The 72,089-nt window shown below is 38.7% G+C and overlaps 1 protein-coding gene and 1 pseudogene across 1 annotated transcript; both read left to right on the top strand.

Moving 5' to 3' along the window:
• Positions 1–41,969: 41,969 nt before the first annotated feature.
• LOC100992649 (ATP-dependent RNA helicase DDX39A-like) lies at positions 41,970–52,786 on the top strand (annotated as a pseudogene).
• On the top strand, positions 52,630–57,336 carry LOC100992304 (ferritin heavy chain). Its single transcript, XM_014347386.4, has 2 exons — positions 52,630–53,847; positions 56,023–57,336. The coding sequence occupies exon 1, from the start codon at positions 52,795–52,797 to the stop codon at positions 53,344–53,346; it is 552 nt and encodes a 183-aa protein (XP_014202872.1). The 5' UTR covers positions 52,630–52,794; the 3' UTR covers positions 53,347–53,847; positions 56,023–57,336.
• The last annotated feature ends 14,753 nt before the right edge of the window (positions 57,337–72,089 follow it).

The raw sequence follows: 72,089 nt of genomic DNA, 5'->3' as shown, positions 1-72,089 counted from the left end.
TACTCACAACTCCTTTCTTATGTGCTCATCAGCTCCTTCCTTCTATCTTCCTGGTAAGTGCAAAAGGGAAAGAATCACCTTTTCTCAAACTAATGATCTGTGCAAATGTTTTCTTTTTTTCAATGAACTTTTGCATATAATCTGAGTAACACAGTGTATTGGTCTGTTCTCACGCTGCTATGAAGAAATACTCGAGACTGGGTGATTTATAAAGGAAAAAGATTTAATTGACTCACAGCTCCACATTGCTGGGAAGGCCTCAGGAAACTTACAATCATGGTGGAAGGGGAAGCAAACATGTCCTTCTTACAAGGCAGCAGGAGAGAGAAATGCCAAGCCAAGGGGTAAAATCCCCTTATAAAACAATCAGCTCTAGTGAGAATTCAATCACTATCAAGAGAACAGCATGAGGGTAACTGCTCCCATGATTCAATTACGTTCCACTGGGCCCTACCTACGACATGTGGGGATTATGGGAACTACAATTCAAGATGAGATTTGGGTGGGAACACAGCCAAACCATATCACACGGGATCATCACTAATTAGTTGTCTCTTTCTAATGTAAATATCTTTAGCTGTCGCTCCTTCAGAATACACTAGTTCAAGCAAGAAAACATGTTTTCTGCCCCTAAAAATTAGTTTGATTTTGCTCTTTGGAAAGAGATTTCCGGTCTGGAATGGTGGCCTCCCTGCCTCAGCCAATCTAAATCACAACCATCCTTCTTGTTGATTTGAGTCAGACTTATCCATGAAGCTTTCCCGAGACTCTTCAGAAGTCATAGCAGTCACTATATAATTAATTGTCCCGGACAATTTGTTATGCTGTATTATTAGGTTTATGAAATGTGGCTATATCTCATTTTATCAAATAGTTTGTAAGAAGACAGATACTGAACTGCATATAACTTTGTATGTTCCTCAGGGTGTGGCCTGAAGGTGTTCCATACATAGGGCTCTTGCTGCGTTGTGCCAGTAGACAGGTACATTCTCCTTCAGTGTAGATTGCTGGCTCCTCATGTGGAAATTCAATACAGCAATACTGCAGTGAACCCATTGGATGGGAGAAGTACCTGAAAATCTGCATAGGATCCTTGCTTGCTACAGCTGATGGTATAGCCTAAATATGTTTCATTTTTAAAGTTGACATGGCAGGATTACACTTTAAAGACATCACGATGCTTTGTCAACTTGCTTGTGAGTGACTGAATGATGCTTTATCAAGTGGTTGTGAGGGAAAGTATCTGAGATCATCTGGTGAAATGGTTCCCAATATAAAATTGAGAAAGGGGATCTAAGCTTTGTTGGTGCTGATGCAGTTCAGACTACTTGAAATATTAAGACTTTTTTCTTTTGGCTAAAGTTACGTCAATTAAGAATGACAACAATGATTGTTTCATTCTCACAGGAAACCCTAAATAGCTAAGTAACTAGACATGCATCTACTATTGATTAACAAAAAGGTAGACATGTATTATCAGTAACAGTTAACAATAATTATTATTTCATTCTCACAAGAAACCCTAAATAGCTAGGTAACTGGACATGCATCTATTATTGATTAATAAAAAGGTAGACATGTATTATTAGTGGCAATAATATTTTCAGCAGAAAATATACTTAAAAATAGAGCTACCAACATGGATAAGAATATGTCAAAAATTGTAGGTGTTGAAAAGTTGTCAATTACACATCAAATCCAGCTCCATTTAGGTGGGGCAGTGTTTGGGATGAGAAATCTGAAACCACCAAAAGTTAATTTTGGTGGGGCATAGGGGTGAACCTGGCAGAACTCACATCTTATAATTACAAGTGCATTGCTTTTTAAATTTATTTTTCTGTAGACTTTCAGAAATTAACCAATGACCTAGTGAAGATGACAGAAAGTGTTTGCAATCCTGTTAGGTGTTTAAATTGCTTAAGAATGGGGTAAAAGTCGTTGTGTTGAAAGAAAATTACCAAGAACAAACTTTCATCCATGGGCTTAAAGTATAATTCATGTTAAACTATTTCTCAACATAGTGAATTATAACATTTGTCTTCATAATAATGTTTCTTTATTCTGTAGAAAAGTTAATAATTCGAAAAATCTCAAGGAAATAATTAGTGGGGAATAAATATATCACTGATGTATTGGGACAGTGGTGTTTGGTCAGGCACAGGCTTGGTGTTGAGAGTAGATTTCTTTATGAAAGTAATGGATTTCAGGAAATAGTTGCAATCCAGCACTTTGGGAGGCTGAGGCAGGCGGATCACTTGAGGTTGGGAGTTCGAGACCAGTCTGACCAACATGGAAAACCCCGTCTCTATTAAAAATACAAAATGAGCCTGGCATGGTGGTGCATGCCTGTAATGCCAGCTACTCAGAAGGCTGAGGGAGGAGAATCGCTTGAACCCAGGAGGCAGAGGTTGCGGTGAGCCAAGATTGAGCCAGTGTACTCCAGCCTGGGCAATAAGAGCAAAATTCTGTCTCAAAAAAAAAAAAAAAAATCCACACTTTTCATTTCATTTAACTTCAAAATTGAGACCATGAGCCAGCATGCAATTCTGTACAGTAAAATTGTTTAATCTCCATTGTCTTTCAGAGAATCCATGCTACAGCTGATAGGGTAGAAATTCATACTGAATTCTAAATATAATGCTCATGAAGTTAGATTCATCACATGAATAACTGCAAACACAAGGAAATTATTTTTTCTATTAGCACATAATGGGTTTTAGCGACTTTTGGAAGGTTTCGTAACGTAATTCTGTCCCACAGTATAGAATATTGGACATAGGTGGCCGGGTGAGGTGGCTCATGACTGTAATCCCAGCACTTTGGGAGGCCAAGACTGGTGGATCACGAGTCAGGAGATTGAGACCATCCTGGCTAACACGGTGAAACCCCATCTCTACTAAAAATACAAAAAATTAGCCCGGTGTGGTGGCAGGCGCCTGTAGTCCCAGCTACTCGGGGAGGGGGCTGAGGCAGGAGAATGGCGTGAACCCAGGAGGCGGAGGTTGCAGTGAGCTGAGATTGTGCCACTGCACTCCAGCCTGGGCAACAGAGCAAGACTCTGTCTCAAAAAAAAAAAAAAAATATATATATATATATATATAGGAGACATATGTTTATAAAAAAGAAAAAATATTTTCTCTCTTTCGAAATTCATACCTCTACATATGCACACAGAAAATATAGATACAAGAGTGGAAACCAAATTAATGCTTCTATTTTACTTGACTTAGGGGAAAATATATTTGCATGACACCATATTAAAGTGAAACAAGAATGAGTAAATAAAAAAGTTGAAATGTCATTTCCTTTTCAAACTACAATCTGTACTTATTTATTCAGGGAGTATTTCTCTGTTGAGTCTAAGATTAAGTTGAAAATGATTATCACAGCAAGGTCTCTGAATCACCACTAAGCATAAATACATGGAAAGGGAGCTGCAGGGTCATTTGATATTTACAGTTATCTTTGTAAAATATCACATTAACTCATAGAAGAAACATATTTTTAAAATAAAATTAAAAGTTGTGTTATTGGCATAATATTTTAAGGAGTACTTTTGCTGGCTGGAGGATATTTTAATATTTCTCTTGAATGAGCCTAGTTTTTATTTTATTGTATTTTTAGCATCTTTCAACCAAAACATCAGATTAGAGTTTTTAAAGGCTCTTTTATTTAGAAGTCATTCTTTGTGATTCAGATTCTCCGATTAACACCTAACTGCCCATGTTGGTGATGGAAGTGATATGGAAGGGAAGTGCTGGGAAGGGAAGAGCTGGTCCCTTTAAATGATATGGAAGTGGGGAACGGAAGTGCTGGGTAGAGAAAGGATGGTCCCCGGCTAGGGCTCCACCCCTGGGTGAGGACAGGCATTTTTGTTGCATTTCCCAAGATCACCCTGGACTGCCACGCCTATAACCACCCCACCACCCCTGCCCCGGCCACAACCCTAGCAGGCAGACACACAAGCTGCTGGGCCTAGAGAGGAGCAGATAGGCAGAGGAGCGCACGGGCGGCTGGATGCCTAGAGGAACACAGCGACAGGCACCGGCATGCTGGCACACCAGGCCACCGACGGGCAGAAGCAGAACAACCTGCAGTTTGGCTGGGGCAGAGGAGAGCCCGGGCCACTAAGCGGCCCGACTCTAGGGGAAAACCTTCCCACTCCATTCCGTTCTGTCTTCTGCCATCTGCTACTTCTACTCAATAAAACCTTGTACTCATTCTCCAAGCCCACGTGTGATCTAATTCTTCTGGGGCAAGAACCTCGGGATACAGAAAGCCCTCTGTAGTTGCAATAAGGCAGGGATCCAGTTGAGGTGACTCACACAAGCTGCCTATAGGCGGCAAAACTGAAAGCACACTGTAACACATGCCCACTGGAGCTTCAGCTGTAAACAATCAGCCCTAGACACTGCCTGGAGTTGGAGCCCCACAGCCTGCCCCTCTGTATGCTCCCCTAAAGGTTTGAGCAGTGGGGCACTGAAGAAGTGAGCCACACCCCCATCGCATGCCCTGCAAGGGGAACAAGGGAACTTTTCCCATTTCAGAAGTAGTAACAGAATTAAATGAAATCTAAAGAGAGGTCCTAAATTTTATTTTAGCCGTAGCTTCAGTATTCTACTACACCTTTTTACTAGAAATGCTTTTTACTAGAAATGCTTTTTACTAGAAATGCTAACAATTGGTAAAAAAAAAAAACAAAAAAAAAACAAAAACTAATTGAATCTTTTTTGTAATTCTCCTCAATTCTCCTCAAACTCTGGTTCAGCTTGATAAGCAGTGGGAATAGTCTACATTTGTGTAAAGATAATATGGGACTTTACTAGTACACGCAATAGATAATCCTCTAAAAAGGGTTGTATACAATAGATGGGGACTAGCAGAAAATAATAAATAGTTTTAAAGATTGATAGGTTGATAGATGAAGGTGGATTGATTAGTAAACAAATAAGATCACTAGTCGGACTGTCTATAAAATGGAGCCTTCCGTTAATAGAAACTTGAGATCATAAATATGAAAGTATTTTTTACTTTGTTTTATTTTATTTTGCTTCCATGAAAAATTTCCTAATACGTTAACAGTTCATATTTATCTTTTTTTTTTTTTTTTTTTTTTTTTTTGAGACAGAGTCTCGCCCTGTTGCCCGGGCTGGAGTGCAGTGGCGCGATCTCGGCACTGCAAGCTCCGCCTCCCGGGTTCACGCATTCTCCTGCCTCAGCCTCTCGAGTAGCTGGGAATACAGGCGCCCGCCACTATGCCCAGGTAATTTTTTGTATATTTAGTAGAGACGGGGTTTCACCGTGTTAGCCAGGATGGTCTCGATCTCCTGACGTCGTGATCCACCCTCCTCGGCCTCCCAAAGTTCTGGGGTTACAGGCGTGAGCCACTGCGCCCGGCGTCATATTTATCTTATAGTTCTGTTAAGTTTAGCAAATAATCTTCTAATTTGTTTGGCCTGTGATGATGCAGCAGCACCAAAGGTTTGTAATTTCAGTGGTCCGTATACAGGGCTAAGGTTGTAAAAAGTGTAGGGCAATAGATAGCAATGACAAAACTGAATGGATGCTACTAATGAAATGAGTTCCAATGAGAAAATAACCGATATCCTCAACTTTACTATGGTTCTACTTAAGATTTTTCTACTTACAATGGGTTTATCAGGGAAGTAACTCCATGTAAACCGGTGAGAATCTTAACATGCCAGGGGTGGGAGGCATTACCAGGGCTGGTTGATAAAGGAAGGAATGAAGTTGAGGCTGAGTTGACCTGATAAATGAGCAGTGTATTTAAGGCCATTCTTGCGTTGCTACAAATACCTGAAACTGGATGATTTATAAAGAAAAGAGGTTTAATTGGCTCCTGGCTCTGCAGGTTGTACAGGAACATGGCACTAGCATCTGCTCGACTTCTGAGGAGGCCTCAGGGAGCTTTTACTCTCAGTAGTAGGTGAAGCAGGAGCAGGCACGTCACATGGCAGAGGCAGGAGCAGGAGCAAGTGGCAGAGGTGCCACACGCTTAAACAACCATATCTCCTGAGAACTCACTCACTATCACAAGGACAGCACCAAGCCTGGAGGGATCCTCTCCTCTGACCCAAACACCTCCCACCAGGACCCACCTTCAACACTGGGGATTATGTTTCAGCATGAGATTTGGGCAGGGACAAATACCCACACTATATCAAGCAACTTGAATGGATTGAAATTACTCTTAAATTCTAGGGTATTCTGTTTTCAAGAGCAGACTGCTAACCTCATTCTGTAAAAATCCCTACCGCAGTAATGAAAACAACAATAGTTATTGAATATTACCATGTGTTGGTCACTGTTCTAAACTTGTTAGGATTGTTTCAACATTTAATCATCACAGCAACTCTATGTGATTGATTCTATTATTATTAGCATTTTGCCAGGAAGAAAAGGAGGAATGGAGAGATTATGTGATTTACGTTACAGCCCTGGGATGTGGTTCAAACTCAGGAGCCCAATTTAGGAATCTGGATTCAACCAGTACAGTCTATTAGTAAAGAAGCTAGTTTTCTAGTGTATGAAAATATGTACTGTTTTTCTAAAAGTTTAATTTTGTTTTTAGTTTATATATAATATACGTATTTATGGAATGCAGTATGATGTTTCAATACATGTATACATTGTAGTGATCAAATCAGAATAATTAGCATAGTCATCACCTTAAACTTGTATCGTTTCTTTGTGGTGACAGCATTCAATATCTTCTCTCCCAGGTATTTTGAAATATACAAAAGTGTATTATTTACTATGGTAACCTTACTGTGCAATAGAACACCAGAACTTATTCTTCCTTTCTAGTTGTAGCTTTGTAATTATTGACCAACCTCTCCCCATCCCCCACCCACCCTACCCTCACAGTCTCTGGTAACCACCTCTATTCTACTTCTATAATATCAACTTTTTTAGATTCCACATATGAGTGAGAGCATGAGGTTATCTGCCTTTTTGTGTCTGACATCTCATATTAATAATGTCCTCCAGGTTCATTCATGTTATTGCAAATGATAGGATTTCATTCTGTTTTATGGATGAATAGTATTCCATTGTGTGTAGATACCACATTTTAAAAATCTATTCATTCCTTGATGGACACTTAGATTGATTGTATATCTCGGCTATTGTGAATAGTGCTTCAATAAACATGAGAGTGAAGATATCTCTTCAATGTACTGATTCCATTTCCTTTGGATATATATCCAGTAGTTGCACTAGATTATATGGTAGTTCTATTTTTATTTTTGTAAACTCCCACCCCAAAATGATGTCTATTTAACACTTTGAAGGAAGTTTTAAATACACACAGAGATACACACACCTACCCACACACAGATATACCACACATCACACATATTTATTAGCAACACAGGGTTTATGATTCTCTTTTCTTGTACTGTCTTTACCTGATTTTGGAATAAGGAGTTAAGCAGCTTTTCTTCTTTTCCTACTTTCTGGAATAATTTCTTTCATTGACACAACAATTAAAAATATTGGTGAGGTATATGTGACATTTTGTTACATGCACAGAATGTGTAATGATCAAATCAGGGTATTTAAGATACTTGTTACCTCAAACATTTATCAATTATTTGTTTGGGGTATATTTAAATTCTTCCCTTCTACTATTTTGAAATATACAATAAATTATTATTAACTATAGTTATCCTACTGTGCTGTCAAACAGTAGAATTTATTCTTTCTAATTGTATATTTGTACCCATTAACCAATCTCTCCTCATTCCTTCCACTCCCATCCTTCCCAGCCCCTAATGACCATCATTCTACTCTGTACCTACATGAGATCAAGATATTTAGCTCCCACAGGAGTGTCTTACTTAACATAATAACCTCCAGCTCCATCCATGTTGGTGCAAATGAAAGAATTTCATTTTTTATGGCTGAATAGTATTCCGTTGTGAATATATGCCACATTTTCTTTATCCAGTCATTCATTGATGGAAACTTAGGTTGATTCCATATCTTGGCTATTGTGACCAATGCTGCAATAAACATGGAGGTACAGGTATCCCTTTGATTAACTGATTTCCCTTCCTTTGGATAAATACACAAGATTGTACTAATTTACATTCCCACTAACAGCTATAAGAGTTTCCTTTTATCCACATCCTCAGCGGCATTTGTTATCTTCTGTCTTTTTGATAATAGCCATCCTAACTGGGTGAGATAATATCTCATGGTGGTTGTGATTTTTATTTCCCTGATGATTATTGATGTCGAGAATTTTTAATACACCTACTGGCATTGGAATGTCTTGTTTTAACAAATGTCTATTCAGATCCTTTGCTCACTTCTTAATTGGATTATTTTTCTTCTTGCTGTTGAGTTGAGTTCCCTGTATATTCTGGATAGTAGGCTTTTTCAGATGAATAATTTTCAAGTATTTTCTTTGATTCTATAGGTTGCATCTTCACTCTATTTATTGTTTCCTTTGCTGTGCAGAAGCTTTTTAGTGTAATGTAGTCTTATTTGTCTATATTTAATTTTGTTGCATGTGCTTTTAAAGTCTTGAACATAAAATCTTTGCCTAGACCAATGTCCTGAAGCATTTGCCCTATTCTTTTTCTTCTAGTAGTATTTTAGTTTGGGGTCCTACACTTAAATTTTTAATTCATTTTGAGTTGATTTCTTATGGTGAGAGATAGGGGTCCAGTTTTATTTTTCTGCATATGGTTATCCAGTCTTCCTAGCATCATTTATTGAAGAGGGCGCCCTTTCCCCATTGCACATTCTTTGCCCTTTGTCAAAAACCAGTTGGCTGTAAATAGGTGGATTTATTCCTGGGTTATCTATTCTGTTCCATTGGTCTATTCCAAAACCATGCTGTTTTTCTTATTATAATTTTGTAGTATATTTTGAAGTCAAGTAGTGTGATGCCTCCAGCTTTTTAATTTTTCAGTCAGGATTGCTTTGGCTATTCAAGGTCTTTTGTGGTCCCATACAAATTTTAGAACTTTTTTTCTACTTTTGTAAAGAACATCGTTGGTATTTTGAAATGGATTGCTTTGAATCTGTACATCGCTTTGGGTAGTATGATCATTTGTACAAGATTAATTCTTCCAATCTATGAGCATGGGACATCTTTCCATTTGTTTGTGTTTTCTTCAATATCTTTAATCAGTGTTTTGTAGTTTTCATTATAAAGGTCTTTCACCTTCTTGAGTCCCAATTTTATAATGATATATAATGGCAATTATTCTCAGTTCAATAGCCCCTCCTTTTTCTTATCTTTCTCCTCTTTTGAAAAAAAAATGAGAATCACTGGCTCTTTTTGCACATCTATTCCAGTTTACCTAAGTGATATAATTTGACTTTAAGTTAGATTATTTTGATAGTGGGGTTATCATTTAAATTTAAAGGATCACAACTGCCAAATATTTATCCTTCAATTATATTTCAGAGCCAAGCATGAAATAAATACTTACTGAGCATCTGCTATGTTCTTAAAGCTATTCTAGAAGTAAACAGTAATAAATTACAATATTTTCTGTCAATTAATATCTAATTTGGTTGAAGGAGCAAAACTGGACCATAATAGAAAGTCTAAATAGTAAATAGTATAAAAATGGAAACACATTTGAAAAATATTTGCAATTGGCAGATGGGCAATATCTAATCTTAGTCTCACTACAAACTGCTAAGGATGGTATTCCATTTTATTGATACATTGATTTTCTAAGATGACGTGATTTGCAAGAGGTCATCTGGTTAGAAGTGCTAGGGTTGAAACCTATGACTTCTAAATCTAAATCCATACAATTTTTCATTTTATCATGGTACCCTTTAAATGACTTGAAAGTCTACAGTTTCCCTTTACATAATCTGAAAGTCCGATAGTGGGATTCTTTAGAAAATCATGAATACATTAACGGGGCTAGAAAATGAAAAGTATATTAATTTAGACTAATTTATTAAAACTGACAGAAAATACATAATAAGTTAGGCAAAAAAATGAGACTATTTTGGAGAATAGTCTGTCTTTAAACACGTTTATCTCTTCATATTATTTCCAGCTTGGTAGGTTCCTACAACACATCGGTAAGAAATATGAAGTGGAGCATTTTTTGCAAAGCATATGTGGGTTTCTTAGAAATCAGGCCAGATGGGAGAAATTGAGGCCAGTAGGGTGGCGAGGATAAGGTCAGTCATGTTCAGGAACTGGCTTAATATTTCAAATTAGGCATTGATCAGAGAGGTGCAAGATTAACAGTGTAAAACGGCATGAGAATTTAGAAACCAGGAAGAAGATCAGGGATCTGGAAAAATGTGAAAATGAAAATTACAGGAGAGTATCAAGGAGAGTCTGGTCATACTATAGCCAAGAACCACCTTGCCCTATCCATGAGAAGTTGTATTCAAGTAAGAATGAGTAAACAACTGGGTCAGCCTAAGGGCTTGACTAGAGTTGACAGGAAGAGAGGTATGGTGGTCTATGCGCCCAATAGTTAGTACACTTTTGTTATAATTATTCTTGTAACTGAACATTTTTTTTGGCAAAATCCAAACAAGCCCATGTTATGTGTTTGATATGCTTGACGTCCTTCCCTTTTAGCCATAGACATGGCCATGTAATCCTAGTTTGGTTTATCAAAATTCTCTGTCACCCTGGTCTCAGCAATTGGTTCAAACATGATCTGACTGGACCAAAAACAACCTGCATAAATATTTTGCTAGAATTTCCTGGAAAAAGATAATATCTTCTCTCTAGATTTGTTAGCTTAAGCGATGTTGTAATCCTAGAACTCCAATGGGCAACTTTGCTCCCTACATTACCTGAGAAGTTTTATTGAAATGAAGGAGGAAGCCCACCTAAAAATGAAGCCAAAATATCTGAAAGCAGAGTCCAGAGATGGAGAAGAGAAAGATTCCTGAGGAAATCATTTGCGTTTCTGAATCTCACCATGCCCAAGGCAGATTTTCTCCCTTCTTAGTTAAGGAAGCCAATATATTCTCTACTTAGTTTAAGCTGGTTTGAGATGAGTTTCTGTCACTTGTAACTTTAGTGTCTACTAATACAGTTAGTAAATGCAGGCAGCCACACCAACCAGGTAGAGTTCGAGGTAGAGTTTAGATTCTACATACTAGGTCATCGTAAGCCACTGAAATTTTGTCAAAGGTGAATTACATTAGAATTAGAAACTAGAATTCAGTAAACTAGATTGTTGTGGAGAGTAGGACATAATCTTTTTTCTTTTTAATTTTTTCCTTTTAGTTATGCATACATATTGGTTGTACGTATTTATGGGGTACATGTTTTGTTACAAGCATACAATGTGTAATGATTAAATCAGGATAATTGGGGTACCCATCACCTGAAGCATTTATCATTTCTTTGTGTTAGTAACATTCCAATACTGCTGTTTTAGTTATTTTGAAATATACAATAAATTATTGTTAACTATATAGTTGCCCTATTGTGCTAATGAACACCAGATCTTATTCCTTCTATCTAACTGTATTTATGTACCCATTAACCAATTCCTTTTATCTGTTTTTTTCACCCTTCCTAGCCTCTAGTATCCATCATTCTACTTTCTATCTTCATGAATTCAATTTTCTAAATAATATTTTATGTGAAAATGAAGAATGGAAAAATAAATTTAAAGCTTAAATAGGAAATAAAATTCTTAAAGAAGTTGCTTGTTATTTCTATCTTATGGCTACTTGGTTGTTATAGTTATTTAATAATGTTTTCCTATTTTCTGCAACATGTATCTGTTGATTTGAAATAAATTGGATTGAATCTATGTAGCTGTTAAAATGAAAAAGAAAGCGGCCTTTATGATCATCTACCGGTGCCAGACAGTGTAAAAAACTGTTTTGTAACTTTGTGTCATTATTTTTCCCATGATCCAATGGGAAAGGCATTTTCATTTTCATTTTCATTTTGTAGGTAAGGAAATTAAAGATGAAGTAGGGGAAGTGATTACGGACGTCACTTTGGGACGTCACAGAGTTGGGATCTGAACCCAGTTCCTTTGATCTTTCTTTCTTGCTGCCTGTGTGTGCTCCTACCACCTTCCTAGGTATGGATTCCAAAAAGAAATAGCTCCACATAGGGTATAAGCCCTCTTGTTTCAGTATTAATTCTAAATTATGAGAATTTGTCTCTGATGGATTAACATTATTGGTGGTCCTTGTTAAAAAGTAAAACATACTACTGGGTGCAATCACAGGTATTTAACCTCTCCTCTCTGCTTGGGAAACCCTGGTTGTGTTTGGCTCCCTGTCTCTTCCTGTAGACTGTGGTATCAGAGCCCAAGGCATGCACAGAGGCAAGTTTCCCAGGTATGTGTTACTTTATAACCACTTCAAATAAGAGGCCATTCCAGCTGACAGCAGCCTAAAAAGAATGTGTTTCTGGTAAATTAAAGGAGGGCCACTGATCAGTGAAGGTAAACAGGTGATGAAATTCCTCATTAGTACCTCATTCGTAATTCTCCTCTCCTGAAGTAGCTGACACAGAGTGAGGCCTGGAGTCGCGGCTGCTCAGAAGTGCGGGCTGTGGGGGTCACAGGGCGGCTTCATCATGGCCAGGGAGAGCGCCGCCTGCCTCGGTGTCAGCCACCGCGCCGATAGCGGACACCAGGCAGGATCTGCTCTTCCTCAAGATGCAGCCACACATTTTGAAGTCATTGGGAGGTGAGCGCGAGCTCCTGGCCTCCGGGGTGCAGTCATTCCCCACGTCGTCCGGCCCAGGAGGGCTTCAAGCTGTGCGCCCAGGGGCTGAAGGAAGAAGGTGCAGGACCCCCACAGTCTAACACCTGGATGCCTGAGTTTCTCTCCCTACTGGGAAGTAAACTGCGATTTGCCCAAGGAGCCACTCAGGACAGGTCCAGCGAAGGGGCTGTGGGGGCGCGGAGCCCAGTCATTACTCCACTGCAGAATGCTTGGCGGAGTCACCAGCCAATCACCCAAACCGGTGTCACCTTGCCTGAGAAGGTTCATTGAAATGAAGCTCTTTCTAATGGAGGCTTTCTCTACCAGGGCCTGGCAAGGCTCTGTTTCTTTTTCCTGTTCTTTCAAAACCCCACGTGGCTTTCCAATACCCTTTTAACATTTTGATCTTTGCAAGAGCACTTTTTGTCACAGACTGGCGTGGATTCGACCCACGGAACGCGCATCTGAAGGAGGCGTCAGCTCTTCAGATATAGATCCTGTTCTGGTTTAGACACGTGTAAGTGCTATAAATAGATGTGGGGATGCCACAATTCCTCGTAAATATGGTAAAATGAAGAAAAATCATTTAAAATATTTTATTAAAAGTGGTTGAGGAAAAAGGGCACTCCCTCCTGAGAGGGCTTCGTGTTCCTGTTTGGACTGCGTTTCAGGCGGTTTTGAAGTCCAGCACCCTGAACCCACACCCCGCTGCGGGAGCCCTGCTGCGCAGCACGCATGCCTTCCCTGTTCAGAACGCCGTTTTGCATCAGCGGGAGCGCCCATATGCAACAGGTCCAGAATATTTAGTCCCTCTTGCCATCTGTACATAGGCCTCTACTGGAAATATCTCACCTTCAGGCGCTCCCCCTTCGCCCCAACGTGCTGACCCGTCTGTGCTCTGGTAATCATAAGGTGTGTTGAAATCTATGTCAGGATTTCCTCCATTCGCAAACAGGCAGTCAAGCAGAGGTGGCGCTGTGAAGCTCGCATTTATCCCGCTGGATTTTTAAAAGTAACCCTTTCCCCAGACGCAGCCTGTTTGTTATAAATCTTTTCAAGGAGCCAGCCACATGACAGAGAATGCCGACATGAACCTACTGTTATCTCAGATTTATCACAAAGGAAAAAGCTCCATTTCAGGATTAATAATAGGTGCTAATGCATTGAATTAAGTACAGATTTTGCTTTCTTAAGGAATCTTCAAAGCTACTTTTCACAAATCTAAGCACAAGGAAGATTTAACACATTCCTACTCCCTCCTGCAAGGTAGAATAAATCCAAACAATCCATACATCATAAATGACTCTGTGGGATAAGGGCATGAGCACCACTGTTTCTGATTTATTCTTCTGCTTGGTAGCTTTCTCAACAGATCTGATGAGCCTCTGTTCCTTGTGGCCTGTGTTTATGCACACACAGTTCCATTTGGTGATATAGAAAACATACTTCTTGAAATAAAGGAAAATTGCAGACTCCTAATTTCTTTGAATTTTATGATGGTAAAATATTAACAACTCATACCATGAATTCCATTTTCCTCTTCACAGCTCTGGTAGATATTTATTAATACATGAGAGAAAGATTTGGAAATGAATCATTTTCCAAATGAATCATAGATAGAAGGCTCAGAACTTCTTTTGTCATTTCTGATTCCTGTAATTATTCAGTTAGCAGGACATTGCGTTCTAAAAAGCAGTCCCTGGACCATCGCTGACTTTGTGAAGCTATGACATTCCCTTTTACCCGTAACATGGTGATTGCCCTCCATTGTCAACTATTGGTTATAATGGAGCCATCTCCAAAATGAGCTATTTCCACAGTACAGGGTCCACTGGAAGAGACTATTTTGTATAATTCTTAAATTTGATCATTAACTACTTTAATAGCTAATAATGTTTTAAAACTTTGGTAAATTTTGTCAACTCATTTTTACCTAGATGCTTCATTAGTCACATGAAAATAAGCTTAGGAAAATACACAATTTTACAAAATTAAATGTAGGACATATTTTTGTCAAAGTTTCAGCTCTATCTCTGATGAGATTGCATACAAATCTTCATATTAATTCTAAGATACTGAAAATATTTCTGAGTAAAAATTATTCAATTAAAAAGAGAAAGCATTTTTAATCCACTCCTTATTTTAGGATAGATTTATATTTACAGAAAAGTTATGAAGGTATCACAGAGAGTTCCCATATACCCCACACTGTTTCCCCTATTATTATTTTTACTGACACAATGTGATTATACCTACTTATGGGGTACAATTTGATGTTTTGATAAACATGTTGTATAATGATTAAATCTGGGTATTTAGTGTGACCATAACCACATGCAATTATCTATCATTTCTTTGTTATAAGAACATTCAAAATCTTCTCTTCTAGCTATTCTGTAACATATAATACCTTATGGTTAATCATAGTCACCCTACCTCTCTACATCCTCTCCTCCCTGTTCCTCTCCCCAGTTGCTGGAGTTTTTGGTAGTTATGGTTCTACTCTCTGCTTCCCTGAGATCAACTATTTATTTATTTATTATTTATTTATTTATTTATTTATTTTTAGACGGAGTCTTGCTCTGTCACCCAGGCTGGAGTGCAGTGCCTCAGTCTTGGCTCATGGCAGCCTCTGCCTCCCAGGCTCAAGCCATTCTGCCTTAGCCTCCTGAGAAGCTGGGATTAAAGATGTGTGCCACCACACCTGGTTAATTTTTGTATTTTTAGTAGAAATGGGTTTCACCAAGTTGGCCAGGTTGGTTTTGAACTGCTGACCTCAAGTGATCCCCCCACCTCGGCTTCCCAAAGTGCTGAGATTACAGGTGTCAGCCATCTCACCTGGCCCAATTCCTTTTTTTAGATTCCACATAAGTATGAGATCATGTGGATTAGGTGATATTTGTCTTTCTGTGTCGGGCTTATTTCACTTAACATGATGTTCTCCAGTTCCATTCCCCAAAAGATAGGATTTTATTCTCTTTTATGACTGAATAGTATTCCATTGTGTATATAGGCCACATTTTCTTTATTCATCCATCAGTTTTCCCCATTATTTACATTTTATATTACTATGGTTCATTTGTCATAGTTAATTAACCAATATAGATGCATTATTAATAACTAAAGTCTATAGTTTATTCAGATTTCCTTTGTTTTTAGCAAATATTCTTTTTTGTGTTCCAGGATCCAACATTATATTTAGTCTTCATGTCTCCTTAGGCTACTCCATAATGTGACAGTTTCTCAGAATTAAGGACACATTCTTAAGTGTTTAGCGTCAGATTTTCCTTTTGGTTGTTGTTAGCTAGCATACATTTAGGTAGTTTTGTTTGTAGAAATAGAGTTGTTTGGGACAGAGATGGGAAGAGGTAATTAATTCAGTTTCACTGTGAAATTAGCCAGATGGATTAGCTAAACACCTTTTGGGAAAAACTTTAAAAAAAAGTCTCTATCAGGAAACAATTAGAAATTTAAGCATACACCTGATGAAAAATTTCCATGTCGGAGAGTGGATCACCTTGCACGTCAATACCAATTTGACTCTCCATTATGGTGATGGAGATAAGAGTGTTTATTCACTGATGCATTGACATATTTTCAAGGCAGTGTCTTACATGTCATTTTTCTGCCTTAAAAGATAAAAAGAAACACTTTGTGACCATTTTCTATTTAAACAGAGTAGTCTTAGATATAAGATAAACAAATATACCAAGGCAATGTATACTGCACACCGCAAATGCATTTATCTAAGTGTTCAAGGCAATTCTGAGCCATCTAAAATAGTATCATTTCTTTTATTTCTCAAGTACAAGAAAGCTCAAGTAGGAGCTGCTAGAGAAATGGGACTAAAGAGGTTTGTTTTATTTTGTCCTTATAATCTTATTTTAAAATTAAGGAAAAGTACCGGCATGTAAGATGTTCAGGACATTTAATGTTTTAATAAGCATTACAACTGAGCACCAAAGATTAAAAAATTCTCACTTTTATTTATAATTTTGCTTTTCATCTTAAGATAGTACCAAGTAAACTTGGCTATTTTCTAAGTTTCATTTCTTTTTTGTAGATGGTTCAGATTTATAAGCACTATTCCCAAATCAAGTACAATAATATAAAAAATTTGGACAGTCCCTTAATTTTACTGTGGGGAAATTCATTCTCAACATTACCTTATCCTATAAAATTATGGCTTTAGCAGTTTGCTATTCCTGAACTGAGGAAACTCATCCAGGCTATCATGGAAGTTTTATGATGAGTGAATACATCAACTGGGGAAGTGGGTGCAGGTCATTCCTATGTATCCATTCATTCATTCAGTGAGTCACGGACTGTTTAACAAGTACTAACTATGTGCAGGATTCTGCACTTGGTGCTGGGAAAATAGTGATGAAATACATAATGTGTGCTCTGTGGTGACACATTCTAGCAGCGGGAGGCGGGGAGCCACGCATGTGTGGATGAACAGAAGGGAAAATGTTAAGACATTAAAACCATGATAGTGCAGACAAGGGAACACATATGATGTAGCCATTGTGTTCTCAGTGAGTACTTTCAACACTGGCTTATTTGGAAACTGGGAACAGAAACTCCCATCAGACTTCAGGAAACAGGTCAGTCTGTGCACCAACACCAGGCCAGTAAATGGCTAAGATTCCTCCCTGGAAAGAAAATTACATCAATATCCTTTGGAGGCAAGTTTACACATATGCTGTAGGTTTATATATTACATCAGATGATAGAACAGAAGGGTGTGGGAATATGTTTGAATCAGTAAAGGAAGAAACTCAAGGAATCATGTTGACGATATTTATCTCAGTCTTTTTACATCATATTGTCTGAAATAATCCAGCTTATACAAAAGCCAATTTAGGGTGACCTTTTTTTTTAAAAAAATGCAAATCCAGTATTTTTTTATTCTAACGAAATCAGCATTTCAAAGAGAATAATTCAAGGAGTTTGTTCAATATGGTAATGGTTTAATTATTATTATATTTTTTGAGACAGTGTCTTACTCTGTCGTCCAGGCTGGAGTGCAGTGGTGCGATCTCGGCTCACTGCAACCTCCACCTACCAGGTTTCAAGGGTTTCTCTTGCCTCAGCCTCCCAAGTAACTGGGACTACAAGCGCCCATCACCATGCCCACCCAGCTAATTTTTTTTGTATTTTCAGCAGACACAGGATTTCACCATGTTGTCCAGGCTGGTGTTGAATTACTGACCTCAAAAGATCTGCCCACCTCGGCCTCCCAAAGTACTGGGATTACAGGCACGAGCCATTGCGCCTGGCTGGTTTAATTATTTTTTATTTTTCTAGCAGTTTGAATATTAATATATATATACACATATATATATTAAGATTTCAAATTTGGTGATAGTGTCTTGGTTTCTTTAAATATATTTCTATTAGAGATTAAAATCAGTATCATAGCCATAACCCTAGATTAGTTGATTTTTTACTCAGATTCCTGATGACAAATATAGTTCATAAATTATGGACACCTAATTCCTGATGCACACCAATATTTACAATGATCAAATTCTGAAAAATTCACTTGTTGGATATGAAAGCTAGCTTACAATGTCTAGATTAAGGCCTAGAATTTCCTACATGATTCAGCTCCAGGGTAGTTGTATCACCAACAGACTTGGTCTTAGGATCTTTTAGGGCTCAACAGCTGGATCAAACTTGAGGAAAATAATTCAGCAGATACTAGAATAACTCAATGAAAGTGACTCACTTTAGGAAGTCGTGTGGATACAGAAAGAGCCACTCATGTAGCACATGCTGACAGGTGGTCTGAGAGACTGGATTTAGCAGCAATGGCTGGATTGTAAAGAGAGTCATGTTAGGCCCTCAGACTGATAAAACTAGGAAATGGGCAATACTTACTATTGGTGAGATTCTGCCTTTCTTGTGAATCTATTTTCCTCTTTCAATGATGTTTTCTAATTATCTGACATGCTCTCTTGCTGATCTTCTCTTTTGCATATCCCATTCCTATTAATCCATTTTAAAGTATTAACTAAATCTAAACTATCAGACCATAATTTCTATTACAACTTCTTAGAGAATAGATCATTTGTCTTAACCTAAAATCCCAGGAAAAATGCATATTTTTTCATACATGTTTCCTCTTATGGTCTATTCTTAAAATATATTTTTTACAGTTACCCTTTTTCTATTAAAAATGTCTTGATGATATGGCTATGTTCTGCTGGTGTTGTGATGTTCTGGCAGTATGAAAATGCTGTTGTGGTTGGTAATGCTGTAATGGTGTGGTGATGTATTGTGACTGGTGGTGCAGTGTTGGTTGGGGTTGCAGGGATGATTGGTGCTGGTAGTGTGAAAATACATTCATTGCTGACGTAGTCATTCAGTGCTGTGAATGACTATAAATGGTTGGCTATAAATGATTGGGTACCATCCCTGTATGTAACATTCAGAGTTGTGAAGATTATAATAAATGGGTTAAATTAACTTTATTTTAAAATTATCTAATCAATTTCATAGATATTTGCCATCGAGGAATATTTTGCACATGTACCTAAATATAAATTAGGAAGAGAAAAGCATAGCAATAGGAAGCTGATAGCATAGAGGAATCTCTTCTAAAGAGCTCTTTAATTCACTTCTTTTGGTTTCTGAAGATTCCAATCCTGATGTCTGAATTTACCATAGCCCACCTGTATATCAAAATATTCACTGCTAACAAACAAATGCCCATTTAAAAATTCTTGTATTTTTTTATAAATATATTTACTGAAATGAGTGTCCAAGGCAACTACTGATTCCACTGCAATAATTGGCAATTAAAATTGATTAAAATATATTGGTTGTGTATAGTCTCTGATTTATTGTATTAACTTATCCTATTAGATAAACCCAGATGTTTTCAAATGACTGAAAATGACATCTACTTAATAAATACATATGATCCTATGATATATTTATATTGAATTAAAGATTTTCTAACCCTTCAACTTTAAAAATTGTTTATTTCTTGTGGATTTTAAATTACATTTTTCTACCATACCTTACCAGGTAATTTTGTTTTAATATTTAAAAAAATTTTTATTTCCATAGGCTTTTGGGGAACAGGTGATATTTGGTTGCATAAGTAAGTTCTTTAGCGGTGATTTGTAAGATTTTAGTGCACCCATCACCCAAGCAGCATACGCTGAACCCAATTTATAGTCTTTTATCCCTCACCCCTCTCCCACCCTTTCCCCCAGTCTCCAAAGACCATTGTATTGAGAGGTGAAGCTGACTGGGCTTCTGGGTCAGGTGGGGACTTGGAGAACTTTTCTTTCTTTCTTTTTTTTTTTGTGACGGAGTTTCTCTCTGTCACCCAGGCTGGAGTGCAGTGGTGCGATCTTGGCTCACTGTAAGCTCCGCCTCCCGGGTTCACGCCATTCTCCTGCCTCAGGTCTGGCTAATTTTTTGTATTTTTAGTAGAGACGGGGTTTCACGGTGTTAGCCAGGATGGTCTCGATCTGCTGACCTCGTGATCCACCTGCCTCGGCCTCCCAAAGTGCTGGGATTACAAGGCATGAGCCACCTGCCCAGCCAGGACTTGGAGAACTTCTCTGTCTGGCTAAAGGATTGTAAACACACCAATTAGTGCTGTGTGTCTAGCTAAAGGTTTGTAAACGCACCAATCAGCACTCTGTAAAACGGACCAATCAGCACTCTGTAAAATGGCCCAATCAGCGCTCTGTAAAATGGACCAATCAGCAGGAAGTGGGTGGGGCCAAATAAGGGAATAAAAGGTGGCCCCCCCCCCACCCCTTTGGGTCCCCTTCCACTGAGTGGAAGCTTTGTTGTTTTGCTCTTCCTGATAAATCTGGCTGCTGCTCACTCTGGGTGCTCACTAAATTTCAGAGCTGTAACACTCACTGTGAAGGTCTGCTGCGGCTTCGCTCCAGAAGTTAGCCAGACTGTGAACCACCAGAGGAACAAACGACTCTGGACGCGCCACCTATAAGAGCTGTAACAGTCACTGCGGAGGTCCGCTGCTTTGCTCCTGAAGTCAGCAAGTCCACGAACCCATGGGAAGGAAGAAACTCCAGACACATCTGAAGGAACAAACTCCAGACACCATATTTAAGAACTGTAACACTCACTGGGGTGGCTTCATTCTTGAAGTCAGAGAGACCAGGAACCCGCCGGAAGGAACCAGTTCCGGACACAGTATCGGTCTTATGCCTTTGCATCCTCATGGCTTAGCTCCCACTTATGAGTGAGAACACACAATGTTTGGTTTTCTATTCCTGAGTTACTTCACTTAGAATAATAGTCTCCAGTTCCGTCCAGGTTGCTGCAAATGCCATTAATTCATTCATTTTTATGGCTGAGTAGTAGTCTTTTTTTTTTTGAGACTGAGTCTTGCTTTGTTGCCCAGGTTGGAGTGCAGTGGCACGATCTTGGCTCACTGCAAGCTCCACCTCCCAGTTCACACCATTCTCCTGCCTCAGCCTCCCAAGTAGCTGGGACTACAGGCGCCCGCCACCTTGCCTGGCTAATTTTTTGTATATTTAGTAGAGTCGGGGCTTCACCCTGTTAGCCAGGCTGGTCTCTATATCCTGACCATGGCTGAGTAGTATTCTTGTGTGTGTGTGTCTGTGTGTATACACACCACAATTTCTTTATCCACTTGTTGATTGGTGGGCATTTGGGCTGGTTCCATATTTTCGAAATTGTGAATTGTGCTGCTATAAACATGCATGTAGAAGTATGTTTTTCGTATAGTCACTTCTTTTCCTCTGGGTAGATACCCACTAGTGCGATTGCTGAATCAATCTACTTTTAGTTCTTTAAGGAATCTCCACACTGTTTTCCGTAGTGGTTGTACTAGTTTACATTCCCACCAGCAGTGTAGATGTGTTCCATAATCACCACGTCTATGCCAACATCTATTTTTTTTTTTATTATGGCCATTCTTGCAGGAGTAAGGCGGTATCACATTAAAGTTTTGATTTGCATTTTTTAAATTTTTACAAACTTTGAGGCTTGATGTATTCCAATTCTAGAAATGTTTTAAATTCAGAAAATATATGGCTTTCAAAACTAACTCCCTCTCTCTCTTTCTCTGTATTTGTAGGGTTAGGTACACACACACACACACACACACACACACACACGTATTTACTGTGTCCATATTCCATCTGAAGCTATCTGCACTTCATATGAGGGCCAAGTGAAAATGTGGCATATAGCTTCTGAATTTCAGTCTCCCCTTGGTATAAATCTTGTGTCCCAGAACTTACATTCTAGGTAACCCCAATTATTGTCATTAAAACAAACAAAAAGCAAACACACACTGCTGAGATATTAATATAGCAATGCACATATTATCGTTCATGTCTCTTCAATTCAATAGGAGATCAGATACGGGAGAAAGAACATTGCCAGATTTCCTTGGACCCAAGCCCTGACAGTAGTTACTGGAGCGAGTCCAACTCATCCCACACGGGCCCTGCCTCTTCCCATGTTCCCTCAGCTCCATTTCTCCTTTCCACCTCACTGACTCCTTGTCTTTTGGCTTTTCCCTTTAGAGTTCGAAATTCAAGCTGTCAGGTCTAATCATGACATCTGCCTACTGTGTATACAAAGGAAAAGGAAATGCCAGTGGGGACTGCCATTTCAGTTTACCACCATGATACTTCCTCTTGAAATCTGCAGATTTATGCACGACAGCAAAAAATGCAAAGCACAGCATTCATTTTATGTTATGATAAGTTCACTCTGTATGTGCACATAATTTTGTCTTAGTTTTTGAAGAGATGAAGAAGTTAATGCAGTCCTTAACTAACATATATTTTTCCTCATCCTAGAAATTTAAGGGATGCTTGATGCATTGAATTATTAAATAGAACTTTAAAGGGCATTAGCTGATCAAAAGGATGAACATATTCAGAATGAGCCACTTTAGCCAAAAATAGGAACTAAGATGATGAGACAGATTTTATAGTGACCTACAAATAAATTTAAGAAGACAGACTATTAATGTAATGAATATAAATCAAGTGATATGATACTGAAATTAAATTTGAGCTATAGAAATGTAGGACGACAATATCTTAGTAGAGTGAACGTGGCTTAAAAGAATTCAAAATGAAACATTACAAGATACCTCTGGAAAGTTTATTAAAACATTTTGAGTGTGATTCTTTGTCTCATGAGTTCAGGGATGGTTTTTTTCACTCAGATCAAACGTTGGGAAGAATAGACCTGTAGTTTGCTAATAGACGTGGCATTTATAGTTTTGCACTGGTAACTTGTGTTTCATGGTATCATCCTTTTTGTGCCACTTTTTTTTTTTTTTTTTGAGACGGAGTCTCGCTCTGTCGCCCAGGCTGGAGTGCAGTGGCGCGATCTCGGCTCACTGAAAGCTCTGCCTCCCAGGTTCAGTCCATTCTCCTGCCTCAGCCTCCCAAGTAGCTGGGACAACAGGTGCCCACCACTATGCCTGGCTAATTATTTGTATTTTTAGTAGAGACGGGATTTCACCGTGTTAGCCAGGATGGTCTTGATCTCCTGACCTCGTGATCCACCCGCCTCGGCCTCCCAAAGTGCTGGGATTACAGGCGTGAGCCACCGTGCCCTGCCTGAAACTATTGTCATTACATTCCAAAACGTATCTGCGATAAAGATTTGATAGTCCCCTGGGGCAGTTTAGTGAAGTTGTAAACTAGCCCCAATGATCTGCAGGTAAAATCTGCAGATGTACTGCAGGCAGGTGAAATCCACGGCTTTGTCATCTTTACAGGATACACACACCAAGCAGGCAGCAGGCAAGCACACACCTGCCGCAGCAGTTTGCTGTTTAAATGCATGGAAAGCAGGGTGCTTCTGAGTGGTCATCTACTCACATGCTCATGTGAAAACTAGCCATTTCCAGGCTCTGCATTTAATCCAGTAGATATTTTATTTAAACTCAAGGTGTTAAATGTAAGTTTTAGATCTGCACTATAATTCCTTAAGCTTACCCTACTGAGCTAATGCTTTTTTTTTTTTTTTTTTTGACAGAGTCTCGCTCTGTCGCCCAGGCTGGAGTGCAGTGGCACGATCTCAGCTCACTGCAAGCTCCGCCTCCCGGGTTCACGCCATTCTCCTGCCTCAGCCTCCCGAGTAGCTGGGACTACAGGTGCCCACCACCACGCCCGGCTAATTTTTTTTGTATTTATTTTTTTTGTTTAGTAGAGACAGGGTTTCACCGTGTTAGCCAGGATGGTCTTGATCTTCTGACATCGTGAACCGCCCGCCTTGGCCTCCCAAAGTGCTGGGATTACAGGCGTGAGCCACCGTGCCTGGCCCTGAGCCAATGTTTGGAAGAGTGAAGAGCTTCTAGTATTGGCTCCTCTGCTAGCTTGGGTATATTCTACTCTGGATTCGTTGTACTACCAGTCACAGAATAAAGGCAGTCTCCAAGGTCCCTCTTAATTCTGATGTCTTAGGTACAGGATTATGTGAAATCAGAGGGAAGCTGAGTGTCAGTGTCCTGTGCCTCTGTTTGTGTCAGCAGCTCCACATAGCGACCCGCACAAGCAGGGGCAAACACATGTGCAAATGCCTGGAAAACATCCTGCAGAAGAGGACTGCTTTTAGGGGCTCAACTGTGACTCTATAGCAGGAATTACCAACTTTTTTTTTTCTATAAAGGGTCAGAATAGTAAATATTTTAGCTTTGAGGGCCATAAGGTCTCTGGCAAAACGACTCAGTTCTGCTGCCGTAGCTCACAAGCAGCCATGGACAATATGCAAAGGAGTGAGCTTGTTGTGTTCCAATTAGACTTTACAGACCTAAGTATCCCTAAGAATATCCCTAAGAGGCAAAATTGTATGAGCTAGAGATAGTGGCTGAAATGCTGTGGTTAAAAGCCTGGTCTTTAGAACAAGAGGGATACATACTAGCTGTAGGACTTCAGAAGGTTACTTCACTTTTTGTGTTTTAGTTTGCTCAACTGCAAAATAAGCACAATATCACATCTGCATCATAGGTTATGTGAAAATTAAATGAGTAAATATTTTAAAGCATGTAGAACAGTGCCCCATACTAAATGTTGTATTATTTTTTTAAAAATAAAAAGCATAAACATTTTGATCTTTTTTGAAGAAGATAAATTCATTATGCATGGATAACAGTAAATTTTAACAGCATTTAAAAAAAAAATAGGACTTGGCTGGGTGCGGTGGCTCACGCCTGTAAACCCAGCACTTTGGGAGGCCGAGGCGGGCAGACAATGAGTTCAGGAAATCGAGACCGTCCTGGCTAACACGGTGAAACCCCGTCTCTACTAAAAATACAAAAAAATTAGCCGGGTGTGATAGTGAGCACCTGTAGTCCCAGCTACTCGGGAGGCTGAGGCAGGAGAATGGACTGAACCTGGGAGGCAGAGCTTACAGTGAGCTGAGATCACACCACTGCACTCCAGCCTGGGCGACAGAGTGAGACTCCCTCTCAAAAAAAAAAAAAGAAAAAATAGGACTTAATTTTTACTTAAATATTAAATCAGGATGACTAGTGAGGGGATTATGCAATGGTTATGATAATAAAGATCAGAAAAAAGTTGTTACATGGGATATAAAAAGCAAAATTCTGGCCAGGCATGGTGGCTCAAGCCTGTAATCACAGGACTTTGGGAGGCCGAGGTGGGTGGATCACTTGAGGTCAGGAGTTCGAGACCAGCCTGGCCAACGTGGTGAAACTCCATCTCTACTAAAAATACAAAAATTAGCCAGGTGTGGTGGCACAAACCCATACCCTCAGCTACTTGGGGGGTTGAGGCAGGAGAATCACTTGAACCCGGGAAGCAAAGGTTGCAGTGAGCCAAGATTGCGCCATTTCACTCCAGCCTGGGCAGCAGAGAAAGATTTCATCTCAAAAAAAAAAAAAAAAAAAAAAAAAAAAAAAAAAAAAAAGGCTGGGCGCGGTGGCTCACGCCTGTAATCCCAGCACTTTGGGAGGCTGAGGTGGGTGGATCACAAAGTCAGGAGATTGAGACCATCCTGGCTAACACTGTGAAATCCTGTCTCTACTAAAAATACAAAAAAAAATTAGCCAGGCGTGGTGGCGGGTGCCTGTAATCCCAGCTGCTCAGGAGGCTGAGGCAAGAGAATGGCGTGAACCTGGGAGTCAGGGCTTGCAGTGTGCCAAGATTGTGCCACTGTACTCTAGCCTGGGCGATAGAGCGAGACTCCAACTCAAAAAATATATATATATATATATATGTATATGAGAGATAATATTAAGTTTATTGAATGACTGATTTAAAAAGTGAGGCAGAGACTGAGTTAGGATGACTCCTTGGTCTCCACGTTTGAGGAACTCGTGTGTGAGAGAAGCAGCAACTTTAATATAGTGCATAGAAGTGAAGTAGTCAATGTTGAATGGCTAATATATTGGGCCATTCCATTAAGCACTCCTCAAACTTACCCCTGAGCTAGGTTCACTGTCTAGTCTTCAGTGCGTACCTCTAACATTGCTTTTTCACGTTTGTTATTTCCATAGTTGTCAATTTATTGTCTTTCTCCCACAATAGAATATGACTTCCTTAAAGTCAAAGGGGGGAAATGGAGTCCTGCTGAGGGGCTTGATAAAGGGCCAACAGAAATGTGGTGGCAAGTGGGGCATGGCCAAGGGCTAGAGGGTCCTTCTGGCACAGTGTGTCCCTAAATAGCTGCAGTTCACGTTGGTTAAATGGATGATAATGAGGGACTGATCAAGGCTTGTTAATTTAGTTTAAGTTATGCTGGCTGGGGTTGTGACTTATACTAACTTATGTGTTATACTAACCCATGTGTCTAAGAAGTCATGGAACCCTGCCTTAGCCTCTCTTCTAGGAAGTAAAACAAAATGGACGGCCACAGTGACTGATCGCTATGCAGTATTTGAACAGCTAACTCAGAGCAGGAGACCCGGACCTTCAGAAGACAGGACTCAGGAGTGGGGCTTCTGGGGCAGATATATACAACTGCAATTTTTAGAAAGGTAAGTATGGAATGTGTGTGTGTATGTGTGTGTATGGTAGAAAGAGACAGACAAACTGAGAAAGATGGAGATTTTCATCTATAGAAAAAGTGTGCATATCAATCCAAATTCTAAACATTCTAATTCCATAGAAAAGTAGAGACCTTAAAGACAATCCCATGGCATTTACTCAGAATGTGCCCCCAAAAGACAAAGAGATGTTTTGAAAATATATAAGAGCACTTTTAAGAAAATCATGTGTAGTCCCAGCTACTTGAGAGGCTGGGGTGGGAGGACTGCTTGAGCCTAGGAGTTCAAGGCTGCTGTGAGCTATGAGCGCAGGAGGCAGAGGCTGCAGTGAGCCCTGAAGGTGACCGCACCACTGCACTCCAGCCTGGGCGACAGAATAAGACTCGTCTGAAAAACAAACAAAAAAACTCCCCCAAGATCCTTGTAGTTTTGGCAGAAGTTTAGAGATATTGAATATTGTCATACTTTGTTAGCAAAATATATAATTAATACATATTTATATAAATTATAAATTATATTTAATTATAAATATTATAAACATAATTATAAATATTATAATTATATAATAAATTATATAATTTATAAGTTATATAATTATAAATTATATAATTATAAAATTTATACAAATTATAAAAACATATAATTAATACATATTTCCCTCAGAGAAAAGCTCAAACTTTTCTCTGAGAGGTTTAATAAATAAACTATCCTATGAACAGAATGAGCAGGAGGAAATCAGTAACAGGAAATGAACAAATGAACAATGGTAAGAATTATAAAGTAGGCATAACTATGAGCAGAGAGATATTTTAAAACAAGAAAACTTTGAAACTACCGATGAAATAAGAGATATGTAGAAAAACATAACTTCCATGCATTATCTTAAGAAAAAGTTTTCTTTTTGTTTTTTAAAAAAAACTTAAACCAACAACTTTTAAAGCAAATAAATTTTTATTCTAGTCTCTGCTTTGATTCCTCCAAATGACAAGACTAGAGATTTTTACAGGTAACTTCTAACAAAACATCAAGGCAAATTATTCAGAGAACATAGCAAAAAAAAATAATGCAATCTATTTTATAAAGTGAATGCAATTCTATTAACAACTTTAGACAAGGAAAATTAAAATGTAGATCAATTTTACTATCAATTTTACTTACGAATATGTTTTTAAAAACTCACCAGAAACACAGGAAATAATAGCAATGTAGTAGTATTTAAAGAAAATACAGCATGGGCAGGTGAAAGTTGTCACAGGAAGGCAAAATTGGTATAGCTGTAGAAAACATATGCTTGAGAGTGTTCACATTAGTAGGGTGAATGACAAACAATATGTTCAGCACAATAAATGCAGAAAAAGCATTCCAAAATTTGGTTTATATTTATGGTAATAATCCTTAGCAAAGTGGATAGAAAGTTTTTTTTTAACTTTAATGTCTATTAAAAGTAGCTATTTTGTGGTAAAAAATTAGATGCATTCTCATTCTATTTAGGAATCATCCCTAGCACTTAGTATTGCGCTAGAGGTTTTAATCAGATCTAAGACATTTGAATTGGAAAGATGCAAAACTTTTGGTATTGGAAAATAGTAGAGAATTTTTGTAAGATGAAGAAAAATAATATAGTAAAACAATAGATATCATTCATATTAACAAAAACCCTATATGATATTGGGAATACATTTAACGTAAGTTGTTCAAGAACTTTTTAGGAAAAAGCTATACAAAGTTTATAAAAAGGACATAGAAAATCAGAATAAATGGAGATATACATCCTTTTGCTAAATGGGAAAAGCAAATACAAAAAAATGTCAATTGTACTCAGATTAAAGATTCAATGTCATTCTACTCAAGTTAGTAATGGGCATTTGAAAATAAAAGGTGACCCTACTTCACATGGAAGAGAAAAATATCCAAGAGAATTCTAAATAAGATAAAAGAGCAGGAAAAGGAGAAAATAGAGAAGATGAAGTCACCTTACCAGATCTAATAGTTTTTATAAAGCTAAAAGCATAAATGGTAATTAAAATAATATTTTCCGGGGATAGAAGATTGATAAGGAGAGGATCAGAAGCCATGTAAATTTGTGAGCACAATGTGTGATACTAGTGAAACTATCAATCATTTGGGGAATAATGGACTGTTCAATAAATAAGAGCTTACATCAGGACCTTATAAAATTAATTCTATATGGTTAAAGTTTAAGTAAGAAAGGCAAATCTTCAAATATTTAGATGATAGTGTAGAAGTCTATTTCTACGACCTTGGATTAAGGAAGGTTATTTTTTCACTTTTGTTTGTTTGTTTTGTTATATTAAGACGCAAAAAGCAAACACCTAAAAGAAAAAAATTAATATAATAAATTTTACAGAATAAGTTCTTAAAATTGTGTACAACCAAAGATACTATAAACAAAGTGCAACAATGTATTTGCAAGACATATGATTGAAAATGCATATATAGAGAGAATTATATAATATACATATAGTTGTAAAAGAATATACAGAACACTTATACATATATTCTAGTCTAGTATATACATATATATAGTCTAGTAGAAAATAATAGAAAAATGGATATATAATAAGAGGAAACCCAACACTCTGATAAATATGTGAAGAGTTGCTCATCCTCATTAATAATCAGAAACATGTAAAACAGAGCAAAATGGTAGACCACGTGCATCCATTACATTGGCCCTGACAATACCAAACCTGGCAAAGAAATGAGCCACACTGTTTTTCATACACTGCTTGGGGGACTATAAATTGGTCCAACTACTGTGAAAGTTATTTGACTCTGAAGCAGAGTTGAAACTATTCAAAGCATTTTATCTAGCACTTCCACTTGCAAAAACTTGTGTACATAGTACACAGGGAGATTATCTATCTATCTATCTATCTGCCTACCTACCTACCTACCTACCTACCTATCTACCTACATTTACTGTAGCATTATCCTCAATGGCAAATATTGGAAAACACCTAAGTGTCTATAATTTAGAGAACATATTTTGGTGTGTCTATAAGATGTGATACTGTATAGCAGTGAAAAAGTGGAAAATAGAGTTATTTATTTTACATTGGTTGCAAGAAAACTCATAACCAAATATCTAGCCTTAAAAAAATTTAAAATATTCTGTGTTTTGCCTTTTATGTACTAATCTTACACATAGCTTTAAATTTTCCTGCACCTATTTTATTTCTTGGGATCACATTGGAAGGAAGTAACAGTAGAAACAGGGGCCCAGGTAAAACACTGCTATAGCCATCTTAGCAATGGATGAAGATGGCCAATCAGAGGGGTAGGAGGAGACTGACGTTGAATACATAGCCTGTAGGCAAGCTTAGGTACATAAGTTGCAGGGCTTAGTGCAAAAATGAAAATGTGAGGCCCCTTGTTCAAGAATTTAAAAGTTTAGGGTACAAAAAAATAGAATGAATAAGGCTTGTGATTTGATAGCATAATAGGGTGACTATAGTCAATAATAATTTAATTGCAAATTTAAAAATAACTAGAAGAGTGTAATTGGATTGTTTGTAATACAAAGGATAAATGCTTGAGGGGATGGGTATCCCATTCTCGTGATGTGATTATTACACATTGCATGCCTCTATCACAAGATCTTACGTACTCAAAAATATACATACCTCCTAGATACCCACAAGGATAAAAAATAAAAAAGTCAATCTCTCTCTGTCTAAAAAAAAAAAATTGAAAGTTCAAAATGGCAATAGCCAAGCACTAAACCAAGCACGAGGGCTTTCTAAGCAAGGGTTGTCCCTGTGTCACTCCATGGGTCACATGCTTGTGAAGCCAGCCGTGGTGCAGAAGACAGAAGGGATATGATAGTACTTGGTTTGTGTCTTGGAAAGTAGGTGAATTGTGGTGCAAATATTCCCCTGGAATAGAAGGGGACGAGCAGAGCGCCTACAGTGGGAAACTTGAGAACACTGACATTTCAGGGATTGGCAGAGGAAGAGAAACTGTAAGGTAACAGGTAATGACACTCACCACGGAAGGAAGACAACCAAGAGAGCATGGTACCATGGATGCCAAGAGAAGAGAATTGTTCTCTGAGGAAGGCCTGGTCACCAGTCTACAGAGATGGCTAAGGCATGCAGTGAATGATTAAGTCATTAGATTAGCATCTAAAAGATATGTGGGAACTTTGGGGAATAACTGTTTTAGTGGAGCACTGGAAACCAAAGCAAAATTGCATCAGATCGAGGAGTCACCTGGAGGTGTGAATGTAATAGATGGAGAGAGCAACTGTCAAATGCATTTAAATTGGCTTGGCTGTGAAGGAAAGGACAGAGATAGGCCAATGGTGGAAGGGGAATGTTGGGCCAAAGAAAAGTTTGTTTTTGTTTCTCAAGATGACAGAGACATACAACATACTAACATGTGCACAGGACATGGTGAGTGGAGGGAGAGGTGAAAATCCAGAGGCGATGGAGGAAGTACTTGGTAGAGGGAGAGTCCTGAAGGAGGTAGGAGAGTCTAATGCAGAGCAGGTAGAGGAGTCTTGCTTAGAAGAAGGCTCATCTCCTGCATGTTTGGAGGAGTAAAGCAAGAAAGCACTGGTGTGGGCCAAGCCTATTTGTTAATTTACAAACAGGAAGCTGCAATGGTTTCCATCTCGCTTCCGTTTTCTCTGTGAAGAGGTAAGGCCATTTGTGGGAATGATAAGGGAAGAGGAAGATTGGAGGCTTATAGGTGTGGAGAGTTCCCCTTGAGCATGGGAGGAAATGATGACTAGGAATTCCAAATGGAATCAAGGGCCCAGAGGAGGAACAGGACTGTGGATCTGAAAAAATATCTTCCTGTGTATTTGTGTGATTTTTCTCCAATCACGCTCCCATACCAAGTGTGTGCAGGGAAGAGGTACAGCTGAACTGATCCCAAAATATGGATTCACCACATGGAGGGAAAGAGATGGACAATGGCTACAGGATTTGGGTATTGGCGTGCGTATGGTTGAAGTAGTAAGACTTGGAGTTTGCACTGAATAGGGAAAGAAGTGAATGCAGTAAGAAACACATGGGAGCAAGGCAGAGGCTTATGGAGTCATTGAGAGATGGAAGATTTCACATAGTCAGAGAATCGGTGTGAAAATGCAGAAGGGAGGAACAAAGAGAAAGAGGTAGTGAAAAGAAACTGTGGCCACAGGGACTTTGGTGGAGTTGGGCAATGAGGGTAATGCCAGAGCCAGGCCAGGCCATGGTTTCCCTGAGTAGGGTGAACACAAGGCCAAGAGGCTCAAGCCACTTACAAAGTCTGGAGCGGAAGGAGGGGAGGCCATGACCCGTGTGGCCATGTCTTTGATGAATGAAAGACGTAGCCAGGAGACTGGTCACTCCCAGAAGCAAGGGGAGGGAGATGATAACACAGTTGAGTAGTAGAAGCATTGAAAAAGAAATGATTTGCTCAAGAGAATGGGAGAATAACAGCTTGGAAACAAACATTAAGGACGTGTTGTCCTGAAGGGTGCAGGGTGGCAGGACACGCAGCCTCTGCAGAAAGAACTGTTAGGGCATCCAGCAGAGCCTCACTGAACAGAGGAAGCCCTGTGCTCGCTGGCATTGTTACAGTACACAGCGGACTGAGGATCAACAGCAGGAGGGGCGAGAGCAGCTTCTCTGATAGTCTGGCTGAATGCAGAACTCAAATGTAAAATAGGTTCAGGAATGTAAATAAGAACTCGTCTTGAGATAAGCCAATATAAATATCCTTTTTCTGAAATGAGAGTCTGATAGCCACAGTGGTTTCGATATTATTCTACACAATCCCTCTCTGGAGTTTTGGTATAGTAGTTACATGTTGAGTTAATTTAAGAAGCTGCCGAATTGTTTGCCAGAGTGCCTGTCCCATTCTACTTTCCCACTAGCAATGTCTGCATGACCCATTTTCTCTGCAACCTCACCAGTATTTGGCAATGTCACAATTTTTTATTTTAGACATTTTCATAGGTGTGTAGTGGAAAGGCAAAGGAGCTAGAAGGGCTAAAGCAATTTTGAAAAAGAAAAATGAAATAAAAGGCATAAGGCTGCCTGGTTTCAAAATTTATTATTCAACGACAGTAATCAAGACTGTGTGGTATTGGCAGAGTTAGATACATAGACTAATGGAACAGAGGAGAGAACTCAGAAAGACCTACACGGATATGCCTGACTGGTCTTCGACAAAGGTGCAAAAGCAGTTCATTGGAGGAAAGATAGCCTTTCATCAAATGGTGCTGGGACAATCAAACATTCACAGACCCAAACTTCACACCTCATACAAAAAATTAGCTCTAACTAATCATTTCATTTGAAACTTTCAGAAAAAAATAGGAGAAAATCTTTGAGACCTAAACTAGGCAAAGAATTCTTGGAGGAAAAACTGACAAATTAGTCTTTGTTAAAATTAAAAAGTTTTGCTTTGCAAAGGATCCTTTAAGAGGGTGAAAAGACAAGCTACAGATTGGGAAAAAAATTTGCAAACTAACAAAATCTGACAAAGGACAGGTGTCTATAACATATAGAAAAATCTCAAAACTGAACAGCAAAAACAGAAACAATTCCATTAGAAAATAGCGAAGGCCGGGCATGGTGGCTCACCCTGTAATTCTAGAGCTTCGGGAAGCTGAGGCCAGAGAATCTCTTGAGACCTGGAGTTTGAGGCCATAGTGAGCCATGATTATATCACTGTACTCCAGCCTGAGCAACAGAGCAAGATCCTGTCCAAAAAAACAAAGAAAGAAAGAGGAAAGGAAAGGAAAGGAAGAAAGAAAAGAAAGAAAGGAAGGAAGGAAGAAAGAAAGGAAGGGAAGGAAGAGAGAGGAAGGAAGGAAGGAGTTAAAATACATTTACAGATGGCATATTAAAAAATGAAAAGATGTTCAACATCATTAGTCATTAGGGAAATGCAAATTAAAGACATAATGAGGTGTCACTGCACACCTATTAAAATGGCTAAAATAAAATAATGACATCACCAAATGCTGGCAAGAATACAGGGAAACTGGGTCACTCAGACGTTGCTGGTGGGGATGTAAAATGGTACGGCCACTCTGGAAAATAGTTTGGCAGTTGCTTAAAAAGCTAAACATACAACTACAACTCAACACAGCAACTGCACTTCTGAGCATTTATTCTAGAGAAATGAAGATATGTATTCACACAAAATCCTATACATAAATATTTATAGCAGATTTATTTATTTATTTATTTGAGATAGGATCTTGGTTTGTTGTCCAGGCTGGAGTGCAGTGGTGTGATCCTAGCTCACTATAGCCTCAAACTCCTGGCCTGAAAAGATCCTCCCACCTCAGCCTCCTGAGTATCTGAGACTACAGGTGTGCACCACTATACCTGGATTAATTTTTTAAATCTACTTTTTGGAGAGATGGGGTCTTCCTGTGTTGCCCAGGCTAGTCTTGAACTCCTGGGCTCAAGTGATCCTCCTGCCTTGGCCTCCCAAAATGCTGGGATTACAGGTGTGAACCACCATGCCCAGTCTACAGCAGTTTTATTCATAAAAGCTCAAATCTGGAAAAAAACCAGATGTCCTTCAGTGGGTGAATGGCTAAACCCACTGGTGCATCCATATCATGGAAGACTACCCAGTGGTAAAAATGATTCATCCATTTATCTGGATGAACTGGCAGAGAATTATGCTCGGTGAAAAAGGACAATCAAAAAGGGTTATGTATTTTATATATATATTTATATTTATAAATAAAATACAAATATATATTAAATACAAGTATATATTAACATCTGTAAAATATAAATATATATTAATATATATCTGAGATTCCATTTATATAAAATTATTGAAATCACAAAACTCTAATATATTAGTGATCCCCAGGCATTAAAAAAGGGAAGGATAAAAGGAAGAGATCCCTGTGGTCCTGGACATGTCCTGTATCTGGACTGTATCAACACCAATTTCCTAGTTGTGTTATTCTACTATAATTTTGCCAGATGTTACTGTTGAAGGAAACTGGGTAAAGGGTATCTGGGATCTCTCTCTATTAATTCTCTTGTTTTTTTTTTTTCTTAGAGGAAGTGTCTTGCTCTGTTGCCCAGGCTCCACTGCAGTGGAGCCTTCGTAGCTCACTTCAGCCTCAACCTCTTAGGCTCAAGCCATCTTCCCACTTCAGCCTCCCAAGTGGCTGGGACTACAAGTACACGCCACAACTTCTGGCTAATTTTTGTATTTTTGTAGAGACAGAGGTCTTGTTGTATTGCCCATTCTGGTCTCGAACTCCTGGGCTTAAGCAATCCACCTGTCTTGGACTCCAAATATGTTGGGATTACAGGTGTGAGCCACTGTGCCTGGCATGTTAGGTTTTAAAGAACTTGGCGCATGAGGCTTATGGAATTATCAAAGATTGGAACAATTCAATTATAAGTCGGTTTTGTCTGCCCCAGAGGGGTTAAACTTTTTCTTTGGAATTTTTAGAACATCCCATATCTAATATCCATTACATGTTAATGCATTTCTCAAAAGGCATAGGGTAGACTCTGTTTTATTGCTAACTAGTGTGTGGGGATAGACAAAAACTCCCAGTTTCCACAACATCCGAAAATTCAGCAGGTGAGGGTTTTATTTACTGGGTGAAGCCTGTGAAAGCAGCCAGCATCCCAGCACCCAGCACTGGAGAACCCAGTTAATTGCTGCCTGCGATGCTGGAGACAGTGAGGCCCTGAAGCTGCCCTGGAGTGTTCCTGGAAACCGCAGAGGCTGTGCAAAAACCACTCGATGCTTCTGTGTCACTTCACCCCAGAATGGAGTCAGAAGTGCCTGAGGAAAGAAGCAACAGACCTGAAGGGAGCTTGCTGGGAGGTGGCCTTGCTGAGGGGACCCAGCCAGCCCTGCTGAGGATAAGGTAGCAGGATCTCCAGGAATAGGGCCAGCCACCTGTGCCCACCAAAGCCCTGGTGTTGAAGATGCCCTGGTGTTGAAGATGCCCTGGTGTTGAAGATGCCCTGGTGTTGAGGATGCCTTGGTGTTGAGGATGCCCTCGGAAGACGGGGGTCACAGGGATGTGATTAACATGAACTTCCTGCCATTTACTGAAATTGGGGCATGCCAGGAGATAAAAATCAAGTTAACGTTATTTCAAAAAAATTTTTTTTATTTCTTCCAAACAAATGTTTATGCCCCAGACCTTGTACGTATTATATATGGGGACTTCTACAGAACAACGACGACAACAACAAAAATCTGAACCATGAACTCATGTAAAAACTGGAGACAGGAGGCCGGGCGCAGTGGCTCACGCCTGTAATCCCAGCACTTTGGGAGGCCAAGGCGGGCAGATCACGAGGTCAGAAGATCGAGACCATCCTGGCTAACACAGTGAAACCTCGTCTCTACTAAAAATATAAAAAAATTAGCCAGGCGTGGTGGCGGGCGCCTGTAGACCCAGCTACTCGGGAGGCTGAGGCAGGAGAATGGCGTGAACCCGGGAGGCGGAGCTTGCAGTGAGCCGAGATCGCGCCACTGCGCTCCAGCCCAGGCGACAGAGCGAGACTCCGGCTAAAAAAAAAAAACAAAAAAACCAAAAAACAAAAAACTGGAGACAGGAATTCTGGAGCTCTGGCCAGGACTTGGTGAGAGTGTTGGTGTAAAGAGAGGAGTAGACTCTCTCCTGAGATTAGATCTTAATGGGGCTGAATTTGATGGTGTGTGGAATGCTCTCCATTTCCTGGTCAAAGCAAGAACGTTTATTTTGTTCTTGTTGCTGCTGTTTTAAGGCCCTTGTTTTGGATTCTGAGTTTCCCAGAGATATTCAGATGCCTCCCCATAGTCAGAAGTGTGGTGCTATCCAGCTTAACTTAGTACACAGAACAAAGGGATTGCTTTTACCCATCCACTGATTTATCACAAACTTTGTAATCTAGAACACCTACAGAGACACTGCTTTGGAGAAAAGGTATGGAAGGATAGATGGAACTCCAGTGTGAGGGAACACAACTGCTAAACTAATTAGAACTTAGAATCTAATTCTAAATTAGAATTAAGAGTTGAGGAAACACCAGAATCTTTTAATTTTGTATTTAGGATCCTCAAGCATTTCTAGATAGTGCAGAAGCTAAAGGTGCCAATGAGAAGCTAGTAGACCACTAAGGGGCCACTATTTGTGCACCAAGGGGCCACTAAGATGTGCCTCTTTTGGACCCCATTTCCCAGGTGCCTGGTGTCCAATGGTGAACTACACATTGTAACTTGCGCATCCGAATTGAGCTTGATTATTATTGCATTATAAAGCAAGATGCAGGAGTATGTCACTTGAGGCTTGGGCTTTCATAAACATGCAGTTAAGAACAATATTGTCCTTGGTCCACTTTCTGTTATTTCTCTTATGTTGATGATTCTATAGAGGTAAAGAGTATTTAGAAACTTTACGGAATAAAATCGTGGCTGTCTAAAACCAAGACTTCCCCAAATTTAACATTATTTGAAAATCTCTTGAGGGAGAATATAGCTATACATTTCTCGAGTATGAGAGTACCCTTTATCTTTCCTTATTTACCAGTGTGGCGCCTTCATAAATGAACTGCTAACATTGACCTTGCTACTCAGCTTAATATTCTGCTTCAATTCTTGAGTCAATTGCTAACAGATAAATACATTTTATTGTCACAGACCAATGAATTTATTGTTAAACTCTTGAGTAAAAACAAGATTTTGTGTTTTGTTTTTATTTTTCAACACGGCTCTTTCATCGGTAGTTGTGATAACACTATTAGATATTTAAAATACCTGTGCTTATGTTTCTCTTGTTTGAAAGCAGAATGAGTATTTGAAAAATAGAAATAAACCCCTAAATTAAAGATAAAACCACTCAATTTAATGAGAGTTTAACTAAGGTGAAAAACCAGAAGATTGGATGCATTAAAAGTAACTTTAAAAGGAATAAAAAATATTCTTTTACATAGCTTTGAAAGAGAAACTATAACTGATGTTGACAAGGTTTCCTACTTCTGAAATACAACTCATTCCATTAATCCTATATATGTCTACATTTTGTCAAACACACCTTACAGTTAGTAAGTCCAGGCAGTCATGGAGTTGAGCTATTGTCAGCTTCCTTGGTCTCCCTTGCAGTAGTCAGTAATTGTGAAACATAGAAAATGCTTCTGTTGGCTGCGATTCTTATGAAGGAAGAGAGTGTGAAGACAGCTGTATATAGCAGATGAATTGGTAACTTAATGAGACCAGAATGTTACAACAAGTTTAGAAGTGAATATTCTTGAGAGGAAAAGCAGCTCAAGTTTGTGATAGGAATCCCCCAATTAGTAATTTAAACGGAGAAGCTCAGTTAATTACAGTATATTAATAAAACTATGAGGTAATCTTTAAATTCTGAACTCACTTTCCTGCAATATTATGGAAGAATGTGTCTTATCCTTTCTTGTGTGTTTTTATAGGAACTAGTTTGAACTAATCCTGTGCAGAAAATCCACCTCCATCAGAAAAGCAAGGTTCTTTCTGTTGCTGAACATATCAGATTTCTGACAATGAATCCATTGTTCAAGATAGAAAATATTTTCATAATAAACCTGCAAGAAGTATTCAAGATGTATAAACTTGTTCACATATACCAGAACAAAGTTATCTTTTATCAGTACTTCTGATGGCACTATTACACATTTAAAATATCTGCATCATGCTTATACCATATTCTCCTGTCTAATTGTGTGTTGTAAACAATTTTTAAAACAGTAATTGTCATTGTAAAAGCTGTGCACTTCATTTTCTAAGAGTGCTGTAGGAATTAAATCAGCCTAAAAACCTATGACCCGTGGATTATCTGGTAAAGTGCAAGAGAGAAGCAGAGAAATTTGGACCTGCCATTCCAATTAAAAAGGAATTTATAGTCCAAACTAACATTCATAATTTCAGAGAAAATATAAAAAAATAGGGCCAGGCAAATAGACTCACTTATTTTGTCCAGTTGTTCAGGGACAGTTCAGTTTAATGATCAGTTCATTTATTTATTCAGCTCTTCTATCATGTAATCATTCATTCATAAGTTACTTACTAATTCCTTGGGGCACAGTAATGAGGACAGTAGCGAGTAAAGAGTAGGCAAAACTGCCATGGAGTATCTTGAGTATTTTGGTAGAGAAGCACAAGGAAGTGCCTTGTGCACTTCCACGGGAACTCATGAATGGAATTAAGCCGATTCAGAAGATCAGGGAGGGAGGTCTCCGAGGAAAACATGTTTAAGTATAAATGGATGAGATTGTTTCGCATTTGAAATGGAATCACTTGTGGATTTCCATGTGAAATATCTTGGTGTAAATCTGAAGATATTTATGTGACCAGAGTAAGTTAACAACCCACTAGTCCAGATCCCTTGAGGGCGGGACCATGTGCTGTGCATCTTTGTGTTTTTGGCACCCAGCAGTCTGCCAAAAGTGTGGTGCACACACAATACATGCTATTGAAATAATTCATAAATAAACAAAAGCAATGCCCAGTTTGTTGCTTTTGCAAAACATGCCAATTAGGTAACACGTATTTTCAATTATCAATAAATTTTTTTTTTTTTTTTTGAGACGGAGTCTCGCTCTGTCGCCCAGGCTGGAGTGCAGTGGCGCGATCTTGGCTCACTGCAAGCCTTGCCTTCTGGGTTCATGCTGTTCTCCTGCCTCGGCCTCCCGAGTAGCTGGGACTACAGGCGCCCGCCACCACGCCCGCTAATTTTTTTTTTTTGTAGTGGAGACGAGGTTTCACCGTGTTAGCCAGGATGGTCTCGATCTCCTGACCTCGTGATCCACCCGCCTCGGCCTGCCAAAGTGCTGGGATTACAGGCGTGAGCCACCGCGCCGGCCTAAGAGCATGATTTTTGAAAAATCTTAATTTTCAATTTTGTTTCACACCGTATTTCTGATTTACTGGATTTGTTGAAACTTAACATGTCTGTAGACTGATTTGTATTTCCTCAAAGCTAAGTTGGATTTTGATGTAAGCAGTTTTGCTACTAATATTGGGTAATACTGGCTTAATCTAGGCAAATACAAACGGACCTGGTTTCCAGAATTGCCTGGGGACTCCATTTTAAATCTGAAAGTTCTTCCATGCCTTTTAATAATCCTTTTCTTGAATGTTATTTATTTTCATCATGATGCTTAATTCTTACTCAGAACTTGCTAAGTAGAAAAAAAAATTAAAATTTCTTTTACTTTATGAAAAAGTCAAATATTTCCACTTTTTATGTTTTCTTCTTATGTTTCCCCTTTTCTCTCCAATATTACCATCTGCTTGTTTTATTCCTGTTCCCAGTGATACCCGCAGTGAAATTTCCATCCACAGTCTCTGTTGATTTATGCTCGGCTGTGTTTATTTCTGGCATTGCTAACTTTCTTGATATGTCTGGGACTTGGGCTTATTACACTAACTCTAGGTTCAGGTTTCCCTCTCACAACATTTACTCCACACCTACTTTGAACTTTTCTTAAGATGAGAGCTTAAATTACTAAATACGTTTCTTTCCCACTACAGATTTCAGGGCAGAAAAGAAGTGGTTACAGGGGAGAAAGAGAGTTCAAAATGTTCAAAAATGCCCAACTGTTTTCAAAACTTGGAAGTGAGGACGAGCATTTTTCCTTAACTGAACTTCAGATAGATCAGTCACCCTAGCAGTGGTTACCCTGGGGCATGTTCCCAGCATCCATTAGGCTGGTTGGCATTTGAATTGGTGATGCACTTCTCTCCAAACCCCGATAGATACCTGATGTTTAAATGGGCTTCTGGATCGCAAACCTTGCAAATGTCCTTAGAAATCACAGAGTGTGCCTGGGTGAAAAGGAGGATCTGCTCATGTGTAGCCAATGTTTGTTTACAACAAAGGCCTGGGCTAGGAGTTTTAGGGTGGCCAACCACTCATTTTGCAACAGATCACTGATGAAATTTGATTGTGGAACTTTCTTTTTCAATCCAGCTGTTAGTTTACATCCTGAAGGATAAGAATTGATCACTCTGCTAATTTTATCCTCCCTGCTATAACTGCAGATGTTATTCAGATTCATAGGCAACTGATTGTCCTAAAATTTTACAGAGTTAATTGTCTCCAGAGATGTCATCTACATATGTGGATATCATGAACAAGGTGCAGGTGATCACTATTGAGACTCCTAGTCCAGGCCTTTGCAGCAAGCAAGCATTTGCTATAGAAGAGCAGGTCGCCTTATGACTCAAGTGAACCCTGTGATTTATAAGGAAGATGACTTCTTTAACCACAGAATTCTTCACTTCAGGAATATTTACAATGCCTCCATGAAGTGGAAAAACTTCAGGTATTATCCCCATATACCTCAGTTAGAGAGAATATGAGTATATGATTAAAGGATGTGGATAAGCTTCATACAATGCAGCAGTGGCCAAAACAGCAGCAGCAGCAGCAGCAGCAGCAGCAGCAGCAGCAGCAGCAGCAGCAGCAGCAGCAGCAGCAGCAGCAGCAGCAGCAAAACTTTGACACTGGAAAAAGCTCCAAGTCTGCGGTTTTATTTTTGTTTAGTTAGAGATGGAATGCCACACAGTAAATCTATCAGTTCCAAGTGCCAAATTAATAGAAGTGTTAGTGTGGCATTGAATTAGCAAAATGAGAAGCAGGGAATTGACAAAGAAAATGAATTATCATGCATCTTCTTGTAAATTCAATAAGGAGATGCAAGATGCAAGAAATAAATCACCTGAATGGAACAAGGGCCAGATGGTGAATATGCATGTGCACGCGCATGTGTATATGTCATCCTCTGACATGGAGACTTAGCATAAGGCAGGGCTGAGGTGCAGTGGGCCAGGAAATAAGCTTGCAGTTCTTCTCAGTGTCCTTGAGCTTGAGGTAGTACTGCTGCAGGTGCGTGCAGCGTGCGCTTGGTCTCGTCATCCACAAACACCTCCATGGGATCCTGCATAGACTTCCTGCACACAGGCCAGATCTCCTTGCTGGAAGTGGAGAGGCTAAGGTGGTGGCTACAGTGATGTTTTGTGAATAAAGAATGACCCAAAATGTGAAATGTTGTAATTAGTAGTCTTCATCTTTAGAGGATTTACTTCTAGCTACAGCTCTCCAAAACTGGAAGGAGGGAAGAGAGAGAGATACTAAGATTTTTTCTTCCCTTGGCATACTTGGGTAAAATGACACATTCCAGATACACCAAGGGCCACCTGTGTTGATAGAATAGCATCTACTCAAAGCCCATCGATTGTAGGATTGAAGCTGCTAGTAACGCAAGTTACTTGTGAAATGGGATAATACTTTAGGCTATCTGTATAGGCTTTGGGGTCTAAATTTTCTTCCTTTATTCCATAAGTGGTGGTTTTACAGTCTACCATTTGCCTGAGTCAATTTCAAGATGTAGCAAGACACAGTCCCTTCCTTTACAGAATGAATGTACTATCCAGTGTAAAATATTGGTGATGTAACTTGATAAATGCTATGGTGGACAAGCACAGACTTCTGTAGAATCACAATCTAACTCAGAATTTGGGAAATGATGAGGTAAGGAAAACCACTCAGAGAAGATCATGTCTGACTCAGTCCCCATGTGGGATTCCTACTCTTCTTCCTGACTTTGAAATGTCAGAGCACTGTGGCACCCAATCTTGGGTTCTCTTCCCTTTTCTATCCTTATAACCTAAGGCTGAATGAAGACCTGTCATTTTAAATTGCATTCATGCACCACACTCACATCTCAGCTCTGCCATCGCCCTTGGTGTGGAGCCTCAGTTTCACCTGCCCGCATCCTCTGTAGGTGTCTGCAGGTAACCCAAATTAAGCCTGTGCCAAGCTGACCTTTGGTTTTGTTTGTTTTTTACTCACATTCTTTTTCCTCTTCTTGTATTCCCAAGTTCACACCATTTACAATGCTGCTCAGGCCAAAATGCCTAGAACACACTCCTAACTCTTTGCCCTGCTTATGTTTTAAACAGATTACTTCTCACTGTGTCCGTCAGCACCACCCCAATTCAGACACCCAGTCTCCAGAGTGAAGTACCTTAATAGTCTTTTAAAGGTCTGCCTGTGTGATGTTGTTGCCACAGGGTTCTATCTTTGTCCTCTAACCCCTGCAGAGCTAGTAGCCAGATTCCATCTGCACCCTCTACTCATTGGTATGGCAATGACCTTGGGAATTGCATCCCCTCAATTCACAGCCAAAGTAGGAGGCTTGCAGGATGGTTCCTGTTGACAGGGGCTGCTTTATGAGAAGTCTCGCCAGCTCCATCCCTGCCTAACTTCTCAGTCTGGTTTTTTTTTTTTTTTTAATTAGCTGGTAATTCTTTTTTTTTTTTTTTTTTTTTTTTTTTTTGAGGCAGAGTCTTGCTCTGTAGCCCAGGCTGGAGTGCAGTGGTGTGATCCTGGCTCACTGCAAGCTCCGCCTCCTGGGTTCACGCCATTCTCCTGCCTCAGCCTCCTGAGTAGCTGGGACTACGGGCACCTGCCACCAGGCCTGGCTAATTTTTTGTATTTTTAGTAGAGACAGGGTTTCACCGCGTTAGCCAGGATGGTCTCCATCTCCTGACCTTGTGATCCACCCGCCTCAGCCTCCCAAAGTGCTGGGATTACAGGCGTGAGTCACAGTGCCTGGCCATTAGCTGCTAATTCTTATAATAGATATAAACAATTAGCAACTGCATCCCCTCGTGGCATGTGGAGGAGAATGAGGAACCAGGGCCCTACCTCTCTCTGCTCTCAGCAACATGGCAGAACAGGATGTGGAAAATGAGCTTTTGGATTATGAAGAAGAGCCCCAGGCGTCTCCAGGGAGCACTCTGGTTCCCCGTAAGAAAGATGTCAAGGGATCCTACGTTTCCGTCCACAGCTCTGGTTTCTGGGACTTTCTGCTGAAACTGGAGCTCCTGAGGTCCAGCATGAGTGCATTCTTCAGGCCACCCTGGGTATGGACATCCAGTGCCAAGCCAAATCTGGGAAGGGCAAGACAGCGGTCTTTGTGCCAGCCACTGTGCAGCAGATCTGGCCTGTCAACTGACAGGTGACAGTCCTGATCTGTGCCACACAGGGGAGCTGGCCTTCCAGATCAGCAAGGAGTGTGAATGAGCACTTCTCCAAGTAGATGCCCAGTGTCAAGGTGTCTGTGTTTTTCGGAGGCCTCTTTATCAAAAAGAATGAAGAATTGTTGATGAACTGTCCTCGTGTCATGGTGGGGACCCCTGGTCGGATTGTGGCACTTGTGCAGAACAGGAGCCTCAACCTGAAGAATGTGAAGCACTTTGTGCTGGATGAGATGCTGCGGTGGCTGGACATGTGGCGGGACATGTGGGAGGCCTCCCACCTGATGTTCCAGCAGAAGCAGTGAATCATGTTCAGTGCCACCCTGAGCAAGGAGATCTGGCCTGTGTGCAGGGAGTCCATGCAGGGTCCCATGGAGGTGTTTGTGGATGACGAGACCAAGCGCACGCTGCACACACCGCAGCAGTACTACCTCAAGCTCAAGGACACTGAGAAGAACTGCAAGCTTTTCGATCTCCTGGACATGCTGGAATTTAAACAGGTGGCAATCTTCATCAAGCCGGTGCAGCCCTGCATGTCCCCGGCCCAGCTCCTCATGGAGCAGAACTTCCTGGCCATGGCCCAGGAAGAATGCCTGTCACGCTATTAGCAGTCCAAGGATTTCCAGCAGTGGATCCTGGTGGACATCAACCTGTTTGCAGTCAGTTGCAACATCCACAGGGATATGGAGGCTTGGGAAGATATTTGGCATAAACCACTGGCTGCAGACATTTTTCTTCATTTATAAAATCTTCGACGACCTCTGTGCAAATCTGTTGATAACTTCTCTTCTACTCTTTTGTCATCATCCACACCATAATCCCATCCACTTCACTGGAGGAATTTACTGAGGCAGCCCCAAGCCTGTATCTCAGCAGGTTTGCTCAGAGTCCCCGTGTTCACTTTCAATCGTTTCCTAACCATTGTAGGAATTGAGTGATTCAACATCGTCTTAACTATGGCATGCCTGAAGACTCGGACACCTACCTCCACCCAGTGGCCTGTGCAGGTTGCTTTGGCACTAAAGACCTGGCCATCACTTTTGTGTCTGAGGAGAATGATGCCAAAGTCCTCAATGACATCCAAGACCGGTTTGAAGTTAATGTGACAGAGCTTCTGGAGGAAAGCAACATCTCCACATATGGTGAGCAGAGTCCCGACCATGGGCCTCGACGGCCTGGAGTGGTCCTGCTGTCCGTGTGTGGCTTCCTGTGTGCCAGGTGGGTCTCTCTTTTGACTGTCCAAAAGCTGCAGATTTGTGTAAGAATATTATTATGGAAAAAAAACCCCAGATAGTTTATAGATATCGCCCCCTTCCCTTTAGGATGTGAGGTTATAAGGGAGGTGAGGAAAGTTTCTTTTGATTGTGCTAAGAAAGAAGCCAATCTTTTGGTTTACTCGAATTTACAAGAATATTATATCATTTTTCCTTTTGAAATGGGTCTTTTTAATACAATGCAGGCACTTAATCCATGTCTACAAAAATGCCAAACATCTGGATGAGAATAAAAATTTAGTCAAAAATAGATATTTCCAAATAACTGGATGTTTGATCTAAAATAAATCAAATAGCCTCATTTTTTTGCTGTATTTTTCACACTGAAATTGGATGCTTTCTACTTACTTGTTGGATCTGACTGTCAAAGCCTTTTTAAAAAAATGAGTAACCGAAAATTAGGACGAAGCTCTCAGAAATGCAACGGGAATGGCTCTAGGTGACACGAGGAAAGCTTCAAGAAACATCTTTCCAGTTTTGGGAAGCTCTCTGCCAGTCCTCCAGGCTGAGAAAACTGAGTCAGCCATGGAGGTTTGAGAGGTTTACTCACCAGTTTCCTAAGCCTCCAACAGGTGCAGGATTACTCTCCCAGTTCTTACTGGAACACACAAAATATCTCCTTTAATCAGCGAGGAGAAAGCACCTACAAAGGGGCCTCAGTGGACGCCTGGAGGCTTCAGGAACAAAAGGGTTTTGTTGTCCTAGGGATAGCGTTATCCTTTGTTATGTGTATTAATTAATATGGAGGGAAAGGCAGGACTACATTTGTTAAAACGGTTTGTGGTAAATAAGTCAGCCGTTGTGCTGAGTGATTTACAGTGGGCAGAAAGCACAGTGGCCTATGACTAACATCCAGAGCACGGTGTGATTAGATCATAAAATTTTATTGTATGGTTATTTATTTATATTTCTATAAATTAAACAGGCATTTGACCTGAGTGGTATACAGATTTGTAAAAGAAAAAAGAAAAAGTACTTATTTTGCAGTGTTTGATCAAGGGCACAAATTTGATGACCATCTCCATGAAATTTGAAGCAGCACAAATTGATTTCTTGCTTGCTCAACTGCCTATCTTATTTTTTGTTTGATTTTAGGAAATGGATCAAAGCACACACAATAGCTAATTGCTAATACACTTCTTAAATAAATATGCTAAATGTTCTTGTTTGTTTAATGCACTGGTGGGACAGCAAAGATGATAAAACTTTTTCTAATCTTGCTTCTTTATTGTTTGACATCTACCAGTACATTGTGAGAAACATCGTAGTGGTAGGTAAAATGGTTTTGTACAAAAGTAAGTTTTTTTCCTTATTGTAGATAAGCATCTCTAAGAAGTATGATTATTTATACATACTATATACCAGAATTAACTGCCTGAATATCTTATCTTTGGGATTTTGTTGGTATCCTGGGAGCCCTAGCCCTTATTTTCTCTGGGTGAGTTAGCTCCAGGAGGCCAGGAGATGCTATTCCCAGCACCAGGGCTTGGTGTGGAGGGATGGCTGTCTGGGAGTTCAGTATAGGGCCCCAAATCATTCCTGTCAGTCGCTTGACAGCAAGAGGGAGACAACTTCACTCCTGGTTGCCTTGAAGGTATCCTAGTCTGCCCTAAAGGCAAAACCTATTCTGACACCAGCCAGGTTGATCTAGGGCAGCCATCCTTACCTCTGAAGTGCTGCCAAAAACCACGGTGCACTCAGGAGAGCTTCACACTGCACCTCCACCTCTTCTTAATAAACATCATCATTTCATAGTTACGAGGTGCCATCTATTTACCCAGAAAGATGAATCTGATGACCATTCAGACCTTGCAACTCTGGCTGCTTTGAGGAAGAGTGCCCTCAGTTTCCCTGAGCTCAAGGTGTTCTATTGTGACTGAAAAGTTAGCACTGAAGGAGAAGGATGCCAGTGTAAATGTTCCCTCATGCCCCTCCACTGCCTCCCTTCTGAGTCTGCAGTCTGCAATGTCCATTATACCACTCTGTATGTATTATACCACTCTGTATGTATTATACCACTCTGTTTGCCTTTGCCTACCCATAGCTTAGCTCTCACTTATGAGAACATATTTGGTTTTTCTCTTACTCAGTTACTTCACTTAGAATAATGGCCTACAGCTCCATCTAAGTTGCTGCAAAATACATTATTTTATTCTTTTTTATGGCTGTGTAGTATTCCATAGTGTATATATATTATATTTTCTTTATTCAAAAATCAATTGATGTACATTTATGTTGGTTCCATGGCTTTGCAGTTGTGTACTGTGCTGTAATGAACATACGCATACAGGTGTTCTTTTGATATAATGATGTCTTTTTCTTTGGGTAGATACTCACTAGTAAGATTGCTAGATTGAATAGCAGATCTACTTTTAGTTCTTGGAGAAGAAAAACAATTTAGCTATAATGATTCAAAATAATAGCCAAAGGAAAATCATGATCCAGGAAAACGGAATGACCCTCAGTTTCCTTTTGTCCTCTGGCCTCCCAAAGGTGTTGCTTCTTGGAGAATAAAAACAATTTAGCTATAATGATTCAAAATAATAGCCAAAGGAAAATCATGGTCCAGGAAAACGGAATGACCCTCAGTTTCCTTTTGTCCTCTGGCCTCCCAAAGGTGTTGCTTCTTGGGAAAATACAATCGCCCCAGAGAATCAAACGTCTAAACTTCCAGGAAGTCAAATAGTAATTTGTTAAATAAAGGACTTTCCTGCTGTAAGTAAATATGGTACGAAAAAGCTAACCACCTTTCTTTGGAAGGGACTTTTGGAATTGACTCTGCTTTTATTAATTTGGGCTTGGGCTTGGGTTGAGGCAGCTAAAAGTAGTTGTTATTCTCAATGCTGTTTCTACATGAAGCTCTAGTGGAAAAAAATTATGCATGAATTAATTAAAACAACTGCAAAGGCAGTTAAGGCAGGTGGTTTAAAACACAGACCAAGTGGCTTTGCAGCAAACAGATTATTCCTGTATGCACGTGCAAAATGTTTGGTCACTCCATTGCTAGAAGTACAACAGCGTAGATGAAAAACATCAGTGTATGTGGGGAATCTGAAGACCACCTTCTTTGTTGGCTGTGGCTGAAGGCAGAAATAACTATAATCACTTTTTACTGCCTAAAGATTTTATGTAAGCAAACTCAAGCCATAAGCTTGAAAGTGGGATTGTTTTCTCAGCCTTTTCTCCAACTGCCCTGGACCACTTCTTATTATGCTTTTTTGCCAAGTTTTCATAGGTTTGGGTAGTTTGGTCTTTGCAGTTCACCAGTTGGCATTAGGGAAATACCCTTTACTTTTTAGTGTGGTCTCTGTTGATTACGATTTTGGTGGCAAGGTAGAGAATGAGCATGTATTAACAAATAATAAAAGCACATCTCTCAAGTTCATTTGCACTCTGAAGATGAGATTGTGAAAGGTTAAGCTGTCAAGTAAATGGGAATGCACTGAGATGGCTGGACCTTGTCCAACGGTACCTGTAGCAGCTGTCAACCTAATTAAGCCAGATGTGTGTTCAATGTAAACGGACCTCCCAAGAGGAATAATAACAGATTTCAGGCTCTGGAAAGAGACAAAAGATGGGGGAGGGGATGCATATAAGAAGGTAAGGCTAAGATCTATAGAATGTTTCTGATGTCAATGTCACTGCTACCTGGAAGACTGTTAGCTCATTAGTGTCACCTTGATTGAACTTGATTGAAACAGTTCTATGGGTGGGTGAGAAAAGTGGTTTAAGTGAAGTCTGGGTACATTTTCATAGTCAATAAACTGATATTTGCTAAACTCTTTCATCTTCAACACATACACACATGCACGCACACACACACACACACACACACACACACACACACACACACACAAAACCTTAGCCTGACTTTAAATCCTTAGTAATTTAAAAAATGACATTTAAGCCATGCCAACTTTGACAGCCCTTCAAGGGAGTATGTGAGCCATGAGCCAAGAAAAGGACACCAACAGGCTTTCAGATGCTCTCAGATTACACGCGATTCACAAATCAGGATGCACGTTAGTTATACTTTCCGCAACCCTACTGACTACTTAAAACAAACATTCTGTAAACCGTAAAATGTGAGGTACAATAGTGAGTGTTATGTTAAAAAAACACTATAACTTCCAGACAATTTTTTCCATTCATGCTATAAAATGTCATATCTCCAAAACAGAAGTGTTTGAGAGGCAGACCTTTAAGCTTAGCCAGGAAAATGCTTCTCAGAGAATTTTCCTTCATGTCGCTGAATTTAGTAACTACCTTGATGAAACCAGTTCTAAGTTGCTATGTCTCTATGAAAATTATAAGAAACAGGCAACCCCTTTTGAGAACTTGGTAGCTGCTTAATACTTTGTTTACAGAGAAACTTCATTGATTTTGATTGATTGACATTAAATACTATTTATTAAACAAACATGGATTTACTCTGTGCCAGACACAGTTTTGAGTACTTTATGAAATTAACTTATTTCATGCTTATAGCAACCCTACAAAGTAGGTAACATTAATAATCCCATTTTACAAAACAACAGAGCCAAAAAAGATTAAGTGGCTTACTGAGGTCACACAGCCACATTCCTAATATACAGAAATGTTGATGAACTAGTAGGATCCTCTCTTGCAGGTGGGACCAGAGTAAAGAATGTGATACAGATCTTTCCAGAATAGCATAGATTCAACTGCAAATGGCAAACTTCTATCTCAGTAGATGGAGGGGATGTTTTTCTCAAGCAAGCTTATTTGGGAACAATCAGACAAGTGAGATTAGACCCCAGTGTGACATGCAATGCTTATGTGGCCCACAAGAGGATTGAAAGTCAAGGCTGACTCTTAAATCTTGCCCAAATAAAGTGAGCATTATTTAATGTATCCACCTCAACTTTGACACTTAACTGTTCTTATTTGACAGAGTTAGTGATGGAGGAAATTCACTAAATCGTTCATTCATTCTAGGTGCCAGGCACTGTGTTGACTTCTAGAACCACACATGGTACAGACCTTAAGGAACACAGAACCTATATGGTGGATTGAACAGTGTCCTTCCCAAATTCACATCTACCTGGAACCTCAGAATGTGACCTTATTTGGAAATAAGGTCTTTGCAGATATAATTAATTCAGATGAGGTCGTACTGGATTAGATGGGCCTCAAATTCAATGATTTGTGTTCTTTTAAGAGGAGACATTCACAGAGACAAAGACACACAGGGAAGAAGGCCGTGAAGGCAGAAATTGGAGCGATAGATTTGCAAACCAAGGAACGCCTTGGAACAGAAGCATTATAACCCAAAAGGCATGGAACAGATTCTCTGTCAGAGTCTCCAGATGGAAAATGACCCTGCCAACACCCTGGCTTCAGACTTTTGGCCTCCAGAACTGTGAAAGAGTAAGTTCCTGTTGCTTTAAGCCACCCTGTTTGTGGTACTTAGCTATGGCAGCCCCAAGAAACGACAGGTTTGGGTACCAGGAAATGAGGTGCTGCTGTAACAAATGCTTAAAAATATGGAAGTGGTTTTGAGACTGATTAATGGGCAGAGGCTGGAAGAATTTTGGGGACCATGATAGAGAAAACCCAGATTGCCTCAAAGAAATGATTTGTGGCAATGTGGAGTGAAAAGCAATTCTGGTGAGAATTCAGATGGCTGTGAGGAACACGGTAGAGAAAGCTTACAGCATCTGAGATAAAACATGACAGCTTGGCAGAAATATGAATGTTAAACATGCCCCTGGTGAGGTCTCAGAAGGAAATGATGAACATATTATTAGGCACAGAAGGAAAAGCCAGCCTTGTGACAGGAAATTTAGCTTGATTTAAGATCTTGAACCATGGGTCCTATCTCCTTTATTATTGCTAGTTATAGAAATGATTGTACAGCAGAAATTTTTTGAGGTAAATACTATGATATAATAAAATTATACATATTATCACTTTCAAATTTCAATCCTTCCCCCAAATCATAAGATACAAATCAGTTCAACGATTGATGTTCCACATAAATGAATTTTAAGATACTAAATGAGAAAGAAAAGCAGAGATCTGACTTTATACAACGTTGTTTAATCTCAGTTTTAGAATTGGAAGAAATCTTAGAAATCACCTAGATTATTCCTGGTAGGATGTTTTTATCCCCTTGATACCATCTCTATGAAATCATCAAATATTTTTAATTGTTTATACATTTTTTACTTCCTATATTAATTTATCTGTGACAGTACAGTTCCAGTTATTAAAATGTTTTTCACTCACATGTTGACCAGTTGGGATTCTTTCCCCTATAATGACCCAGGATGTCTCTTAAGCCTGTGTGTTATAGACTTCTAAATATTAGAAAATGTGTTACTTGACAAATCTTGTCTTCATTTCAGTCCTGTGAATTATTCTTCGCAAACAGTGTTTAAGAGCCTTTCACTATCTAGTGACACTGTGTGCAATGTTATAATTGATGTTTCCTTTAATGTATGATGTTTAAAGCAGAGTACCAAAATTGAAGTAAGTCCTGATCACAACAGAACATAGCAGGATCTGCACATGTCTTGTTCTGGCACTCTACTTCTATTAATTCATATTAAAACTACATTTTAGTAAAGCAGCCACTTCACATAGTTGCATGACATTATAGTTTAAAGCAATTGATTTCACTCAGTGATATTTACACACATTCTCAAGATGACAAAAAATTTGTCACAATGAAAAGTTTTGGATATTATATAAATACACATGCCAGGTAAAATATAATATGGAAAAGATTTTTCTGTAATATATTGTATATGTTAATCACTGATGAAATAGAACTATTTTTATACCCAAAAGTATTTTGGCACATGGACTAAAGGGCAAAAAGTTTTCTCTATAAATCTGTGAAAAAATAAAGTTTTAAATATAGATTGAGGAATATGAGATTTGTAGTTTTTAATTAAAAAGTATATATTTCATATTGATAAATACAGCATAAAATGTTTTGGGGATGTGCAAAGATTACACATCTGACTTTTATAGATGGCCAAATATTAGCTACATTAAAAAAAGCTGAATTTTTTAGATTTTATAGCAATACTGGTGACTGGTGATGAGGTATTCACAGGAAGCTATTGCATTTGAGATATGCTGCATGCCCTACTAAAAGCTAATGCCTACCTCAAATACCTGAACACCTGTAACAAGGGTTTTCAACTTTTGGTTGTCAATTGCCACTTACTCTTGCCTAGTGAAAACAGTGTAGAAGCTTTGGTTCTATGGAATTAAAAAAATAATAATGCATCAACAACAGTAATAATTGCAACAATTATACAACATTTTTATTTATCAGCTATTCTTTGAAACTTCTGCTTCCATTCATTATGGAGTAGCTTACAGAAGACCAATAAGCCAACTTGAAAACAAAGAGAACAATTTGACTAAACCATTTATTTGAATACAGCGGAGAGCTGCCAAAGCAACTAGAAATTGAAAGATGAGGGGTTTGCAGAAAAAAAAAAACCTCAGAAACTTACAAGGTCATTCTAAGAGTCACCCTCCTTTGGGCATTTTTTAATTGGTCCACAAATTAGAAGCCAAGTTTTTAAGTAGAGAAATACAAATAAGAAGCAGAGAGAGACGTTCTTCGCAGAGAGTCGTCGGGGTTTCCTGCTTCAACAGTGCTTGGACGGAACCCGGCGCTCGTCCCGCACCCGGGCCGGCCGTCCATAGCCAGCCCTCCGTCACCTCTTCACCGCACCCTCGGACTGCCCCAAGGCCCCCGCCGCCGCTCCAGCGCCGCGCAGCCGCCGCCGCCGCCGCCTCTGCTTAGTCGCCGCCATGACGACCGCGTCCACCTCGCAGGTGCGCCAGAACTACCACCAGGACTCAGAGGCCGCCATAAACCGCCAGATCAACCTGGAGCTCTACGCCTCCTACGTTTACCTGTCCATGTCTTACTACTTTGACCGCGATGATGTGGCTTTGAAGAACTTTGCCAAATACTTTCTTCACCAATCTCATGAGGAGAGGGAACATGCTGAGAAACTGATGGAGCTGCAGAACCAACTAGGTGGCCGAATCTTCCTTCAGGATATCAAGAAACCAGACTGTGATGACTGGGAGAGCAGGCTGAATGCGATGGAGTGTGCATTACATTTGGAAAAAAATGTGAATCAGTCACTACTGGAACTGCACAAACTGGCCACTGACAAAAATGACCCCCATTTGTGTGACTTCATTGAGACACATTACCTGAATGAGCAGGTGAAAGCCATCAAAGAATTGGGTGACCAAGTGACCAACTTGCGCAAGATGGGAGCACCCGAATCTGGCTTGGCAGAATATCTTTTTGACAAGCACACCCTGGGAGACAGTGATAATGAAAGCTAAGCCTCAGGCTAATTTCCCCATAGCCGTGGGGTGACTTCCCTGGTCACCAAGGCAGTGCATGCATGTTGGGGTTTCCTTTACCTTTTCTATAAGTTTCTATAAGTTCAAAACATCCACTTAAATTCTTTGATTTGTACCATTCCTTCAAATAAAGAAATTTGGTACCCCCACCCAAAAAAAAGCAGAGAAATCAGCACACTATTTGTTAATCTCACAGGACTAAAGAGGAATAAGCTAACGTTTGTGACTTCAAAACAGCTGAGATGTGAAATCAAGTTATTGTTGAGAAAAGAGAGATAAAGAATTAGGACATTTTTTTTCTCCCTTAGAGGCATTTGCTGAATTCTAAAGAAGGATAAGAAGCTCATCAGAAAGCCACTGAAAAACATAATGGAATTTTCCGGAAATATTTAGAGACAGTAATCATACTCAAGAACGGTGACGGAAGAAACCTCAGGATTTCAGGTCGACCAACTGGAGGGCAGTGTCCTAGGAATGAGTGTAAGCTACAAGGAGACAGAGCCTTAAACACATTCTAACCTAGCTTAAGTTAGCCTTGTCCTAAATTAGATTAAGATGATATGCCTTGACTGAATCTCACCATCAGAGGACATGTTGCAACCTTTCTGGAGGAGGAGAACAATCCAGAGTCTCCCTGATTTTTCATATATAATATTTAATACTCAAGAAAAAATTAGCACACTTCTTACCAATGATCCAGTTAATAGAAGTATGAAAAACAGATACAAAAATAACCAAGATTAGTATGCTCCATAATGTAGAATTCAGGAAATCATAATAAAAATCTTAGAATTGAAAAATGTAATAATGGTAATTAAGAAGTTAAAAGATGAGCTCACAGTAGCTAGGATGTAGTAGAAGAGGGAATTGGTGAACTGAAAAATAAATCACTGAAATTTCCAGACTAAAAAATGAGTGGAAAATAAAAAGAAAAAAACTAAAAAAAAAGGGATATGGTTAACAAAAATCAAAATAATTATTCTCATTAAGATTTGTTTTAGACAAAATAAAAAGAGTCATTCACAAAAATGACAAAACATGATGGAAACATGAAAATGTAAGAGGGAATGAAGAGTAAGAGAAGATGTAAACATGAGAAAATATAAACTAATATTTACTATAAAACAATAAAAATATAATCTGATATGATGGTTTAAATATATGAACAACTAACATTAACACCAAAAATGAGGTGTTAAATGCAGTTACAAGGTTTTTTGAGTTCTAAAGAGTTGCGTGGGAAGCAAAATGATTGATATACATTAGTATATTATAAATAATGTAACTAAATATAGATTAGTAAAATAACTGATGCATTGACCTATAATAAATAAAAATTACGTTTTAATCTTTGGGGAAATCACTGAAAATAGTAAAAATAATGCAAGTCAATGTTGAAAAATATTTAATGTCAATATGAATATTGAGCAATTAAACAAGAAATAATAATATATCCACTATGGAGTACTGCTTAGCCTTTAAAACAAAGGAAATCTTGTAATTGCAACAACATGAATGAACCTGGAGGACATTATGTTAACTGAAATAAGCCAGAAAGAAAGACAAATACCACATGATGTCACTTTTATGTGGAATTTTTAAAAGTTGAACTAATAGAAGCAGAGAGTAAAATGGTGGACATCGAGGGCTGGGGGCAGAAGTGTTTGGGCAGATGGTCAAAAGATACAAAATTTTAGTTCAGTTAGTGCAATAAGTTTGAGAGATTGATTTTACAACATGTTGATGATAGTTAACAACAATGTATTGTATTCTTGAAAATTACTAAGAGAGATTTTATGTGTTCTCACCACATACACACACAAAATAAGTATGTATGGTAATGCATATGTTAATTAGCTCAATTTAGCCATTCCATAATGTGTACATATTTCAAAACATGATGTTGTACATGATAAATATATGCAATTTTTATGGGTCACTTTTAAAATAAATTTATTAATTAAAAATAAAAAATACTCTAAGATCAGAAGATTAAACAGAAAAAAGATGAGAAATACATATCAAATAGTAAAATGTGAGCTATAACCTAAATATATCAGTATTACATTAAATATAAATGGCCTAAATTATCCAATTAAAAAAAAGATTAACAGTCTGGATGAAAACAGTAACAACAAACAATAACAACCCCTATATGTGGCTTACATAGCCATAAACCCTTAAATTTTAGGATACAGACCCTATATATAATGATTTGAAAGGAAAATAGAGGAATGGATAAAAATGTAACAAATACTATTTTTTAAAAGAATTAGTATAGTCAGTTAATGTCAGGCAATATCGGTAATACAGTGAGAAAGATTGCAATTTTTATAATACTAAATAAACTCAGAAGAAATAGAAAATCTGAATATTCCATATCTGTCAAATAAATATAATCCTTTATTAAATGAAATTTTACAAGAACAGTTTATAATAACAAGAAAATCAAATTTCTAGAAATAAACTTAATGAGGAATAAATGCTGTGTTCTGCTATGCTTATGGATTAAAAGTTTCAACATGTAAAGCTATCAGTTTGTTCTAAAATTTATCTATAAAACCAATCAAATTCTAATCTAAATTCTAGCAAGTTTTCTGTTATTTCTTTTGTAGATAATAACAAGAAATATCTTTTTTGTTGTTGTTGTTACAGATGACGTTCTTGCTCTATCACTGAGGCTGGAGTGCAGTAGCGCAGTCGTAGCTTATTGCAGACTTGAACCCCCTAGGCTCAATCAATCCTCTCATGTAGGTGAGATTATAGGCACAAGCCACCAGACCTGGCTAAGAACTTTCAAATGTTTATAGAGTACTGATGAAGGGTCCCAAGTAACCAAGACTAATCTTGAAGAAGAAAACAAAATTGAAATCTTACAACACCAAATACTAAGTCTAAGACTTAATATTAAACCACATGACACTTAAAAATGGATTACAGACTAATGGAATAATACATAATTTAGATATAGATGATATACACAAGGTTGTTTTATGATATGCTGTGACATAGGGGAAAAATGCAGTTTGAATAAATGTAATTATTTATTCTCAATTAGGAAATGTTATTATTGATTATTCATAATCAAATACATGAATAAATGGGTAGAACAGCTTTAGAGAACAGAATGGTCTTGACTCCTACCATGTATACACAATCGGTACAGTATATACTGGACTATACTTAAAAGTCAATTTCAGATAGATTTTAAATACACATGAGGAAAGTAAAAAAATAAAAAACTTTGCATGTAGGAAAATATTTTGTAACAATTGTGTAAGCAAAATTTTCTTAAAGAGAAAATAAAAACACTGAAAATGAAGATTGATAAACAGTTTAATAAATATAAAAATTATTTATCGCAAGACATTATTAATTGAGTAAAATTACAAATCGTGGAGCATGAGATTTAGCAATACACATAATGCAATGAAAGGCTTATGTCCAAGAATATATAAATAACTCCTAAAGAGCAATAAGAAAACAACTGACAATCAGAATTCGTAGTATGAATACCAAGACATTTAACAGATATTTAGCATAAAAAGGAAATTTTATCATCCAATGAACACATGAAAACATGATCTCTTCATTAATCATTAGCCTAATGCAAATAAAATCACAATGAGATAACACTTCATGCCTACTAGAATTCAAAGCCAAACAACCAGGACAAAACAAAACGAGACCCAAAATACCAAAAGTAGGCAAGTAAATGGAGCAATCGATATTCTCATTCACTGTTGGTAAGAGGGTAAATTACAATAACCAATGTAAACAAATGGCTGCTGATATCTATTAAAGCTAAACATTTACATACTCTATGACCTAGAATTCTACTACTATGTGTTTATCCAGTGAAATGTTCACCCGTGTGCAAAACGTGAAAAGTAAAAATAGAGGGAAGTTCATCATAGCACTATTTGCAATATCCCCAAATGGAAAATAACCCTAAAAAGGTTTATCAACAATAGAATTAAGAAAAGAATATTGTTATATTGATATAATAGAATACTATATAGTAAGGATAATAAATACACTACAACTAAAAGCAGTAACACGGATAAATGCCAAAAGCATAATAATGACTGAAAGAAGCCAGGCGTGAAAGAAAATATATGCTATATAATTTCTATTTATACAAACTTTAAAAATAAAATTAGTCTTCGGTATTAGAAATCACAACAGTGTTTTTTTTGTTTTTGTTTTTTTTTTTGAGACGGAGTCTCGCTCTGTCCCCCAGGCTGGAGTGCAGTGGCGCGATCTTGGCCCACTGCAAGCTCTGCCTCCTAGGTTCACGCTATGCTCCTGCCTCAGCCTCCAGAGTAGCTGGGACTGCAGGCGCCCGCCACCACGCCCGGCTAATCTTTTGTATTTTCAGTAGAGACGGGGTTTCACCGTGTTAGCCAGGATGGTCTCGATCTCCTGACCTTGTGATCCGCCCGCCTCGGCCTCCCAAAGTGCTGGGGTTACAGGCGTGAGCCACCGCGCCCAGCCAGCTGTTGTATTTTGAAACCCTAACAGATAAAAGTGTCATCTAAAGCCGACTGAAGTACCGAAAATAAAAGCCAGTGCAAGAGAGGAGGAGAGATGAAAATATCCCTGAAACTATCATTGGAGCACTTGGGCTAAGGCTACCAAATCGACCCCAGAATATAAATACAGTTAAGAAAAAAGTCAACTTGTGTAGTTCTACCAATAATAGCTTTTCCATGGCTGCCTTGTTTTAATTTTAAAGTCGTTAAGCTTCCTGGGGATGAGCATTTTAAAAGATCATATATGTTTTTTCTTAAACAAGTATTAGCGCCTGTTATGTAATAGTCCAATTGCCCTGTGGAGATAGGCAATATTGGCCTTGAGAAAACTGAACAAAAGGGGCAGAGGGTGGAGACTGAGAGATGAGAAGTGAGTTGTTTTGCTGCTTCACTGCTTTACTAATCATGGTAGTGGTCATATTTTTTATCATATGTAGAGGAAGGTTTCTCTCCTGAGTATCAGATGGAAAGCTAAGGTTACAATGGCTGTCCAGTTGTTACTTTACTCAATGCAGCTGTTTTCTGTTATGTGATAGCAATGACCAATCATGGAAGTATTTTCAAATATGCACATGTGTGTGTGTGCACTCGCGCGTGTGTGTAAAACCTTCCATCCCAGACCCAGGGTACATGAACTTCGACTTTTAACTCTGGCAATTATTTCCTTATTGAATATTTTTGATGATTTTACCTAATGGTCTCTGAAGTTATTTTTGGAAACAATTTAAAATCAAAATAAAGAATTTCAGTGAATCCCAAATAACGGTGCCAGACAATGTGTTAAGCCTCCCCAGCTCAGCTCCACTCAAGGCAAAACAATTTTAGCTAAAATAAGAATGGCAGATTCAGAAAGAATTATGACAAAATTCAATCCTTGAGTCTCATGGAAAGATCTGATCCAGCAATTCTTTATTCCTCATATAGAAATTCTACTTCACACATTAAAGTGAGGACTCATAGCTAGAGGCAATATATACTTCTACAACGAAAATTATTCACTGATTTTATGGATTGATGAGGCCCCCCTACCATTTCTTAGTAGGAAACATCTATCTCTATTTTTACTTATAGATACAGAGATATAAAGAAAACTAACCCTCATTTGTCTGAGTAACTGTTCAGTTATCTAAACACGTTGAGTTTAACATGAAACAACTTAAAATACTCATTAAATAGTGAAAAAATCAAGGTACACAGAATGCAATAACCAGTTGATATTGTGATATTGGAGAAATGCTTAAATAAATAGCTTAAGCTCAGGAGTTCTTTGGAATAAAAACCCCGTGCAATGTGAAAACAGAGATGTAAGTGTTCCTTTATGTTGGCCTTAGCTCCCTCGGTATGTAATTTAATATCCTTTCTCAAAGCCCAACAATAACTATATATTTATTTAAGCTGTTACCAATGTGTATGAGTTATGATGCTGATCTCTTGAGTTGGCAACAAGATATTTAATAAAATTATGAGATTAGAAGGAATTCTGAGAGAAGATCTTATCTCTCTCCCAGTCTTGAAATAATACTATTCCAAAAAACAAGGCAAAACAAAACAAAAAAAAATCCAAAAAAATGCAAACAATGAGTTATTTGACAGCTGGAATTTCATTTGTTCATCACAGAAAACCAAGTGCGGAGAACAATATCTGTCCTCAATTAATGTTGGTAGAATAAGTGATTGCTTAAAGTCTAGATGTGCTAGAAGGAAGATTTAATTAAAGTTGGTGTGATTAAAGTCTGTATTTTTCTTGTTTTTCACTAGAATATGATTTTTTGCATTAATATTTTAATACTTCTTTTCATTTAATTCAAAACTTCAGAGGCTGGTTTTTGCTTTAATAATTAAATGCTTAGTCCCACCATTTTTAAATGCGGTTTTTAAAGTCTCTGAACCTCAAACTCCCTGTTCCAAGCTCTTTTTAATAGTTCTAGACTTAATGTAAATGAAGTAATGAAAAAAAATTTGTATAACCATCCTGGATCCTCTCCCATCCAAGGACAAATATACAAAGTAAAGGCACCAATGTTTTTTCTTTTTTGCTTCATAGTCAGTGCTAAATCCCAGAGTGGTTAGTTTTTCTGAGAACTCCAATTTCCATGAAGAATAGATTATCGTTTTTGTATTTCAACAGGAAGAAGTTTTGTGATTTACCTGTCTTCAGCAAGCTGGATGATTTTCCTTATATATTCTCAGAGAAGTTTAGTTTGTTAACTATTTTAACTATTTTCTCTGTTTTCTTGTTAGTTTTCCAGAGATTTTCTCAAATTACAGAAGGCAAAATGAGATGCAGCCACCAACTCATTTGATAACTAATGACCGTGAGAATTGTGCCCCGATTTTTTGTGCTATACAATATATTGTTTTATATGTCTTTTTACACATGCTTTAAAAATTATAGTTCCATACTACCTATGAGTGTCCTTGAAAAGCCATAACACTTAAGGGGTCATTTCTTACTAGAGTGCTTCAAGGATTTAGCAAATCTCCAAAGATCACTATAAAAGGATGTAAGATTTTTACATTGCTAGACTGGTGTCTAGAGGTAAGCGTGTTGGCAGACATTAGTCATCTCTTTGCATTTTGTTTCTCCCATTTGGATTGCTGTAACAGTTAGGTGCTCAATAAACTATTTTTAGTTCCTTTATGAGGTCAGCACTGTTACTGTATATTCCTGCAGTTTGATTTTTGTTCTTTGTAGATCATTAGTCCTCTATTTCTGTCTTCTAATTTTCAAGTATAATGTCACTAATTTTCAAGTATAATTAGTGATCTTCAGTAAGTGCTGTTCTTTCACTCACTCCATTTCGTTGTGAAGGTCTTTTAGGCAAATTTAACTAAAAGCTCCCAAAAAACCATCTGCAACAACGCTTGTACTGAAATTGCTTTTAACCAGAATTGTTAATGACTTCTTTGACATTACATGCAGAAGACCTTTTTTGAAAAAAAATTCAATTAAGAAATGATTTACATAAGTGAAAACGAAGACCTTAAGTTTACAGCTAACTGAATGTTGTGAATACATCCTAATCAAGACATAGAACATTTTATCATCCACAGAAATTTCCCTGGTACCCCTTTTTAGTTCAATCATCTGCCCCTTGATGCAAGCATTGTTCTGCTTCTAATTGCCATAGATTATTTTTGTCTGTTTTTGACATGAATAAATCTTACAGTATGTACACGTTTGTACCTGGATTCTTTCACACATCCTAATGTTTGTGAAGTTCAACTATGTTGTTCCTTGTCTCAGTTGTGCTCCTTCCCTTTTCTTTCTGTCCTTTTTACCTTTTTATTGCTGAGTATTCATTAATATAAAAATACTAGAATTTACTTCACCTTCAAGGAGGGGATGTATGACTCCCTGCACCTAAGTGCGAGCTGTACTGAGCGCCTTCCTCCCAAAAAGCACAATGTGGAAAGGGGAAAAAAAAAAAAGGAACTGCAGTAAAGAAACCTGAGAAATGCCACCTCAGCCAAGTGACCAAGGTCAATATCAACAGTGATAGATCAAGTTCATAGAATATATATTCTCGGTATAATGTGATCAACACAGCTCTTTCTTCCCCAAAACCATAACACCAGTCTATGCATGAGAAAATAATCAGATGAACCTCAATTAAGGGATATTCTACAAATTACATGGCTGATACTCCTCAAAACTGTCAAGGTCATCACCAACAAGGAAAGAATGAGAAACTGTTAGAGTCAAGAGAAGCCTAAGGAGACATGATGTCTAAATGTAATGCAGTATCCTGGATGGGAAAAAGGAGATGAAGTAAAAATAAGATCTGAGTAAACCATGAGCTTTGGTTAATAACAGTGTATTAGTTTGTTACTGGATGGAAGTCTTGAGTGCAAGTTGTCCAGGTTCTTGGCATATTTAACAAAGAAATTGAAAAAAACACAGAAACAAAACAACAGAAGATTAAGGCATAGATTTATTGAAGGAAAAGTACACTCCACAGAGTGGGAGCAGGCCCAAGCAAGTGGCTCAAGAGCCCTGGCTGTAATGTTCCTTGGGTTTTTAATCAAAATTTAAAAACATGGTAAAACCCCTCAGTACCCTTTAGAGGCCTCTGATAAGTTACACCCTATACAAATGAAGGATTTTGCCCAGGACCAGTCAGTGGCAGGATTCTGCCCAGGACCAATCAGAGGCATCCTGCCTGTGATGTATATGCAAATGAAGGTTCCAGAATGGATCAGTTACAAACATTCTCATTCACTAGGCAGGGGAGGGGAGGTTTGGAGAGAGAGGGGCATTTGGCTCCTTACATTACGTGGTCATGGAGAGGTGGGGTTTTCCTCTCAGTTCATTTCCAAGAAGGCAGCCATGGGTTGGCCTTAGGTTTCCTGTTTCTAGACCCTATTCTTCTGCCTCAAGTTTGGTTCCTTGATTGTAACACCTGCCATACCAATGTAAGATGATAACAGGGAAAGCTGGATATTGGGTATATGGGAATTGTCTTTACTATCTTTTCAGTTTTTCTATACATCTAAAACTATTTTAAAAATAAAATCAATTTGAAAACAATAAACAAAAAGCATGAAAAAATACAACAATTTGATTACTCATTTTGTTTCTGAAATTGGAGGCTATTTCCAGGTTTTATCTATTATGAATAAAGTTACTATAAATGTTATTATACATGTCTTTCTTGGAAGATTTGCATTTATTTCTCTTGGGAGAATAACTAGGAATAGAACTGTTAAGTCATAGGGTAGATGTACCTCTAACTTTGTAAGAAACTGTCAGTTCTTAAGAAGGTTTTACCATTTTACACAATCATCACCATATATTAGAATTCAGTTATTTCAACATTTGGTATTGTGAGTCTTCAATACTTGTGAAATGGAAATGATTGTGGCTCTGATTTGCATTTCCTAGATGACTAATGTTAATTGCCTTTTCAGTTGTTTACTGTGTAGTCCTCTTTTTTTGGTATCTGGTAAAATCTTTTGCCCATTTTAAAATTAATTTTTAAATAATTATTATTATCACTATTATTGAGTTTGATGGGTTTTAAAATATATTCTGGATACAAGTCCTGTTTCAAATATAGAAATTTCAAGTATTTTGCATTGCCTACTAACTGTCTATCTGTACCTTTTGATGGGCACTTTAAATTCTGAATAAGTCTAATTTATCAATATTTTCTTTATGGCTAGTTAATTTTATTTCTTTTCTAATAAATCTCTTTATAACAATATATTATCTTTTGACTTCTTTCCTAGCTGCCTGATAACTTTAAATTTTATATATAAGTACATGACCTAGATTGAGTTAATTTTTAGATATGATATAAAGTACAGGTTAAGGTAGATTTTCTTTATAGGGATCTGCTACTATTCTAGAACCATTTATTGAAAAGACTATCCTTTTCCCCATTAAATTGCTTTGTTTCCTTCGTTGAAAACAAATGGACCATAAATACGTGTGTGTAGGGGTGGAGAGGAAGTATTTCTAGACTCTCCATTCTTTTCCATTCATCATTTTGCCTAGCCTTATGCCAATATCATTGTTAATTACTGTAGCTTTAGAGCAAGTCTTGAAATCAAATAGTAAAAGCCAATTATTAAATTGCTTTGGCTATTTTTATTTCTTTATAGTTCCTTGTATATTTTAGAGTCAACCTGTTAACTTCTACAAAAAAAAATGACTGCTAAGATTTTGATTGGGACTACATTAAGTCTGTAGATTAATTTAGAAAGAAGTGACATCTTAACAAGTTTATATATTATAAAACATGAACACAGTATAGTCAGCGTTCAGTTATATCTTCTTTGATTTCCCTCAGTATGTCTCCTATAGGTACAGTCTTGCACATTTAAATATGTTATTCTTAAGAATTTAATTTTTAATGCTTTATGTTACTACGTATATGAATGGTATTCTTTTTGAATTTCATTTTTAAATTTTTCTTGCTCATATATAAAAATATAATTGGTCTTTGCATATTGATTGCATCCTGTGAGCCTCGTAAATTTACCTTTATTGTAGTAATTTTATTTTTTCTATTTTTTTTTGAGATTGCTTTGGATTCTCTATGTACTTAATTATGTTATGCCTCCAGCTTTGCTCTTTTTGCTTAGGATTGTCTTATGTGGGATCTTTTTTGGTTCCATATGAAATTTAAAGTAGTTTTTTTCCAATTCTGTGAAGAAAGCAATGGCAACAAAAGCCAAAATAGACAAATGGGATCTAATTAAACGAAAGAGCTTCTGCATGGCAAAAGAAACTCTCATCCGAGTGAACAGGCAAACTTCAGAATGGGAGAAAATTTTTACAATCTATCCATCTGACAAAGGGCTAATATCCAGAATCTACAAAGAACTTAAACAAATTTACAAGAAAAAAACAACCCCATCAAAAAGTGGGGAAAGGATATGAACAAACACTTCTCAAAAGAAGACATTTATGTGGCAAACAAACATGAAAAAAAGCTCATCATCACTGGTCATTAGAGAAATGCAAATCAAAACCACAACAAGATACCATCTCACACCAGTTAGAATAGCGATCTTTAAAAAGTCAGGAAACAACAGATACTGGAGAGGATGTGGAGAAACAGGAACGTTTTTACACTGTTGATGGGAGTGTAAATCAGTTCAACTTGTGTAAGACAGTGTGGTGATTCCTCAAGGATCTAAAACTAGAAATACCATTTGACCCAGCAATCTCATTACTGGGTATATACCCAAAAGATTATAAATCATTCTACTATAAAGACACATGCACACATATGTTTATTGTGGCACTGTTCACAATAGCAAAGACTTGGAACCAACCCAAATTCCCATCAATGATAGACTGGATAAACAAAATGTGGCACATATATACTGTGGAATACTATGCAGCCATAGAAAAGGATGAGTTCATGTCCTTTGCAGGGACACGGATGAAGCTGGAAATCATCATTCTCAGCAAACTAACACAGGAACAGAAAACCAAACACCACATGTTCTCTCTTATAAGTGGGAGTTAAACAATGAGAACACATGGACACGGGTTTGGGAGGCCAAGGCAGGCAGATCATGAGGTCAGGAGGTGGAGACCATCCTGGCTAACACGGTGAAACCCCATCTCTACTAAAAAAAAATACAAAAAAATTAGCCGGGCATGGTGGAGGGGGTCTGTAGTTCCAGCTACCCGGGACGCTGAGGCAGGAGAATGGCATGAACCCGGGAGGCAGAGCTTGCAGTGAGCCGAGATTGCACCACTGCACTCCAGCCTGGGTGACAGAGCAAGACTCCGTCTTAAAAAAAAAAAAAAAAAAAAAAGGAACACATGGACACAGAGGTGGGGGCGGGGCATCACACACCTGGGCCTGTCAGGGGCTGGGGGTGCTGGCGGAGGGATAGCATTAGGAGAAATACCTAATGTAGATGACGGGTTGATGGGTGCAGCCAACCACATGGCATGTGTATACCTATGTAACAAACCTGCACGTTCTGCACATGTACCTCAGAACTGAAAGTATAATAATAAAAAAATTATTTTTTTCTTTTTATTCCTGTTGCTTTATTTCATGTGTTTATTTATATCCCCCTCGTCACTGACCTAGGAAATTGCATGCTTTCTTTTTCACTTAACATTTCTTCTCATTGTCATCAAAATGATTTTCTAAATCCTCTAAAAAATAGATCCTTGATTATTGTAGTTTACTGATTTCTTTTTATAATAAAACTAAATTTGTGGATTTTCTTTTTTTTTTTTGAGACAGAGTCTCCCTCTGTCGCCCAGGCTGGAGTGCAGTGGCGCGATCTCGGCTCACTGCAAGCTCCACCTCCTGGGTTCACGCCATTCTCCTGCCTCAGCCTCCCAAGTAGCTGGGACTACAGGCGCCTGCCACCACCCCTGGCTAATTTTGTTTGTGTATTTTTAGTAGAGACGGGGTTTCACCCTGTTAGCCAGGATGGTCTTGATCTCCTGACCTCATGATGCCGCCTTGGCCTCCCAAAGCGCTGGGATTACAGGTGTGAGCCACCGCGCCTGACCAAATTTTTTGAAATTTTAAAAAACCCAAATTCTCTAATTCTACAAGCTTCTTATTATTGGAGCAGAGTGGAATGTCACTATATCTGAGGTTAAAAAAAAATAAAATAGCTAGTGCAGGTAGTATTCTTTCCAGCAGACACTATATTTTTCTGTTGGGATGAAGTTAACCTTCGATAAAGTCCAGTTGGATTTTTAGATTCCACTGGGGGAAAAAATAACAAAGTATATGATAACCAAAAGAGAAAAAAAGTCAATGAACAACTCAACGAGCAAAGTCAAGGCCAATCTCAACGAATCATCAGTGAGGCTCTATGGAAACACTTGAACTGACTTAGTAACTCTATAATCAGCTGAACTACAGGAAACACCAACAGTCCTTGTCCACAGAAATCCAGTCTGAAAGGTCTGCCTTTAAGAAGGAAATGCAGCCCAAAGTTCATATAATCTAAAAACCAAATTCTTTGGAATAACCCATTTTGTTTTTTCTTTCATGATGAAATTAATGGGAACATAATCATAGTCATTTGCTAAACAGGTTAAACTAGGCTTCAAAAATCTTCACGAAAAAATGTGGCTGTGTTTGAAGATAAATTCTACATCTAACCATCTGTCAGCATATAACAAGCATAACAAGCCAGTATCCTATGAGGAAATTAACAGGAAAAGCATACCAAGTCTGTGAGTAGACATTTTTCCTTCTTTAATGAAATACTGCAAACTTGCACCTCAGTTCTGAGAACCAGGTCAAGCCATGCCTCCAAACAAGGAAATATCAAAAACAAAATGAGAAAAACAGACAAAACATCCAAATTTAACCAAACAAACTTGAACCAATTGTTACACTACCTTATTAAAAGCAATCTGCAAGCCCATGATTGATCAACTAGGACACACCTTGGAAAGATATCTTTCAGAGATTCTCCTTGACTGATCCTCTTTCATTCCCTTGCTTTACTGATGTCACTTTAACCAACACAATTCCGAACCCACATGCCTATATGCTGTCCTCCCTGAAATTTGATATGTGTAAACATATAAATATCTTTAAACGATAAAAATTTTTCTTTTTGACATCATAGACTCCAAATTCCATACCCATAGAGTAAGAATGGAGAGAGTTGTTTCATCTTCATTTTATTGCTTTTATGTAATTAAAATCATCTATTAAACAGTTTATTTTGTTCACTTTACTCCTTATCTGTTTGTGATATGGAGAGATAATATTACTTTAACAAAATTATATACAGGCAGTTGAACATAGCCTAAAATATTCAACTTTAGATTTTTTTAAATTAAGTTTTGAATTAACACATTTGGAGACTCTGTCTCTGAACAGTATGCATAAGCAAAATTATCTCACCCGTTGTAGGTGACAATCCACTGTTTTTTAATAGTTACATAAAATATTATTTTTAATGTGAGTTTTAGGATTTTTTAGTTTTTATGAATTTCTCACATAAAATAAAAATATATATTAAAATAATTTTTAATGAGAGATGCATCACTGCTTTGTTCTGAACTCAAAATGCTGTGAGAATGGACATGTTCAGTACTGTTTTACCCTACACTTTCTTATGAAATTGCTCTGATATTTAACTCGAAGTAGCACTGTGTCCAGAGTTGTTCCTTCTAGTGGGTTCGTGGTCTCACTGACTTCAAGAATGGAGCCGCAGACCTTCCGCATAAGTATCACAGGTTTTTGTTTGTTTTCTGAGACGGAGTCTTGCTCTGTCACCCGGACTGCAGTGCAGTGACATGATCCCGGCTCACTGCAAGCTCCATCGCCGGGTTTCACGCCATTCTCCTGCCTCAGCTTCCTGAGTAGCTGGGACTACAGGTACCTACCACCATGCCTAGCTAATTTTTTTGTATTTTTACTAGAGATGGGGTTTCACCCCGTTGGCCAGGATAGTCTCCATCTCCTGGCCTGGGGATCCGCCTGTCTGGGCCTACCGAAGTGCTGGGATTACAGGTGTGCGCCACCCTGCCCAGCCCAGTGTTACAGCTCTTAAAGATGGCATGGACCCAAAGAGTGAGCAGCAGCAGCAATAGCAAGCGTTATTGTGAAGAGTGAAAGAACAAAGCTTCCACAGACTTCAAGGGAATCTGGCTGGGGTTTGCTGTTGCTGGCTGGAGGTGGCCAGCTTTTATTCCCTTATTTGTCCCAGCCCAAGTCCTGCTGATTGGTCCATTTTACAAAGTGCTAATTGGTCCATTTTACAGAGTGTTGATTGGTCCATTTTACAGAGTGCTGATTGGTCCATTTTACAGAGCACTGATTGGTGCATTTTACAAACCTCTAGCTACAGGGTGCTGATTGGTGCATTTTTACAGAGTGCTGATTGGTGCATTTTACAAACCTCTAGCTAGCTACAGAGCACTGATTGGTGCATTTTACAAACCTTTTGTAGGAAAGTTCTCCAAGTCCCCACTAGACCCAGGAAGTCAGGCTGGCTTCACCTCTCAGTACACTTAAACCCAGGCAAGAAAGACTTGCCCTGGGCTCTGAGTTTTAGAGAGGTCCCTGTTCTGGTCTCCTCTGGCCAAGCACCTCTCTCCAGGCCAAGAAAGCCATGGGGCTAAGGACATGCTAATTGGTGCCTGCATGCTCCTTTTAGACCAAGGTTATCTGGGATCCTGGACCTTCCAGCATCTATGTGGCCTCTTCCTGTGTTCATTGTTCACTCCTCCTGAGGGCAGACTGTGCAGCTGGTATGCGAACCCTTAGGCCTCAGGGATAACTGGAAGGTGGATTTGCAGAGGTCGAATATGGCTGGAATTTAGATGTTTAGACCAGTGTATCCAAAAGCGCAGGAAAGAGATCCCTTGCAGGGTGAGATGATGCAGAGGGAGGTTAGAGAAGGACAGGAGCTGCTCCGTGTTCCAGCTTAGACTTTTTGAGAGCCTGATACTGCTGAATTTAAACCCAGATTCCAAGTTGTTGTTTTAAAGCTATTTATTAGAGTGGAATGATAAACAGTTTGTTAGGTTGTTTTATAATTTTAAAATATTTAGACATCTAGCATGTGGGTCTCCATCTGAACCCTTACCTTGTATTCCACAAATATTAGGGTCCAGTGACTTTGAAAAATATATTTCCTCCACAATACTCTTTCCTCTCACCTCATCTAAATTCAATTTTTTTCATAGCCTATTTTAAGTTCTTATGAGACCTGCTTGGCTTTATATTTTAGATTCTTTTATTTCTTGTGAACCATTGTGTTATCTGCTATCTGCACAAACTGCATGGTACACATCCAATATTAGGATTTTTAAAAATCATTGTATTTGATAGCCCCTGCAGTAGCTTATTGTCAGAGACCATATTGTAACATCCTTTGTCTCTTCCCTCTGGTAACGTCACGAGCAAAGGCATTCAGATTGCGAGCACAACCTGACTCCAGTGGAGGTCTCAATACAAATTATTGCTTACTATTAGCTTTTCAGTTATTGTCTTACTGAAATATTTTAAATGTCTACTGTAACCCAATACAAACACAATGTAAATTGTATTATGTAAGCTAATAGGTTTGTGGATTATTATTTATTCTATCACCTGCTGACAGATTCGATTTTTTCATTCATAGAAACTGAGGGTTGGAAAGACTGTGCATGTATGCATTTGATGGTGCTGGTGATAGTGATGGTGGTGGCAGTGATGGTGCTGATGGTGTTGGTGATAGTGGTGGTAATGGTGATTAACGTTGTGGTGCTGGTGGTGCTGGTGAGGGTGGTGGTGATGGTGATGGTAGTAATGGTGATGGTGGTGGTGGTGAAGGTGATGGGGCAGTGGGAATGGTGGTGAGGGGGGTGGTGGTGATTGTTTCAGTGGTGGTAGTGGTAATGATTGTAGTGGTGGTGGTTTCAGTGTTGGCGTTGGTGGTAATGGTGGTGATGGTGAAGGTAGTGGTCGCAGTGAAAGTGGTGGAGGTGACGGTGGTGGTAATGATAATGATGGTGATGATAATGGTGGTAGTGACAGTGATGGTGGTGATGGTGATGATTTCAGTGATGGTAGTAAAAGTGGTGATGGTGGTAATGGTGATGATGTTGGTGGTGATGAAGTTGGTGGTGCAGATGGCGATTGTGGTGGTGGTGGTGACGATGCCGGTGGTGGTAATAGTTGTCATGGTGGTGGCAGTAATTGTGGTGGTTGTGATGGTGATGGTGAAGGTGGTAGTGGTGTTGGTGTTGGTGGTGGTTGTGGTTGCCAAGGTAGATGGTAGTGGTGATGATAGTAGTTGTGGTTAAGATGGTGGTGATTAGCAGTTGTGGTGGTTGTGAAGGTAGTGGTGATGAAGGTGATTGTGGTGGTGGTGATGGGGATAGTGAAGGTGGTGGTTGTGTTGATGGTGACAATGGTGGTGGTGATGTTAGTGGTGATGGTGGTGGTAGTGGTAATGGTGGTGGTTGTAATGGTGGTGGTGAAGGTGGTGGTGGTGGTGAGGGTAGTGTTTGTGGTGGTGGTGGTGGTAATACTGGTGATGATAGCGGTGATGGTATTGGTGGTGGCAATGGTGGTGGTAGGCAATGATGATGTGCTTGATAGTAATGGTGGTGGTGGTATAATGTGTGTTTTAAACTGGGAGCAGTATTTTATCTTCCCCCCATCCCATACCCACCTCTCCTTCCTTGGCCATGTATATTCTGCTACCGTGCATGGTCTTCTCACTTAGATTATAATATTGTGGCATTTAAGAGATTTATTTTAAACTATTTGAATTCTAATGCCTAGAATGTTATTTTATTTCTAAGAGATACTTACTGAACATGTGTCCTTGATACTGATTCTGGAGTGAGTGTTTCTTCAGTGCCCAAAGCCCAGAGTTTGGGGCAGGGTGGAAAATGCAGATTTAAGGTTGGGCAAGTTGGGAGTGAAGCATGAGATTCACCATCTGAAATAGGAGGTGTCCAGTGGCATTGGAATTTTGGTGGAGTTTATTCAGACTTTATAAAAAGTTATTGTACTTTACTATATGCCACTTGCTGTTATACATGTTTGAGGTAACATCTGTGTATAAACAGACAAGGGATCCAGATCTCCTAAGGCTCACGTGTTATCATGAGAAGGCAGAACATTAACAGTAAACACAGTGGGTATGTAAAATTGTGACATGTTATAGAACAATAAACAAACATATCAAGATAAGGAGAAGGGATGTAAGCATGGGTAGGAGTTGGGGTTGAAATGTTAAGTGGAACTAATGGAATATATATATATATATGTATATATATATACACACACACACACACACATACATATAAAGGGGAGTTTATTATGTATTAACTCACATGATCACAAGGTCCCACAACAGGCCATCTGCAGGCTGAGGTACAAGGAGAGCCAGTCGGAGTTGCAAAACTGAAGAACTTGGAGTCTGATGTTCGAGGGCAGGAAGCATCCCGTACGGGAGAAAGGTGTAGGCTGGGAAGCTAGGCCAGTCTCTGTTTTCACATTTTTCTGTCTGCTTATATTCCAGCTTTGCTGGGAGCTGATTAGATTGTGGCCACCCAGTTTAAGGGTGGGTCTGCCTTCCCCGGCCCACTGACTCAAATGTTAATTTCCTTTGGCAACACCCTTACAGACACACCCAAGATCAATTATTTGTATCCTTCAATCCAATCAAGCTGACACTCAGTATTAACCATCACAACAAGCAAAAACAAAAGTAAAATAAAATAACAAAATGAGCACAATTAATTATAAGTATAAATAAAGGAAATATGCTTAGTAAAATAAAGGTAAGACCCTAAGAAACTAGAACATTTCAGCTGTTAAAATAACCACCATTATATTATTATCCAACATAAAGTTAATAAAAGTACTATCTTTCTCTCCAGATTAAGATTGAGGTGGGGACAGAGATCTGGAGATTGGCGGTAATAAATAGAGACTTTATTCTACAAGAAGGAGGGAAGGTGTTTACTCAATGCAAGACGAAGTTCAGAGTGGGTGGTAGGAATGTAAAGATACTAAGCCTGACAGAAATGTTCTAAGCCAGAGTTTAAGGGTTTGAAATTTGGTACATTTTCTTCCGCCCCCCCCGCCGCTTAAAAAGGCATAGAAAGAGGGCTACGGAAAACAGGGAGAAGAAACGTCAGAAGAGAAAGCTTAGTGTGCACCAAATATCTACTTTGTGCTAATGTTGTATTACTACTCCAAGACATACCAAAGCCTGCATAAATTATCC

This window comes from Pan paniscus, chromosome 14 (assembly GCF_029289425.2).
Source record: "Pan paniscus chromosome 14, NHGRI_mPanPan1-v2.0_pri, whole genome shotgun sequence".
NCBI lineage: Eukaryota > Metazoa > Chordata > Mammalia > Primates > Hominidae > Pan > Pan paniscus.
This window is presented reverse-complemented; position numbering and strand designations above follow the sequence as displayed.

Excerpts from the sequence above, each read along its gene's own strand:
- LOC100992304 (XM_014347386.4), top strand. The coding sequence starts at position 52,795 with ATGACGACCGCGTCCACCTCGCAGGTGCGCCAGAACTACCACCAGGAC.